General features: G+C 32.5%; 6 protein-coding genes across 6 annotated transcripts; 1 reads left to right on the top strand and 5 right to left on the bottom strand.

Moving 5' to 3' along the window:
- The first annotated feature begins 514 nt into the window (after nt 1-514).
- LOC130941924 (formyltetrahydrofolate deformylase 1, mitochondrial-like) lies at nt 515-3,589 on the top strand. Its single transcript, XM_057870568.1, has 8 exons — nt 515-725; nt 907-1,019; nt 1,339-1,489; nt 1,593-1,666; nt 1,758-1,917; nt 2,195-2,293; nt 2,427-2,513; nt 3,288-3,589. The coding sequence occupies exons 1-8, from the start codon at nt 597-599 to the stop codon at nt 3,432-3,434; spliced, it is 960 nt and encodes a 319-aa protein (XP_057726551.1). The 5' UTR covers nt 515-596; the 3' UTR covers nt 3,435-3,589.
- A 2,626-nt stretch (nt 3,590-6,215) lies between these two features.
- On the bottom strand, nt 6,216-8,803 carry LOC130960654 (heptahelical transmembrane protein 1-like). Its single transcript, XM_057886105.1, has 4 exons — nt 8,270-8,803; nt 8,109-8,198; nt 7,331-7,388; nt 6,216-7,244 (listed from the first exon to the last, which is right to left on the bottom strand). The coding sequence occupies exons 1-4, from the start codon at nt 8,563-8,565 to the stop codon at nt 6,543-6,545; spliced, it is 1,146 nt and encodes a 381-aa protein (XP_057742088.1). The 5' UTR covers nt 8,566-8,803; the 3' UTR covers nt 6,216-6,542.
- An 8,450-nt stretch (nt 8,804-17,253) lies between these two features.
- On the bottom strand, nt 17,254-19,980 carry LOC130932809 (uncharacterized). Its single transcript, XM_057862228.1, has one exon. It carries the CDS (start codon nt 19,978-19,980, stop codon nt 17,254-17,256), a length of 2,727 nt encoding a protein of 908 aa, XP_057718211.1.
- Nucleotides 19,981-19,995: 15 nt separating this feature from the next.
- On the bottom strand, nt 19,996-25,299 carry LOC130932800 (uncharacterized). The gene is made up of 7 exons (XM_057862218.1): nt 25,008-25,299; nt 24,892-24,924; nt 22,175-22,276; nt 21,232-21,575; nt 20,704-21,027; nt 20,408-20,591; nt 19,996-20,312 (listed from the first exon to the last, which is right to left on the bottom strand). Exons 1-7 carry the CDS (start codon nt 25,297-25,299, stop codon nt 19,996-19,998), a joined length of 1,596 nt encoding a protein of 531 aa, XP_057718201.1.
- A 4,998-nt stretch (nt 25,300-30,297) lies between these two features.
- On the bottom strand, nt 30,298-36,039 carry LOC130968892 (probable sucrose-phosphate synthase). Its single transcript, XM_057894379.1, has 13 exons — nt 35,702-36,039; nt 35,532-35,621; nt 35,205-35,449; nt 34,944-35,007; nt 34,111-34,809; nt 33,475-33,591; nt 33,188-33,319; nt 32,911-33,087; nt 32,496-32,549; nt 32,351-32,413; nt 31,321-32,265; nt 31,073-31,200; nt 30,298-30,796 (listed from the first exon to the last, which is right to left on the bottom strand). Exons 1-13 carry the CDS (start codon nt 35,879-35,881, stop codon nt 30,517-30,519), a joined length of 3,174 nt encoding a protein of 1,057 aa, XP_057750362.1. The 5' UTR covers nt 35,882-36,039; the 3' UTR covers nt 30,298-30,516.
- A 14,087-nt stretch (nt 36,040-50,126) lies between these two features.
- On the bottom strand, nt 50,127-52,385 carry LOC130932783 (uncharacterized). The gene has a single exon (XM_057862199.1). The coding sequence runs from the start codon at nt 52,383-52,385 to the stop codon at nt 50,127-50,129; it is 2,259 nt and encodes a 752-aa protein (XP_057718182.1).
- Between the last annotated feature and the right edge of the window lie 8,563 nt (nt 52,386-60,948).

Below are 60,948 nucleotides of genomic sequence, written 5' to 3'. Positions count from 1 at the left end.
ATATGTTCTATTTTACCAAAAAAAAAATATTCTATTGATATTTTGAAAAAAAACTAAAATATTTTATTAATTAAATATAACAAGCTAGATACAATTTTAAAATTGTATTACTTAGAATACTTTTTCTTTTTAAATCTATAAATGATTGATGGTTAATACTTTTATATAATAATTTATTAATTTGTAAACAAAAAAAGTTTCAATAGTGAATTTCACCTTTACATGATAATAAATTTATGTATTTATTTTTTTATAAATTTATTTAAAATATACTCCAAATATTACCAAATGAAGAAAAAATATTAAAAAATTACAAATTAATATTAACTAAGATATTAAAGAATATAAATTACTTTAAATTTTATATATTAATTTTTTTAACTAAATTAAACATCAATATAACAAAATAAATTAACTCTTCTGATAAATATATATTATTTTTTTAAATAAATTATAGATATAATATTATAAAGTAAATTAAGTATACTAATACGGCACTTAAACTAGTAATTGTGGAAGATAGATGGGGAGAATAGAGGAACGAAAAATATCAAAGTTAGTTGGTGGTTCAAACTGATTCTTACGCTACAGAGAGAATGAGCGTGGTGCGAAGAGTGTGTTCGATGTTCCCCCAAGTTGTTGGATTCAGTAAGAGGAACATCTCCTTCAAAACCTTGGATCCTCCAACACCACTCGCCCATGGAATCCACGTCTTCTATTGTCCTGTAAGTCGATCAGGGAACCAAGTCATTTGTAATTTCATATACAACACCCACCACCCGTTTGTAGAAATGCTCCAGTAGATTTGCTTAGGTGGGCTTTGAACCTGGGATGATTCAGTTTTTGGGTGTGTTCTTGTGTGCCTCCTGCTTTTGAATTGGGTTTTTGTACATTCATTTTCAATAGGATGCTGTCGGAATTGTAGCCAAGCTTTCTGATTGCATTGCATCTAGAGGTGGAAACATCTTGACTGCCGATGTTTTTGTACCTGAAAATAAACAAGTCTTCTACTCTAGAAGGTACTTGTCTTGTCTCATTCATTCACATTCATCTTGTTTCTTGGTTACTAGTATTAACATGAGTGCTTCTTTGAATTGTATATGAAACTTGTCTTGAAACTTGGAAGTACTCAAGATTTGGATTTACTAATGAAATTTGTTGGATTGCTAATAAGCAATAATATTAAGTTTAATAAGATCTTGTGAATAGGGATCTCATTATTTTCTTCTTCATTTTTTTTTTGCTCTTAAATGTGCTGACTTTAAGTTCTTTTTTTGAATTGTTGGAGTACTTTTATTCTGACTTCACCTTGCATAAACTTTATGTTGAACATTATAGTGATTTTGTTTTTGATCCTGCTAAATGGCCACGGGCGCAAATGGAGGAGGATTTCCTAAAGCTATCACAAACATTCAACGCAATGCGATCAGTTGTGAGGGTGCCAGCTCTGGATCCTAAATATAAGATAGCTGTTCTGGCTTCAAAGCAGGTATACATTTCTACTATGGCTTTTCACTCGTCATCTTGCATTTCAGAAAATGAAAAGGATTTTATATTCTGTTAGACATAAATATTGATTTCTTTTGCTGCAGGATCATTGTCTAGTTGATTTGTTACACGGATGGCAAGATGGACGACTTCCTGTAGATATAACCTGTGTAATTAGGTGAAATTCTAGCATTGACATCACCAAATTGATTTATGCTTCATCTAATTATTTATTAGTTTTTAAGTATTCTTTGTGATGTGTTAAACAGTAACCATCATAGAGCTTCAAACACCCATGTGATTCGATTTCTTGAAAGGCATGGCATTCCTTATCATTGTTTAAGTACAACAAAGGAAGATAAAAGAGAAGGGGAGATATTGGAGTTGGTTCAAAATACTAATTTTTTAATACTTGCAAGGTATATGCAGGTAATAACTTATTGAAATTCTTTTTTCTTTTCTTTTTTTCCTCACCATGTTTCTAATGCCTAAAACAATGTGTTTATGGTTTTGGAAGAACTTGCTCTTCTATGCTTCTTCAAGTTATAGGGTACTCACAGAATTTATTATCTATAATCTATTGTATATATATTCTAGGTGCTAATATCCGAGAATATTGAAATATCAAAACTTAGCATAAAGTAAAGAGAAACTTTAGTTTTCCTTCTCCCTTCAAGAATTCAATAACATTGATTTATTTGCACAGATATTATCCAGAAACTTCCTAAGGAGCTATGGTAATGATGTAATTAACATTCACCATGGCCTTTTGCCATCATTCAAGGGGGGTCATCCATCAAAACAGGTTGATCTTCTTAGATTTCTATGCTACAGGATTACATATTTGCCACTTCTACTTCAAAATGTTTGTTATGTAAATTTTTGTGGTGGCTTCCTAAGTATGTATACAAATTTAATATGCCAGATTATTTTGGCAGGCCTTTGAAGCAGGTGTTAAATTAATAGGTGCAACAAGTCACTTTGTGACAGAAGAACTTGATGAAGGACCTATAATTGAACAAATGGTAAACGCATGCCTTTTCATGCTCTTGTTTTAATTTTATTTTATCATTTATTTGCTTCTTTAGGTGAATGATAATGTTGATTTGAATTGATTATATAAATGATCATAAATTTTTACACTGTAAATTCTGTTGTTTATGGTTCTTATTTTACAATTTACTTGGCAAAAGAAATTTCTGCATCTACCTTATGATTATCAACAGATTATGAAACCCTTGTCTAATAGGGTACAGTTGGCATTATATATGTTCCATTCAAGTCCATCTTTTCCACTTTAGTTTTAGACCTTTTTGTTGTGCCTATACTTCATCATGTTCATTTTGGATATTATTTGTTGAAAAAGTAACATATTTGTAAGATTTTTGTTTTCTTACCACAAGTTCTCTTGCAAGTGTTCTTAGTCATGTTTGGTGTTTTCTAGTTTTGAATAAGGACCATTGCATTTACCATGTTAAGATTAATTGGAGTTCTCAGTCCATTGACAAAACAGAAGTAGATACCGATGCGAAAGAATTTGTTTAATTCTTTATTTAGCTCTTTGCCTCCTCTCTTTAAAATTCTTAGGCTTTTATTTCAGCTATAACCATCCATGTTTCTCGTATATGTCTTAGTGCACAGTTTGTTGGAGTGTTTGCAAATGGAAAACCGAAAAAATATCTGTAGATTTAGATTCATAGTTATCCTAATTCGCTAAATTAAGCATGCAGAAATTGTGAAAAGATGTGAGATATCTGTACTTGGTCAAGCTTGATGCTTGAATTTTGGTTTGGTTACAGGTCGAGAGAGTTTCTCACAGAGATAACTTGCAAAGCTTTGTGCAGAAATCAGAGAACCTCGAGAAACAATGCCTTCGCAGTGCTATAAGATCATATTGTGAGCTTCGTGTATTACCTTATGAAGAAAAGAAGACTGTTGTGTTCTGAATGAAAATAGCAAATGCAGATTATAATGCAACAAAAGAGTTGTGGCTGCATTTGCCTATATTGTTTACTTGTAAAGTTTACAATATAATACCCACTTTGATTGCAACTTGCAAAAAAGTGAAATATAGAAAGAAAAAAAAAGGGATCTTGATTCATTTGGTGAATGCAGCAAATCAATTTTAGTGGAATAACAATGGTAAAAAATAATGGTTAAAAGGAAAAATAGAAGATCCTTGGACGGTGATAATGTGAATAGGAGAATTAAGAGAAAGTAGATCTTGTTGAGCTCTTTGGTTTTATAATAACGAATTAATAAATTGGTCACACATAGTTTTTTATGTATAGTTTTGGATGTGTTGTTTACTAATGATTTTGCAATTCTGGTCTATTCATCTTAACAAGTTAATCTTTCTATGACTTATATTTAAATAAATATTGATCGACCAGAAAGAAATGTATATTTAATTTCCTTTTAAGTTTTTTATTGCAAAATATCATTAAATAGTTAAATATGAACACTACAATTAATAAAGACCGTCTCTTATCTGATAAAAATTTCTTCGAATTTTGTATAATTTTATAAATATTTTAAATTGAGTTATTTTTTTGTAAGAAAGTTTAAGTCTTATAATTATATACACATCTAAATGTCATTATTCAAAAGTTAACATTTTTACCAGATGTACGCTATTATGTACAAAAATTGTGTTCATATATGAATTATTAATAAATATTATTATTCACCCCAATAAAAAAGTATGTCCGATTGATATTTTAAAAGAAATATAAATAAATTATTTTATTGTTTAAGTATAACAAGCTAGATATAATTTTAAAATTGTATTAATTAGAGTATTTTTTTCTTGTTAAATCTTTAAATGATTGATAGTTAACACCTTTTACATAATAATCTATTAATTTATAAAGAGAAATAATTTCAATAGTTAATTTTACCTTTACATGATAATAAATTTATCTATTTAATTTTTTTTATAAATTTAGTTAAAATGTACTTCAAAAGTTACTAATTAAAAAAATATTAAAAAATACAAATTAATATTAACTAAGATACTAAAGAATATAAACTACTTTAAATTTTATATATTGGTTTTTTTTAACTAGATTAAACATCAATATAACAAAAAAAATACCAAAAAGCTACTTTTTTTTTTTTTACTTTTGACTTATAAAAAGTTACATTAATACTAGCAGTGTTATCAGAACCGGACCGGACCGGCCGGTTCGACCGAAAAATCGGTGAACCAGTAATCTGGCCGGTTCGGTTAGTCATTTGGACCGGATCCGCAATTAAACCGGTCAACGGTGGTCAAACCCGTTGAAAACCGGCCGGTTCGCACCCATCTTCCAATAGACCCGCGCGTCGCCGTACCATGGTAGAAGCTCCTGTCCAAATTACCTCAAAAATGAGGGATGCAGGATTCGAACCCAGGGAAGCCAGCAAACACGCCCCTCATCCTACCACTGCGCCAGAGTGTATCTCAGTATAATGAATGACAAAAATTAAATATATAATAAACTATAACTGAATTTTCATATTTTTTTATCCTTTTAAATATGGATTCACATAGTAACAACACATAGTATATAAATATATTAATATATTAATATTGATTGTGTTATATTTTTTTTTGTTCATTAAATTGAGAAAGTATTTTGTATTAGTGACTAATTTATTATCTCATTTGCACCATAAATTATATATAAGAATTGATATTTGATTGTTATTAATATATTTTTGAAAATATGTATTTAATTTTTAATTTTATTTCTATAATAGTATAATAAATATAAATTAATTAATAAATTATTGAAAATTAAAAATAATAGTTATTTTTATATAAAAACAAAATAAAAATATCTATAATAGAGTAAAAATAATAAAATATTTATTGTTCTTATTCCATATTATTTTAAAATAGCTTGAAATTCTTAAAATGTTAGTAAAAATATGTATTTTAAATTTTAATTTTACATTTTTAACTATTTTTTATTTTTATTTATATAGGACCGAGTCAACCGGTTCAACCAATGACCCACCGGTTGAACCAATGACCCAGTGACCCAGTAACCTGACCGGTTCGATCACCGGTTCGGTTCTAACAACTATGATTAATAGTGTTTGGTACAATTTCTTAGATAAACTTTTTACTTTTCAAAAAATTATTTAAGAACTTTTGAAAAAGTTAAAAAATGTGACTTCTCTTATTTTCAAAAGCTATTTTATCACTCCTATTTAATGCACAATTTTAAAATAATGACTTTTATAATAATTTTTCAAACACAAAATAACTTATTTAAAAGTTGTTATTAATAAAAGTCCTTATATTTTAAGCTCATTTTTCAAAAGAACTTATTTAAGAAGTTTAGCCGAATTGGCCCTTAATGCATAACTTTAAAACAAGGACTTCTATAATAACTTTCCAAATACAAAATAACTTATTTAAAAATTATTATTAATAAAAATTCTTATATTTTAAACTCATTTTTCAAAAGAACTTATTTAAGAAGTTTAGCCAAACTGGCCTAAGCCCCTAATCTATTTGGTTTGATCAACTTAGCCATATGAAAATAACACCTTCCTTTAACGGACATAAAGTTTAAGGATAGTTTCCACAACATGAAAATTACGGCATCCTACGTATTCGTTGCTCCCTTAGATCTTAGAATGAGCAATTTGCATTTCAGACTTAGAAGGAACACCTTGTATTTATGCTTGTATCAAAATTTGCAAAACAGAAAACAAACATTCTGAACAATGTATAGAGAAAAAAAAAAGAACAATCTATGTATACTGTCTTTCAAATACAATCATACAGTGACTAACAAATTGAATAAAAAATGGAATAACATATGGCACCAAACTGAGACAGACATTGAGTACAAGTATTAATGTTTCAATGAACAGCTTCTAATTATCTCACAGTTGCTTGAAAACTGAAGACATTGCTCCTTATATCTCCAGAGTAACCTGTTCAACTATAAGTTAACAACATTTCTTATAGCTAAACAAGAAACTACTTTAAAAATAATAACCAATTTTATGCTGCATATTTATATTTATATGGCACATATAACATAATATTATCATTATTGAGCTATGCCAGTGCCATTGTCACACCCAAAATTGTCACGCCAATCAAGCATCTTAAGGGTGGCTGCATAATGTGCTAATGCTCCAACTATCACCAGAACATGGAAAATTTGGTGGCTGTGTCCTGCAATGTCAAACCACCCTGGTTTCCACCTTTCCGGGACCCGAGTCACATAGAACAATGTCCCTATAAGGTAAGACAAGGCCATGGTACATTCATATGCTAAGGTAACATTGCGCCTAGGATTCCCCCAGTTGACAATTGAAGCATGAATTGCAGGCACAATTCCAAATAGTCCCATGGAGCAGAACAACATTGCCCTGAATCCACGGTATTTTCCGGTCGAAAGGGTTGGTGAAAGCAACGTTGCGATGGTGAATAACCCCATGGCAGTGATCCCAGCAAGGTAGAGGAGTTGCCAGTGAGGCTGACATAGGAAAACATAGTAAATCTGAGGGAAGAATGAGGTTATGATCATCACTGTGATGCCAACATAGTCAATTCTCAAAAGGAACAGGTTTAAGGAATGGGAGTGGCATGAGAAGAGGTGGCATATGCTGCTGGAGAGAAGACAGAACATGGAACCACACAAGAAAACATAGAATGGCCACCTTGCTGCAATAACTAAATCTAAGGACTTTGGCTCCATTTTCATAGGTGCTTGCTGTTTCAAATCAAACAGTATTGTTGTTGTTCCCTGAAAATATATTTATATATAATTCGAACATTAGGAACTATTCCCTTAATATCTTATATCATAAATACAGTTATAAGGTCACTTACCAGGAACAAATCTTTGAAGCTTTGAGAAACATTCTTTTCCGCACTCGAAGAGAATGACCTGCAGAGATGATATCATGATAAGGAAATTTAGCTGGAAATTAATATAAAAATAAAAACTACTATATATATATATGTATAGATAGCTAGGTAGTTCACCTAATATATAAAAATCATGGTCTACATTACATTAATCTATGTCACGTAATGAAAGATGGACAAAAGCAATTTGCTGTTCAATTGCTTCAACTGCAAGTTGCATATATACCAGCGGTTGTGGTATATATGTTCAATACTTTAATCTATGTTCAATACTTTAATTTGGCAAGTGTGTTAATTGGACGGGTTGTGGTCCTTGAATTTAGAAACTCAAAATTTCCAGCGTCTTTATGATGAATGGGATCTTACACCATACCATATTATTAATGATATAATTCCCGGATCGAGTTGCAAAATTGATAAGACCTTAAGAATTGAATATAAAGGTTGTATAACGTTATACAAAGAAAGTAAGTAAGTCATCTTTCAAAGATACAAGAAAGAACTTCCATTCAAATTAACCCCTAAGGCCTAAACCCCCTATTTCCTTGACATGATTACAAACAAGTTTGGTAACAAAAGGAAATAAAAAACATACTAATTTTAAAAATGGAGATGGATGTGCCGGAAAAGGTAAAAAAACGTTAAGACACAGTAAACACTTAATCAGTGTTTTAAGTTTTCAATCAAACTTCATAAAAAAAAAAAAAAAGATTTGGATGAGCATCTTGTAAGGAATTACCTGGAAAATAGGCCTAAGAGATCGACGACACCAGGCTTCATCAAATTGGCGAGAGTCAATCCCAGAAAGAGAAGAAACCCAAGCAAATGCCTAATTAAATCGACGAGTGAGTTTAATTTGTAAAATAAACAAATAAAGAAATGAAAGAGAATTGTGCTTACGTCCAAACATTCAAAGTCTCGTTATGCCAACGGAAAACGCTGAAGAGAGCTTGTTTGAGAGGCCAATTGGCTCTGTAATAACGCAGAATGTATTCGTTATCCTTCATATATTCTGGAAGCTCCCAGAAACACAAGAGAGGGTACCGTTTCCTTTCATGTCGCAACATCTTCTTCTTCTTCTTGTTGGAGTAACTCAGTAATGTTTGATCTTTGCCTTTATTATTATTATTATTATTATGATTCCGCTTCTTCACTAGCTGGCCTTGTTTTCTGATCTCAGCATCACTATAGTTCATGTTAGTTGTTCTCGTTTTTCTTGTGTTTGTGGTTCCACTTTCCACTTTGTGAATTCTGATCGTAATAAGTAATATTAATGTTGCAATGTGTTGATGCGTGTGTGGCTAATTGGCGATGGAGTAATGGAGGTCTGGCTTCTTCACAACTGCACCCAACTGCAGCATTAAATAAACCAGTCTCAGTCTCACTCTCTCTCCGGAACCTTTGCCTCTATTCTGTGGGGTTTGTTAACTTAAATCATTACCCGCACTCTTTTATTTCCATTCATTCTCATTCATATATATATATATAAATATCATAGCTGGAATAATTTATATACGTTTTTAATTTTCATATCATAAAATAATTTTATACATATATTCAATTAAGCGATGCATATAGTAAAAATAATTATCTTTTACATTAATTACGTAAATAAAATACGGCTACGACTGTCATTACATTAAAATTAAACTCTTTATATATATATATATATATATATATATATATAGCTAAGCTAGCTTTAATTTAATTTGCCTCCCTCTATTTGTTTCCATGTGCTCAAATTGTCCAAATATCTAATATTTGAAACTTAGGTCACTTGTGTTATATCTACATGCATCTACCGAACTCTTCGTCAAGTGTAGGCTACATCTCTATAATATGGGAGATACTCATATGAAAATATTTAAAATGTCTTTTTTTTAAATATTTTTTATTAATTAAAATTTAATATATATATCTATAATTGATTAAAAATTATATTATTTTTATTAAAATTAGATCAAATAAATTGATGTAACTGAAAAATTGATAAATCAAATATTAAAACTAATCTAAATTAATATTCTTTTTATAGAAAATGACTATAATAATTCTATTATAAAAAATAATTAAAATATTTTTATTATATATATATTTATATATATAATTTTTAATTTTAAAAATTCTAAATCATAATTCTATAATCAGAGGCCGAGCTACATACTAAGAAAGGGGGACAATGACCCTCCTAATTTTAATTTTTTACATGTAAATTATATGTAAATTTCAGTTTAGTCTTCTTTAAAATTTTATTTTATTGTATAAATATTTTTAGCCCTCCTCTAATATTTCATTTAGTTCTGTCCCCGTCTATAATAGCACAGAAAAAAATATTAAAATTTAGAATTCTCAAAATATATATACAAAATAATAAGAGCATTTTAATTGGTTATTGTTTATAATAAATATATTGTAGTTATTTTTTATAAAAAAAATATTAATTTAAATCGGTATAACTGTTTAAGATATAATTTATTGATTTTTTTGCCAAATCAATTTACTTGATGTAATTTTAATAAAAATAATATGTATTAAATTTTAATTACTTAAAAATATCTTTAAAATAAGATGTTTTAAGTATCTTTATCTAAATGGCTCCTTTATAATATATATCTATATGTTTTCATTTTTTCTTTTCTAGTTAAACAATGTTTCTTGTTGAAGTTATATATATCCTAAATTTTGACTTCCAAATATTACTAGTTTCTTTCAGATTTAGCACTGTTGGTTAATTTTCCCTGAACGATTATTAATTATTGAAGAATAAACCCGTATATTCTTTCCTCAAAGAGAGGAGTAAAGGAAGAAAAAAGCATGGTGGACCACCTGCTAGCCAGCTACTAATTATATATTTATAGCACTCTCCAAGTCATTACCTCAGCGTCCATATTATCACCAAGAAGGGTCAAAGATATAATCTACGGTGAAAACTAGTTATAAAATTAATAATATTATAGACATATGTATGCAATAACGTGTTTTAAAAACGGTTAGAGCAATATATTGAATTGTTTGGTACGGTACCGTTTAACGAAACACGGATTCTATGCTATATTTTAGTAGTAGTATCAAAATTGTAACGAAAGCAAACGCCAGAGTCGTACTGCTCATGGAGAATCATATCAATTATACAAACATCTATCGAAACGCATGCATGCAAGTTTTAATAAGGATCGGGGTGCCATGAATTTAATTAGTCAATAAAATAATAAAACTGCATAAATAAATAGTAATATATTTTACACGTCTCGCTCAACTTGTTTTTTGAGTTTGCAATAATTTTGTATTTGTATTATGCTATACAAAATTTTAGGTCATAAAGATTGAAGTATGACTTTTTTAGTTATAAAAATTTTAAGAGAAAATTTCACCCCTCTCCTGAAAATACTAAAATGATATTTTCTTTTTTTATTTATAAAATATATATATTTTTATAACTTTTAAGAAAATTAATCTATTTTAAATTTTTTGTATTAATTAATGTTAATTTTATCTATTTTTTTTAAAAAAATCTTTTTTATAAAAATATCCTTTAGTAAAAATTTTAATTTTTTTGGTCATTAAATTTTGCTTACCAAAATACTCTTTAATAAATTATTTTTTTATTGATTAAATTATATTTTTATCAAAATATTTTTTAAAAAAATTTAATAATTAATTTTTTTTAGATACCATTCAATAATTTTTTAATTATTAAATTGTGATTTTACCAAAATTTTTGTTAACAATTATAGTTTTATTTTACTATTAATTTTTTTATATCAATATATATTATTTTAACATTAAATAAAAAAATCTTGGGTAAGATTATTTTTCAATATCAATATATATTAATTGTTATACATATTAATAGCAGTAAAAAAAATTTATTTAATGTTAAAATAATATATATTGATATCAGAAAACTAATAGTAAAATATAAAAATAATTGTTAACGAAAATTTTGGTAAAATTAAAAAAATTATTGAAGGATATCTTAAGAAAAAATAATTTAATTATTAATTTTTTTAAAAAATATTTTAGTAAAAATATAATTTAATCAATAAAAAAATTTATTAAAGAATATTTTGGTAAGTAAAATTTAATGACAAAAAATTAAAATTTTTGTTAAAGGAAATTTTTGTTAAAAAATATTTTTTTTTAAAAAATAAATAAAGTTAACATTAGTTAACACAAAAAATTTAAAATAGATTAAAAAAAAGGGTATTTTAAAAGTTATAAACTAGAAAAATGTATATTTTACAAATAAAAGAGAAAAGAATGTTATTTTAGCATCTCTAAAAAAAGTAGAATTTTCTCAAACTTTAATTAATAATATTATTTAAAAGAAAAAAATCAAGAAGATTCCTTTTTAATATGTACATGCAAAGAAATAAAATTATATAAGATTTGTGTGATCCTAGCTTATGATACACGGATTCTGACACGGATATGGGATACGATGTGATATGATCAGATGTATAGACATATAAATTTTAAAATCTTATAAAACACTAACAAGACATTTATATAAAATATAAAGTACTTTTTAGATAAATTATAATTATATTTTAATATTTTATTGATATTAAAATATAAAATAATTTTTAAATTATTTTTAATATATTTTTTTAATAATTAAAAGTATTTAAATTATTTTTTATTTTAATAAATAATAATATATTATTTATAAACTCATTTCAAGATACATATTAAAAATAAGACTGAACATATTGACACGTGATGATATTTAATTGTGTGTAAAAAAATTTATTTTTTATTAAAATATAATTAAACACAACAAAAATACGTTTAGAATGAATGGTGATGGCTGGATAAATATCGTATTTAAAATGGGTTTAGCACACAATTGAACGAAATGTCTATCATTCATAGATCCTAGCACATGCCTAAATATGACGCATAATTCCGTAAGTTGATGAGAAAGAAGGGGTTTAAATTTTAATTAGGTGATGAAAAATAGTGATACGATTTTGTAGGGGAATGAAATTAGTTGGGAGATGGTGAGCAGTGAGCAGCTACCTGTGCACTAATTGTAATTTGTATTGACTAAAACAACTAGGCATGGCGGTGGGTTGGGTCATGGTTACTCTTCAAAATACTATTCTATTTATTACAACGTGCTTAAGTTTCACGATTGCACACTCAACCACCTAATATGTCCATACTCACCATGTTCATTATTGTCACTTCATCCATTTTTATGGGTCCATTTAAGGTAAAGTAATAACCCAAACTCCATGGTTTAATTGAAAGTGATATTTTAATTTCTTCATTGATCAATTCGGTATGAGCTATTTCCACATATTAATTCCATCGTCACATCTCACGTTTTAATTAATTTTATATATATTATTTAATTATTCTAAGAATAATTTACTTATTTAAATAAACAGGCAACCAATATTATTAAATTACACATTATGCAAACTGGATACTGAAATGCATTTTTTCCTAAATTATGTAAACCACGACAGGGGTATCGCAGTTTACAATATGAACGTAATCTACTATAAGGGTGTCGCGGTTTATGTGTGTTTGTGATACGTGCATAAACTGCTACAGGAGTATAGCGATTTATGCTTTAGTGTGTACCCAGGTCATTTTTCATGGAGAATGAGTTTTTGAATAAAAGTTTAACTTCTGTATAGCGCAACATAGGTTGCTGATTTGATTTAATTGAAATTAGCCTGTGTACTCATAAAATTATCAAGAAAATTTGAACCCAGAGAGAATCATTAGTACATAGAGAATCGATAAACAAATACAACTTCACTTAACAGTAAACACGACTAAAACAAAAGAAGAACACAAACAAGGAGAGAAAAATGCAACTTAGTCCTGACGACCTAAAGACAATTATGCCTCGGCACTGGGGCCGGATCCTCGCTGAGGGCAAGTCCTGTGAGTGTGTCCTCTCTATCTGCATAGCCCACATCGCTTCGGCCGACCAGTATCGGCCTCATCCATCCTGTTACGAATTCTTGTTGACGTTGGTCGCCCTTCTTTGGCACGTCTCATGTTAGGATCAGGGATGATAGTAGGACTGGCGTATGGTGGACAGAGACCCTCTGGAATAGGGGGCAAAAATCCCATCCGGTATACGCTGAACACCTTACTCATGGTATAAACCTCATGGACGTACGTCGCGCAGTCTAACCGGGACTGAGCACAGCATGCAATTGCATGTCAGCAAAGGTAATGTAGAGCTTGAAAGTACCCGCAGTCACAAGTGCGATCTCCGAGAGAAACCCGATACGTCCCGAGCGAGAAGTTCTCGGTAGGAGTTGTCTCAGCCACGGTATACTCACACTGATATCTGTCGAACAGAGTAACCGTGAAGCACCTCGCATCTTTCAGGTTGGGCTCTATCGCCTTGACCAGGGACTGGCAAAACCGTTGACCTGATCCCAACTGCGCCTCTGCTGTTTACCTTCGGACGAAAAAAAGCTCTGCTAATCTCCCATATGTGGATTTCATAAGTGCAGTTACCGGAAGATTCCGTGTCCCCTTTAGTACAGAGTTAACACACTCGGATATGTTCGTCGTCATGTGGCCGAACCGTCTGCCTCCATCTGGTTGTTGGCTCACTGCTTTCAGATTGAGCGTCGAGAAATGCGGCGGTTGTTGGTGGGACCCAGAACTGGATGGCTCCTGAGGTGCAGGTGGGGGCACTGGAGTCTCGTCCTCACTATCCCCTGATATGTGATCGGGCTCATCATCCGAATCATAGTCCCGCATCGCGTCCTCATAGTGATCCGGCTCACCACTCCCAAGAAGACCGATAATCAAACCGGGTGACCTATCTGCCGGTGCTAGAACAGGTGGAGGTGCAGGTAAGAGACACTTGGGTGCAACGACAGGCATCAAAGTAGAAGCACCACCATCGTCGTCGACTGGGGATTTGGCGCTGAAGCCCCGTAACTGTCCACTCGGTCTTCCAACTTGGCAAACAACTCGTGTATTCTCACCTCCGAAAAACTCAGCCGACAATGAAACAACACTCCCATGTTTTCATCTGACCCTATGACAAATGTTTCATACTGCACACCACGCGACACGACCGCTATCGAAATCTTGTAGAATACCTTTTTCACTGACTTGGCCCCAGCTAACCCTGCCTTCTGCAATATGTTCCTCTTCAGATCCAACAAAGTATCAGTTGAACGGATAAAAATGCTCAGCGGTTCTTTATCCGTGAACTTAACACCATGCCTGTTACTTTTTTTAATTTTACCAGAACAATGGACTAGAACCATCAAGCTTTCCTCTCTATCCATTTGTGAAAGTGTGAAAATGACTCTCTTCAAATAACACACTCCTTATCTTGCTTGGTATTTATAGACAAACTTTACAAAGCATAAATCGCTACACCTCTGTAGCGGTTTATGCACGTATCACAAACACACATAAACCGCGACACCCTTATAGCGGTTTATGTGATGGTTCATCGCCAACGTAATCCGCGACACCCCTGTAGCGGATTACGTTCATATTGTAAATCGCGATACTCCTGTCGCAGTTTATATAGTTTAGGAAAAAATGCATTTCGGTATCCAGTTTGCATAATGTGTAATCTGGTAATATTGGTTGCCCATTTATTTAAATGGGTAAATTGCCCTTGTTCTAAATAGTAAATACACGATTAAATTAGTTTGTCAATCTTTATAATTTTATTAAATTTATGGTTAAGACTTTATAGTTTAAAATTTGTTAATTAAGATTCCACACCGTTTTAAATTTTATAATTAAGTCATTGTCGTGTAAAAAATATTAGAATTAATAAATTATTCTAAAAATGAGAGAATGTTTGAATTTAGATATTTGACCTTTAAGTGTGGATATTTTTAATTTGATAAAAAATATTATGTGAATTTTAATTTTTTTACACAGCAAAAAGTTAATTATAAAATTTAAAACAGTAGCAAAATCCAACTAAAAATTTTTAAACAGTAAAAATTTAATTATAAATTTAATAAAATTATAAAAATTATCAAAAATAATTTAATCTAAATACTTCTGTTTGTCTTTGATATGTTTAAAAATTTTTAGTTACTATTATGTATTATTCTGTATTTATATATTATTTTAATTTTTAATGTATTTTAATTTTTTAATATATATTTTATATAAATATCTAATTTGATTATTAATTTTTGGTGTGTATATAAGGTGGTTATCTTTTTTTAGGTTTTGCTTTTAGAATATAAAAGTGAAATATTTTTATAGATAAAGTAAGTTCTAAAGCATTTATTATAATTAAAATTTTATCATCTTAAGATTTGTTGTTTTACTTTTTTATTTTTAGAATTTATGAAGAAAAATGTAGAAACGGAAGATAAAAATAAATACATAATTCTATTTTTGTATTCTCAAAATCGTGACAATAAAATACTAAAACTAAAAAAAATTAAAAATACAAATCAAATAAATTTTTATTTATTTATTTTATTCTAAAATGAGAAAGTTGATAAAATGAGAAATTAATCACTTTTAAACTAAGATAATAAAATATAAATTTTATAAAAATTATAAAATTAGTCACAAGTGTTTATATTTTTAAAAATGTTATTTGCAACACAAAATCAGCTGCTATGTATTTTTATATTTTGATCCGTATATAAATATAATACAGATTAATTGTCCAACATTTCTTTCACGCGCCAAACAAAATAACACAGAACAGTACACTCAGTCCATCCCATTCACTGTGTTGACCAATTCTTCTTCTAAAGCTATTAAATTAAAAACTTTGTCAAGGGATTACAAAGGATCCTCTCGCATTATTTGTGATCTTGTTATATGGAATTGTTTCATCCAAACCTATAAAAAAACCTCATCACCTTTTCTTTCTCCATCCTCTTCTTGCCACAACCGCGCTTGTTCTCATCAAATATTTTCAATTCGATTCAAAGCACATCAAACTTGATTAAATATTCCGTCACAGTTCGTATTTCTAGTTTCAAGGTGTAGATTTTTTTTTTAATGTATGAAATTATGAACTTATCACAGGAGAATAAAATTCTCTCAAATCTCTCCACACATCAATTGCATTAGGCAAGGTTTCATTATCGGTGCTCATGCACAATTTCAGCATCTTTCTCAAATTCATTGAATCATTTTGTGTGGTAATTAGTCTATAGCAACAAAAATCACATTATACAAAATAAGTAAAAATTTAAAACACAGCACTATAAAGAAAAAAAATCTAACACTCAGATATAATGCATGTAATTAGATTTATGATTTTCGTCTATTCAAATTTAAATATATAGCCTCTTTTATTGAAATAAACAGATTATTGACATATATTCATTGAACATTAAAGAGTGAATATATGTCCTTAATCTTAGCCATAAAATGTGTCACATTTTCTTTTAGTTTTTGTATTGAAGAGGAAATGTGTCCTGAGTCTTAATCGTTATTTATTTTAACAATAATCCAATTATAATGAAACTTAAGAATTCAAATCAAAGTTTAAACTCATGCTTTAATTATATTATAATCAAACATATTTTTAATTATATTACAAAATCCAATTATAACTAAACGTGTTTAAAGTAACTAGCGGCTCAACAGGCACTAACGTGCCTGTTCAGCCGCTTTTCTATTGTTTTTATTAAAAACCAATAATTTATATGTGAATCGTAGTTGGTGCATATCTGTAGGGTAAAGTAGAGGTTCCAGTTCCTTTCTCTTATCTCTTTTATTATGCTGATGAGCTCTCCTGATATCAATTTATCTGTTAAAAATCTTAGTCATTAGTTGTTAAAATTAGTGAACAAAACTATCTATTCCAATGTTGATATTGTAATGATAAAATTACATAATACACGGATTATACTTGTAAAAAGGCTCACATATTTGCCAAGGACATAAATTACCTAAGGTGCAGGTAACAAAATTTCTTTGAACACCACATTCTTTGTGAATTGTCCCCTTTTTCCATCTACTGTTCCTTCTTTGACTAAGATTTTTGTGGTTGACTGAGAAACACTTCGAGATAGAGCAACGTATAATTGACCATGGCTGAACACATGTTTAGGGAGATAGATCCCTACCTTAGGGATAGTTTGCCCTTGTGATTTATTTATCGTTAAGGCAAAACTCAACCTTACAGGAAATTGTTTTCTAATAAGCACAAAGGGTAGTCCTGAGTTCTCAGTTGTTTTGTGTTTTATCCGTGGCAGGAAAGCCCTTTTTCCAGAGTGATGGCCTGTTAAGATTTCCACGTCTAACATATTTTGAAAAGTTCCTCGACACAGTAGCCTTGTGCCATTGCATAAGCCTGCCTTAGGATCTATGTTTCTCAGTAACATCAGAGGAGCACCTTTTTTTACCTTCAACATATGAGGTGGCAATCCACCTGTGGAGATCGAGTTAAGATATTCTTGTTGATACACATTATTTGTATCTCCTTCTACTTCATCAAAGGATGCTAAAATTCGTTCGTCTCCCGGAAATTGGTTGATGACTATATCATTAAGCTGTTGCACATCATGATTCTTGGGTGTCAATATCGCTCTCTCCACCATATAAGATGCATCCCACCCATGATATTGCAAATTTGGAAAGGTTTCTTCTATTAATTTGTGTAATGATGCCTCACCTTCCCATGGTATTGCCATGCCTACTTTTATTTGTACCAAGTCTTCACATATGGTAGGCTCAATCCCATCCCCTATGCGCATAAGATACTCCGCAAAATCACGATCATTAAGAGATCGCATATTTTGTCGCAGGTGGAGAATTTTGGTGAATGCCCACAAATGTGATTTAACAATAGAAGCTGAAATCATTTGCGACTTACTTCCTTTCGGCACAACAGGTAGTACTTGGCGAAAATCCCCTCCCATAACCATCACCTTCCCTCCAAATGGATTATTGTTTTCTAAGATGTCTCGTAATGTGCGGTCCAGTGATTCCATTGTCTCTTTATTAGTCATTGGCGCTTCATCCCAAATTATCGCAGTTGTCTGCCTAATCAGTTTTGCAAGATCAGATTGTTTACTTATATTGCACGTGGAGGATGGCTCTGCATTGATTGAGATCTTAAATCTAGAATGAGCTGTTCGACCACCAGGCAGTAAAGTTGCAGCTATTCCTGAGGACGCAGTTACCAAGACAATATGCCCTTTACTTCTTGAGTCTGCAATTATAGCTCTGTAAAGAAATGTCTTACCTGCTCCTCCTGGTCCATCTACGAAGAACACTCCACTTTCTCTTCGATCAATTGTATTCATAATGCACCTGAAAGCTGCAGACTGGTCATGATTCAATCTTTCTATAGAACACAGGTCTTCTTGAGGAACTTCGATGGACATTTCTTCTTGAATAATTCTAGGCATGAAGTTATCGTTGTCGTTGTCCGAGGTTAGAGCTGGTAAATCGTAGTGTGCAATATGTTTTCCATGTTGTAGGAGGATGTCATTTAAATCCCTAAGCAAACGATTTGTCAACCCATTGCAGGTTGTAGTGCTTGTTGATGCGTAATCATCCACCATACATGAAAGAAACTCGTCCCACAGACTTTTTACATCTGTTGGCTCACAAAAAATTAGAATGGTGGCAAACAACCTTCTTAGAGCACATGGCATTCTCAAAATGGATGCCTCAACCAAACATGATCTTATACTACTATCACTCTCCAACAGTCCTCGATGCTGAGCGGATTGCTTAAAGGACGAATATTGGACACCATCGACTGTTAGCAAATCATCCCAACCAGTTGGGCCTCTTACATTTGACAACAGAATACGCAAATAGAATTTTTCACCTTCTGTTGGCGAAACGGTATAGATCCGACCAATAGCTCTCTTTTGTGACCTGCGTCGACGCCATTCTTTTTCCTTGTTGTGCCAACTGTAATATTCTGGGATTTTCCTGTACAAAAGATGCCTAGATTGATGGTCATCGGCCCGATTAAGTGCAAAAAATTCAGTGAGCATTGTTCTTGAGAAATAGTCATTATTAACTATTTCAGAAATAGTTTGGTGCTCATAAAAGCTCACTTGATGTTGATTTGGCAAATGAACTTGCAACCTTTCAACTGATGGATACATTCGGTAAAGGTTGAATCTAAATATCCTCCAACATGCCTCTGGAGCGGCAATCCATCTTGCATCAATGAACTGTTGCACCTCATCATAATGAGAACTCCTGTGAACCTCCATTGCCACACGGTCTGGTCCCTTATAGCAATACTTGTATAGATATTTTATGCTCTTGATACTGCTACATATCTCTACATTGATATGACAATCATACTTCAGTAGTAGCCAAGGGTTGTACGGAACCACCCATCTATTGTCAATTGTGACATTTTGGTTTATATGGATTGGAGTATCAAATCGCCTCCTATATTGAGGATACGAGTCATCACCTCGTCGTGTCTTTGGTACGAACTCTTTTGGGAAGTTGCGTTTACATTGACCGTTCTTCATGCACGGTGAAGATTGATTTAGTGTTCCGCAAGGACCATGGACCATATGCCTTAGCACTGCCTCATGTAAGTGGGGTTCTGTTTCTTTACATGGTATTTCCGCTCGGACCAAACTATCATATTGGTCAGGATCACTCAACTTGTCATTGTTTTCTAAGATTAGCAACATATGTACGTGTGGCAATCATCTTTTCTGAAATTCGGTGACATAAATATAACTTTTCACCTTTCCCAATACACCTTTGGTAATAACATCCTGCTTTAATTGTTCGAACTTGGCTCTGAAAATCCTAGTTGTTAGATCCGGACAATCCTGTGGAGTTTGAGTAGGACTGAGTTCCGAAGCTATTTCTGACCATGATGGATTGCATGTCATAGTTAGAAAAATATCCGGTTTGCCTTCTTTAAGAACAATAGCCATTCCATCCTCGTACCGTTGAGTCATGTCTCGACGACTGCCCACGAACGACGATGGTAATATCGTTCTTCTGCCAACATTTTCTAAAACAGATTTTAGAGAAAGTATTGTTAGTTTTAAAGTTTAAATTTAGGAACACGTAATGATCAATCATGTGGCCGTTCAGTTGAATAATTACCAGCATTATTCTCTCCTGTGTGCAAAGCATCTTGCAAGCCTTGATACAGTTCAGCTCGAAGTTCTTTTTGTCTTTGTCGAACCCATCTTAACTTGCCTGTTTCCATTTTCACATAGTTATCAACAACATATTGTTGAAGAAGTCGCCCCTCTTGCAAAACTGTTGAGTGATCATTGGGGCGGATCTACGAATATTGAGGATTATAGAAAATTGTTAGAAATTGTGAAATGATTTATTGGTACAAACTATCATCTACGGAAGTCTATAAATGATGTAACAAATATAGAAGTTTGTACCTGGAGCATATAGCTATAATATGTCCGGCATGATACTTTGTTTCCACGTTGGGTTCGAGTATTTATATCCCATCCATGGGTTCCAAATGGAAAAAGAAGAGGATATTGTAGTGGATCGTAATACCCAACAAACTCTTGAATCCTTCTGAGATTACCAGCATGAGTTTGAACCTTGATATTCCGTCCTCGCACCATTGTTTCAATATCATCACCGACTATTATGGCTGCTACTTGTGAAGCAGTTGGGAGACTGTATTGTGGTTGATTAGCAGGTCGCTCTCTGATCACCAAACTACACTCTTGCACATCTAGTCGTTGTGCAAGCTGGCGGAATACATGGATAAAAGGATTATATCGGTGCAACAATTGTTGTAGCTTCAAAACCAAACTTTCATGCAGTTGTGTGTTCTCCAGCATCCTATTTTGTAACTCGTGATCAGTATCGTATATATATAGTTGCAAGAAGCGTGGCCGCGCCCCCTGATCCGGATGAAATCCTCCTATACTGTGGTACATTGATCCTTGAGCACGGAATGTATATATACCATGACTTGCTGAAGCTAATTGTTCGTCTATGTGTACACCACACGAAGTGAATGAAAAAACATGATTGTAACCACGAATGTGTTTCCTAAAATTGTTCCCTTCTGCAGAAGGGTCTAAGAAGATGTCTAGTAATTCCTGAGGAGCATTTACTTGGGGCAAAGAGACTTTTCCTCCATTGCAACACATGTCAAATGTTTCATGGTGAAACAGACGTGCATTACAGTGTGTACATGTCCTTGTAGGAGGCAGTGTAGTTTGAAGCACTATTGTATTCTCTTGAAAATTTCGAGCACAATTGTGGGATGTTCGAACATGGTGTCTAATTTCTGCACTCGCATAGGAATATTAAAATATTATGTTATAGATTTCTTTTCCTACATGTGCCAATAATTATATGGTTAGGTACTTGGGTAGAATTTATTAATTATTTCATATTATTTTAGATAGTGAAATCAAGGGTGAACAAAGAATATATATACAACTTTTCAATTGAGGTTTGTGTTTTCAAAATTAAACGTATTTTTTAAAAATGTGTCTTTTTTTATATTTTTCTATTGCCTAAACTCATATAAGATTGTCAAAGTTTGAAGTTCTAGGTAATATATGAAGTTAAATATATATTTAATAGAGCAGATTTTTATTCTGAGTTATATATAAAATATACAAAGAATATTTTTAAAATGATATAATTCTATTGTGTTTTTATTTGCTATTTAATTTTATGAAAATTTTTTTGTTAAATTCAAAATTTTGGTTACAATATATAATAAGCAGTACAGATAATAAATATAATAAAAATTCATTTGTTATTACGATAACTAATAAGCATAATAATACAATAAGTTTAACTAATCACATTTTATATAGCAATGATTATTATATGATGATGATGATAAAATATTAAAAATATAAATAGAGTACTCACCATTTATATTTGCATGGCTTCTAGTATTGTTTATAGTTGGTTCATAAGAAGCAATTGGTTGAGGAATTGAATTAGTAGTTGTAACGGTGTCTTGATCTACACCTATATTTAAAAACAATGCAAAATTCATATGTTATCTACCTTTTTGAAAAAATAGAATATTAGCGCTTAGCAATAAAATAAAGCGTGTTAATTAAGTTGGTTAATTTTGTTAATATTCTACATTAAGAAGATTTGATGTGCAGACAAATTAACTTATATCGATGTATTTACATGTTTAAAGCATATAAAAATACTAACCAGATGATCTATTACTTGGACAAGTTCTGTTATTATGTATTTCCGTACCTATATTTTTAAAGACCAATATAGAAAATAAGCATAAGTTAAACTAATAAGAGAAGAATTAGTTAACGTTGATTGTGTGAAACAAAATATCGGTAACTTTAATTATTTTAGAATTTATAACAAATTAGTATCTAGCAATAAAATAAAGCGTGTTAATTAAGTTGGTTAATCTTGATAAAATTCTACGTTAAGAAGATTTAATGTGCAGGTAAAATAACTTATATCGATGTGTTTACATATTTAAAGCATATTAAGATACTAACCAGGGGATCTGTTACTTGGACCAGCTCCGTTACCATATATTTCGGTACCTATATTTTTAAAGAGCAATATATAAAATAAGCATAATTAAACTCATAAGAAAAGAATTAGTTATCATAATATTAGTTAACTTTGTTTGCAAGAAATAAAATATCCATAACTTTAATTATTTTAGAATTGATCTAGATTTATTTATTATAATATAAATAGTTTTTTCTATGCTTCTATTATATTTTTTTGATAGTACTTTTTCTCAAAGGTTTGAATTTCGTCCATTAATGCGTGACATATTTTAACTTATTTTTTTAATTTATTACCTTAAATTGATGATATGATGAGTATTTCATCAATTAAGACAATTAAGAATACAAAGATATGATTAAAGAATAATTTATTTGTTATACTGTAATGTATTCTTGTTTTTTTTTGTTTATGTTGATAATAAAAGAAATTAATCTTTATAAAATAAAATGAACTAATCTTTATTTATGTAGGGCTATTTTAATCACAGAAAATAAAAATTAATAACTCTTGTAATTTTTTAATCATTATGTATAGTTTATTATATATTGATATATATTTGATTAATGAGTACACTTTTATATGTAATTTTAAAAAAAAATATTGGACATAAAAAATATGTAAACCATGTGTTGTGAATTTAATTATTCCAATGACTTTAGTTAATAATGATTTATGTTTTTTTATAATTTAAATACTATTGTCCATTGGAATAACTATTAATAAAATAATTATATTTTATATACTATCAGTTATCGTCCTATAATAATATATTGATCACTTATATACTATTGTATTATAGGCTATTATGTATGAAACATACTAATAAAAAATAATAAATAATTATTATTTTGTTCACGTAATTTTATTTATATATCATTATTATGATTATAGTATAACGTTATTTATATTAATTATTTATATTTAATAATTTTTAAAAAATATCATGAAAAATTAAAGATAAAAATATAATTAATAAATTTAATTTTAAAATATTATGTATATGGAGTACGTAGTGTCAGTTTTCTTTATTATAAGTGGTTCAATTTTTAAATTCTGTTAAATCCATTTTTAATAAAAAAGAAACAGAGACAAAGGAATTGGATACTAAAAAAAGAATTGGATACTAAACCTGTGCATCTCGATTATATGTTGGTATTTGTTGATGACATAATTTTATTTATATCATTATTATTATTATTATTATTATTATTATTATTATTATTATTATTATTATTATTATAGTATAACGTTATCTATATTAATTATTGAAATTTTAATAATGTTTAAAAAATTATCATGAAAAGTTAAAGATAAAAATATAATTAATAAATTTAATTTCAGAATATCATTTATCCTAAGTACGTAGTATGTGTTTTCTTTATTAGAAGTGGTTCAATTTTTAAATTTTGTTCGTAGGTAAGTTCATTTTTTAATAAAAAAAAAGGATAAAAAAAATGAGAACACGTGTTTTCCCATTATATATTGGTATAGATATAAATAGATAGCTTTTGTTATTTTTTTAGCTGTTATATTTATACGTAAGTGAGATATATCCTAATTTTATTTTTGATTTCTTAGAATTATATATCATTACCAATTTGGAATACAAAAAATAAAAAAAAATTAAATTAAAGTGTTGTTAAGAATTTTAATGTTACATTGATTTATTAATTTAATATATAAATTTTATTTTTGATTATAAAATCATTATCAAAAACTTTAATATAAGAGTACTTTTTGTCGTTAGTCTTACATGGCATCATTTTTTATATTTTTTTAATATAAATATATAAAAATTATATATTACGATATATATTATATTGGACGACGGGAATGAAATATATTAAAGAAATATTATTATTAGTTATCGACCATTAATTTTTTAAAAAAAAAATTTATAGATGAATGATGTCTAAAAAATTTGGAATGTTAACTTTTAACTTCATATATGATTAATATGTTGTTTGATTAAGAAAGATACTGCTTGGATGGTAAACCATGTATAGTAATATTAATTTAATTATTTTTGTTACAAAATATTAATGATAAAATAGCAACCAATTATGTTATTTTTATTTCTGTACCTGTGGCAGTTCTATTGCCATGCGCTTCCATTCCTGCATTTTTAAAAAGTAAAAAATAATTATTAAGAACTAATTCAATTTATAACAAAGAAATTTAAATTATGTTATCGTGTTACCTGTAATAGATTGATGATAAGTGGTAGCTCTGGCCATTTGTCTAATTGTAGTCAATCTGGCTACCCCTATGTTTGTAGTTAATCGGGCACCTCCACCAGTATTTGCCATTGAAGTTGTATCAGTTGATATGGCAACTTGTTTTCCTTGTCGAATCATCTCTCGATAACTTGCACGTCTTCTAGCCAGGTATTGTTGTCTCTGTTCTTCGGTCATGTTCTGTCTTCTTCGCCTAGCATAATCTGTCCAACTGGGTCGACGTTGACGTGGCTGTCGATTTCGTGAAGTTTCCATTTTTATTTGTCAGAAAGATAGGAATAATATGCAGAGAAAAAACATTTGTGAGAGCACGATTGAAAGGAAAAGAGTCTCTTAAGAGTTGAAAGTGAGTTAGTTTTTAAAGCGAGTACGCAGTAGTAGCAGTTTTTTACAGTTTTAAAATATATCGTGGGTTGATGGGAATCAGTTTGACATTCTATCGTGGAGTAAATTCTTTCCTTGATAAAAAATAAGAAATATGGATGACGTAGTAACAGTTTTTTATATATTGAATTCAGTGTCTAAATAAAAAAATAAGTAGGGGTAAAATAGTAAGAAAAAATTGGGAACCAAATTTTTTTATTCCCATTATACGTTGGTATAGTCCATTATATATTGTATATTGTATATATTGGTATAAATTTAATTAATGAGTAATTTTGTTTAAAAAATAAATATTGGACATAAAAAATATGTAAACCATGTGTTGTAAATTGAATTCTTTCGATATTTTAAATACTATTGTCCCATTGAAATAACTATTAATAAAATAAATATATTTTATATACTATCAGTTATTGTACTATAATGATATATTGATCACTTATATACTATTGTATTATGGATTATTATATATAAAAAATACTTATGAAAAAATTATAAATAAAAAATCATAAATAATTAATATTTTATTGACGTAATTTATTTATTTATATTATTATTATGATTGTAGTATAATGTTATTTATATTAATTATTTATTTTTTAATAATTTTTTAAAAATTATCATGAATAATTATAGATAAAAATACATTTAATAAATTTAATTTTAAAATATATTATGTCTTTTGAGTACGTGGTGTCAGTTTCATCTATTAGAAATAGTTCAGTTTTTTAGTTTTGTCATGAGTCAAAAAAGAAAAGGGGTAAAATAGGAAGAAAGATTTGGATACCAAACTTCCATATCCCCATTATATATTGGTATAGATAAAATAAATATATTTTATATACTATCAGTTATTGTACTATAATGATATATTGATCACTTATATACTATTGTATTATGGACTATTATATATAAAAAATACTTATGAAAAAATTATAAATAAAAAATCATAAATAATTAATATTTTATTGACGTAATTTATTTATTTATATTATTATTATGATTGTAGTATAATGTTATTTATATTAATTATTTATTTTTTAATAATTTTTTAAAAATTATCATGAATAATTATAGATAAAAATACATTTAATAAATTTAATTTTAAAATATATTATGTCTTTTGAGTACGTGGTGTCAGTTTCATCTATTAGAAATAGTTCAATTTTTTAGTTTTGTCATGAGTCAAGAAAGAAAAGGGGTAAAATAGGAAGAAAGATTTGGATACCAAACTTCCATATCCCCATTATATATTGGTATAGATAACCAAACTCAAGAGTCGTCTAAATTAAAGTTCAAACTCACGCTATAACTAGAATATAATCAAACACACTTCAAAATTATATACAAAATTTAGTTATAATCAAACGCGCTCAAGATAATAATCAAACTTAATATTCAAACTAAAGTTCAAACTCATGCTATAATTAGAATATAATTAAACACGCTGTAAATTATAATACAAAATCTAATTATAATCAAATACGTTTATGATAATAATCAAACTCAATAATCGAAATCAAAATTTAATACTATAATCATATTATAATCAAACATGCTCTAAATTATAGTACAAAATCTTGTTACATTGAAATTGCCACAAAAAAAAATTAAATATTATAACAAAACTAACGATTCAAATGATTGATACATCACAAAAGTAACTATAAACCTACAAATCTCTACAAATCCTTCGATACACAGAGGATAATTGGAGACAGGGCAACATGTGTAACACATGGTCAATTTTGTACAATTCTCTTTTCTAGGTATAGGAGAAAAGAATATGGTAAAAGAATCAAGTATAAATAATGATGAAAACTCCCAATAAACACTTAAGCTCTCTAATGATGTGATGTTGAACTTCTCATAATATATAATGCTCTAGATAAGATGTCTTCTTATGTGTATTTACGTTTGAAAGTTTTTATTGTTGCTACTTTGAGTCAACGTCTTTGTAGAAGTCATCTGTGGCAAAAGAAAAAAATCATTTTTCTTTTTCCCTTCTAAGCCTTGATTAGCTCCCCATCACAAATTGAAGACGAGCAAAGTGGAGGCCTCAACCTCGCTCACAAGAGTAAAAGAAACATTTGTCATAATTAAGCTGACTCATATACTATAATTAGATTATTATCAAACACGTTTTAAATCATAATATAAAATTCGGTTCTAATCAAACAAGCTCATAGTAATAATTAAACTCAATAATAGAAATTAAAATTCAATGTTATAACCAAACTATATTTAAACACGGTCTAAATTATAGAATAAAATCTGATTATGAAAAAAATTTTAACATGACAAATCCAAAAAAAAAGTAACTCACAAATTAAATACAGATGTCCAATACAAGCAGCAATAGTTGAAAATTTAAATTTGTCAAATGATTTTAGGATCACAAAAACAAGTAATTATTGACAAAAAATATCTAATACCAAAAATAAAACTTAGTTGATGATGCTTTTACAATTTATCAAGGAAAAAATATTTTAAAATTGAGACCATAACACATTGACATTTTACCAAATAGATTGTAGCCAGAAACAATGAACCAAATAGAATATTACATAATCAAATTCAAGAATCCAAATAAAAAATTAAACTCACGCAACAACCAAATTATAAAAAACATAAAGAGAAGAAAGTAAAATATGCTAAAACACATTAATTAGCTTGCTTGCAATAAAAAAAGTTTTCAATCAGTTGCTACAACATCAGCTCAAGGACTTGTATCAATAACTGATGCACTTTTAAATCAATGTTTGATTTTTTGTCAAAAAAATCATTCTCATCCTTGTCACTTGTATCATTAGAACTCAAATTATTGTTTCAATGTCTTTTGACATTATTTCTTTTGTTTGTACTATTTGAGCATTTTTGAGTTTTTTCTGATTCAAAATAGAGGAACACTGAAATTCTGAACTAAGTGACGAACCAAAGAGGCGTAACCTGTGGCTTGCAGCGACGGGGAGCAGCAAGTCAACGACAGAAACAAAGAGCATCGTACCTGAAAAAGAGAGGAAGGAGAATTGCAACCACGTCGGAGAGAGAGAGAAGGACAATCGTGCTTGAGAGTGAGAATGAGAAAGGAGAATCGCGCCTGAGAGCGAGAGTGAAGGAAGGAGGAAAAGGTAGGTAGGTTTCAGCGCGTGTAAAGAGTGAGAGTGTGCTTTATTTTTAATTTTTTAAATTTTTGTATTTATGTACATATTTAAATACGGTGGCTGAAATTAGTAGCTGAAATGAATGCTCATGTAGCACAACTCATACTTTTTTTTTTTTTTGGGTCAAGCATAACTCATAGTTTAAAGCAAAATCTATTTTCATTAATTGAAATATAAGTATATAACCCTGAACGAGAGATAAAAATTAAAAAAAAAAGTAATTGTTCACGGCCCAAGAGGCAAATTTTGTAGTAAGTATACACTGGTTTTTGTCATCCAGTAATTATACTCTTGGTGTGCGACAACTGTTGGGCTATTGACTAATGGACAATACTAATCTGGACTGAAATGTGTAGCCAACAAAAAAAAAAACAAAACATATGTGATAGATAACTAGTTAACTACAGACCAGAAAAGTATAATTTGTAGTAAGCCCTAAACACAGTTGAATTATTAAAGACCCAAAATAAAAATATCACACATTATTATTATTATTATTATTATTATTATTATTATTATTATTATTATTATTATTATTATTATTATTATCTGCATTTGGAAAAGTCAAATCTCATATTAAATATGCTTAAAACCACTAGCTACTTGCCTTAAACAATTTTTTAATCCATAAAAATATTATTGATTTGGTTTTAACATGCACAGATTAAAAGAAAAAGTGGTTTAGGTCCAAATATTTTCAAAAGCATTCGGTTTAAATTCGACTCATCTTTAAACACTTCTTACTAAGTAACGAATATTATATTCTTTAAATAAATTTTAATTTTTTATTTATTATATTTAATTTCTTATTTTTATTTTAATTAATTAATTATTTTTTACATCCATCTTATAAGCCTGTTATTATTTTAAATTTAAATATAAAATAGAAACTAATTTCAAATTGACTCACATTCATAACGTAAAACAAAATAAATAACAATATAAAATATTTATTTACTATCAGACCCCATGAAAATTTATTTAAGCATTTTTTTTTTTTTCGGTTTACCATAAGCATAATTATTTTACCGCAGTTGTATTTATTGGTAGTTGCTAGTTGGAAGAGAAGTCCGCCCCACAAGTGAGGATGATGATCTGATTCTGAGCCCATGATTCATGTAGGGGATTCATGGGTGTCCTACAGGTGAGGCTCTGTACGGTGTACTATGGGACGTGTCTTGACCCTATCATGGTGAATCCGCATCAGTCATCTTACTGGTCCTCCGAGGACATCAAAGGAAATGTCATGGATCACTCATTACGTTGGGATTTGTAAACCAAGAATACCAGAACACGACAAAATGGATAATGTAAAAAAAAGAAATTGGCATCAGGGCAAGTGCCGTGCTCCACGACAAACTATCCGGTATCTTTGCGGTTTATAAAGCTCTGGAAGTAGCACAATCATCATCGCTCACCTGAACCTCAAGTCCTTATCCATTGTATACTCTTGGTTTTGGATCATTCTCTATCCTCGGTTCTTCATTTTCACTCTCCTGTTCTTCGCTTATAACTGATAAATATAAACGGGAAAATAAATACGATGATTTTGCAGTTATTTTTTACAGCAGAAAATCTCAACCATTAAATCAAATATATCAGTGATAAAATGTTAAAGGAAATAAGTGTGATGAGATTAACTATTGTTAGCTTCCAATCGTAGTGTAAACACGAGAAAAGGCCTGAATAAAAGTAGGCATATAAATTGCAATGCGAACAACCCTTTATTAAAAATGTGATGTGATGTGGTGTGTAGGTACAAAACCAACAAGCAGCATAAGTGGAACAAGAGGAAATATGCTTCATGGGGGCATTGTTGTTTGATGAAGAGAATGAGTATGGTAGTTACATATAAGAGAGTATCAAGAAAACTTTATGAACATTGTGGATCAGGAAAGGCATAACCAGGCGCAGATGAAACTATTCATGCTGCGAGATATCCTGCTTTCTCTAACAAAGCCTGGATATCAGCGCTGCTACTTCCGGTGGCGGCCTCAACAATGTTGGGGCTGTCCAGTGGCATGACATCTGAAAGAGGATAGTTTCTATTGTTGTGGACTTGACTCATTGCACTACTGCCCACCCCTTTCAATATCACACTTTTGTGTACGCCGCCAACCAGTCCTTCGTAATCGGTGTCACCGCATTCTCCAACAAATACCACCATCTTTGACAGTTCGAAACCCCATCGAACATAAAGGTATCTAAAGGAGAATCACATAAAGTTATCAGCTGTCACAAATTAAACTTTTTTAAGAAATGATATTGTCAAGACTCAGGTCATAAAAAACATACGAAACGACTTTAAAATAGTTCCCAGATATGCATGAGCACAAACAATTCTTCCGCCCTGGCATATTTGCAAAGATATTGAACAATTTCATCCAAGAATGCCAGAAGGAAATGCAGAGAAGACCAATGTATACAGCAACACCAACTATTGGCGAAATGGAACCTTTGGAAGGATAATTAAACAATACCTAAGGGCTTGGGAACGAGATGCTAATACTGGTATAACATTCAGTCTTGTCCCATTCTGGCAATATATAGGATGACAACGGAGGGCTTGGATTCTCAACAACTTACGAAGCTCCTTCACTGGGGGAGCCTGCAAAAACAAAATAGGATAAGACAATATACTCAAATAAAAGTGAATATAGAAGAGACAAAACTGAACAAGATGCCTTTCATACAAATCATCAACCAGAACAATTGAATAAACAATTACCTTCCCTGGCTTTTGCACTTTGAAAGCATAACAGTAGTCAGTAGAAAGCTGTTCCGATGGACTAACAATTTGTTCATCATTCTCCCCCTTCTTTTCAATTATTGAAGCTGCCCAACGCACTAAAGTCTTCCTCAACCCTTCTCCTCCCCATCGGTATTCAATATGAGAGTGGTAGTACAAGTCACCCACAAATGGGCGGTCCTCAGGATTGAGTGATGGATAGTAGAGATCACTGCCACTGTTACAAATATAAGCATCAAAATCACTGGGGCTCAAGCCACCCGATACCAGAAATGATTGTATCTCTGACATGGTTGAGGATGTTGACAGTATGAACCCAACAGAGCCTTCAGCTTTCTCCTTTTTGGCAGCCTCAAATATTGTTTTAGTGGTTTCAAGAAGATCTGAAGCATTATCACAATCCACAGCAATGACAAAGAGATGCTTCCTTCTCCTCAATGGTGGAAATTTACCAGCATTTGTATTTTGATCTGATCTTTCTGTAGCCCCACCCTTGCGTACGTCCCTAGATATACCCTTTGACCATGACAAAACAGCATTCTCCAACCTTGTATTTCTATCAGCAGCATTTCCATCAGGATCTAAAGAACTATCATTTCCACTACCACCACTCTTCTCTCCATCCAATGAAAACTTCAGATTTAGAGATAAATCCTGTATATCTCTCAGGGAATCACCAGGTGACTCGGATTCCGAACTTTCTCCTCCATCCTCACTTCGCAGCCACTGTGGATGTCTTGGTTTGCAAGTGGCTATTTTAGACAAGTAGTTCTTGCAATGCTCTGGCCACGAAAATAAATGAATATTCTTCAATCCATTGTGTCTACATTTTGCCCAAAGTTGCTTGTTGCTGACAAGCTTCAAAAGAGCATCTGCAATAGACTGCTGATCATGAGGATCTACAAGCAAACCATTGTCAAGTACCTGTATAACATTAAGAATCAGTCATGGAAGTTTCCAAGGGAAGCATCTCAAATCAAAACACATAACCACCAATCAGAGGGCATACCCGATGAATATCAACAGGACCTCCATTTTTAGTTGCAACAATTGGCAAACCATAAGCAGCTGCCTGCTCAACAAATATGTAAATTGATTTTTATGTGTGAAAATAAATTAAACAAAGATAAATTATTTAAGATTCGGAATATCACCTCAATTAAGGTAAGACCAAATGGCTCGATGAAAGCTGGATTAATGAAAACACCCTGCATAAATATTGGATCTGAATGAAATGTAAATGACAAGATAGTTTGCAGGGAATGAGAATAAAGTCATGTAGATTTTATTTAAACCAGTGTAACTCAGGCAAGACTATTATTTCACGATAGGTATTTACAAAAGGATATAATCACACTAGACTATCAAATCATCAGAAATATATACAAGTGGATACACTCACATAAGACACTGTGCAGTACACTAAAAACTAGGGAAGCTAAAAGGGGAGGGAGTTATATATGTAAGCATGCAAAAGATATTACAAGACTGTTATATTAATTTTCTAATCCTCTTTAAAGCTTGTCACACATAATTGTTATATTGTTTACTGGACCCAGATATATTTACCTTTGTCTTTGCTGCTAGACGATATATGTCAGGAACTTCATATTGTTTGTGGTGCTTAGGATATGCAACTTGCCCATATAGATCATACTTGTCAATCAACTTTAGAACTGAAAGAAGAACAGATGCATTTGTGCTTGACATTTCATCAATTCCCTCTCGGTTACCCATAATTAATGTCTGAAAATCCCAAAGGAGTGGTAGACAACTGGTCAGACAATCGATACAAGACAGCTTAGTCAAAAAGCAAAGAACAAAATGATAGTCAAGAGTTTCATACAAGATTAGCAAGCTCGCGAAGAGGGCGACATTCTCCAAATGCTTTCACCAAAGTTGTGATGTTCTTTTTAGGATCTGGTCTAGCCAGGGCAAGTATCATTGGTTTGCGAGGGTTGGTAAAGAAACGCATTATCTGGTAATAAAAAATGTTACACATTTATTAATTACATTGGTTTTAAAAATTAGAACTGGTTAGACAAGTCACATCTAATAAATTATAAAACAGAAGTACAGAAATGGCTGATTATACCAGGAAACACAAAGAAATGCAGAAAGCATATTTCGAACCTCAGACCAAATAGGTGGATCTTGGGGAGCAGGATGGTCCAAATTCCCTTCTAGTTCACCATCTAAATCACCATCTTGGGGAGCAATATGATGGAACTCCATACCAGGTGGAATAATCTGCAAGATGCAAGGAGATTATAACATTCAACTTTACATGATATAGCATTAGCAACAAAATAATACTTAAAGAATCATGCATTGGAACAGGATGCCTACTGCTATCAAGAAGTACTAGCAAACTACAGGTTATGTCTACTCTTTCTCACCCAATGCATTCACAAGAAAGTAATATACTCCGCGTGTCCAAAGTCGTCTTCATATACACCAAATAAACTAATAAAGCTAGTCTTTTCCTGGAAAACTTATAAATTCTACTGGTATAGGAATGTATTCCTTTCATCAATTCATTATGTTTTTTTTGGGGGGGGAGTGGGGCGGGGGTTTGGAAACATTACTTGTTTGACTTAAAAGAAAGAGTAAAAAATGAATTTACAATATACATAAAAGGTATATAAACTTGAAAATATAACTCTAGCCACGAGAAATCTATAACTCAAAATCAAGACAGCCTGATTTAGACTACAAAAAAGTTCATCTAGTTGTTGCTGGAAAGTTTAACTGTGATCTAGTACTTACCGCCATGCGAGGCATGAATCTTCCATAACAGCTCACATTACGCCGGATCCTTGCTCGTAGTTTACGCTCCAGTACCGGATCAAAACCATCATACAAGCGCCATTGCTCTTCTATTTCCTGCCTGGTGCTTGTTATGACTATTTCAGAAGAATCAAGGGATAATTCTTCAGCTTCTATCCTACGCATAATCTTGTAAGTTGAGTTTATTTCATCCCTTGATAGTCGGCCTTGTTTTAAAAGCTGTTCCAACTTATCTCGACCGAGCGAGTGGCCAGTAAAAAGCATTGGAACATTTAAAGCACCAGATAGAAGAGCAGTAGAGTCACCAGCATCTGCATAATGCCCATGGATAGCAACCGGCCAGACAGCATGGCCACTACCAATTTGCTCCCCAAGAGATTTGGACATCTGTATAATGTGGTTAAGTGCTCCATCAACAAATTCCGGAATGTAAGGCCAGAGATTTTCTTTTGGAATGTATTTATCTCGTGGACCAAAGGGAATACGAATGATATAAGAACCACTGCTCTCTCCCATCTCATCTTCTAAATCATCGTTGTTTCTCGGAGATAACATTTCCGTTGGCTCCCCATAACTGCTATCCACATCGGGTGCAGACACTTGTCTAGTCAGTAAATCAACCCGGTAAACTCCTGGCATCGATCCCAACGCCCTTGCTAGTTCCACGACATATTTAACCTGCTCAGCAGAGATAGACCAAAACAAAGAAGGTAGAATTCAAGTTTCGCACATCAAAGGGTAAATACTAACATTTAGAGAGTGCAGAACAATACAAGTAGCAATCAAAACAGAGCAGATTCTAAAAGCATTACTTGACCACCGGTATCAGAATCACGTCCCAACTCCATATTCTCTCCTCGAATCAACCCGTGAATGCTGCATTGCATTTGTACTGGTTGTTAAAATCAAATGATAACCATAGAATGTTTCAGTTTTTTATTCGTTTAAATCCATCCACCCCGAATCTCTGAATCAAATGAGTTGCACCACGCTATTTGATTTGACGGAGGTATCTTATTCAATACAAACTCAAGAAGAAACTCGTAAAAAGAAAGCATAGAAGCGAGGACAACCTTATGAGTACAATGTAGAGCTTCTTTCCCTTCTGAGAGTTGGCCCAGGCCTCCATGGCATCGGCGGAGCTGATCCTAGGCAACCTAGCCTTGTTGGATTCGCCACCGTGAGTGGAGATGTCGCTGACCGGATCTCCCTTCTCGCCTTCAGACAAGTCCTCAGACATATCAGCAGTGGCTTCCCTGCGGCCTCTCTCACGCTCGAGGCGGCGCTTGTTGACTCTCTGCGCAGTCTCACTCTCCAGCTGAACCGAATCAAAGCATTCAATCAAAGAGAATAACAGAATTGAGTATAATTGAAGAGAATAGAATAGAAGCGAATCGAACCTGCTTCTTCTGGCGAGCGAGGTTCCAAATCCTCCAGCACATGTTCTCCAATCTGGTGTTGCGCTCCTGAGGGCTCCTGGTAGAAGAAGCCTAGAAGCGAAGGTAGAAACACAATGAATTGAATCGAATGGAATGGAATAATGGATCGATGATAGGAGAGAATAGCATACCCGAACCCAGGAGCGGTAGAGATCGGTCTCGTCGAAGCCGATAACCTCCTCAACGAAGTAGCGAGTTGGACTGAACCTGCCTCTCTCACGGAGGAGGAGGGAGGACTTGGCATCTTCGAGACCGGGGCCAACGTCCAGTATGGCCTCTAGGTAACTGTTTAACCAATCATTCCCCGCCATCTCTTTTTCTCGCTGCTACTACTCCTACTTGATGAAGAAGCAGAAGCAGAAGCAGAAGCAGATGGTGTATTATTGAAGAAGACGAAGAAGAAGGAGCGAATATTCGAGGAGAGAAGTCTGGAAATGGAAGAGAGAGAGGAACACTGAACTGTGATTGCGGGCGTTGAGCTCTTTAAGCGGTTAAAGTTATTTTTCTTTTTTCCTTTTATTTTATTCTTTTTATTCGGATTTCGATTTCGGTCCGCACAAGTCCATGTGATTGAGACTCGGAGGGTGCTGGGACGTGGGACCATCCTCTCGCACTTCTTGCTGCATCACTTGTGCTACAACTTACAAGCCGTTATTAACTTTAGCCCCTCTTTATAATTTAGTGTCTAATTTTCGTCTATCTTATTTTTTAAATAAATTTTAGATATTTAATAATAATTTATTTTTATACTTTTAATAAATTACAAAAACACTTTTAAATATTATAATAATTACCTTAATTTTATTATAAATATTTTTTGAGAAATATTTTTTATTTTTTATTATTTTTAGTTATTAATTTAATTATTTTAGTTTAATAATTTAATAATATATTTTAATTTATATTTTTAAATATTAATAACCAATTAATAATACAAAATAATAAATTTTGATAATTTTTTAATATTTTTTATATTTTTACATAATTAAAAAAATAAAAAATAGTCCAGGAGAATTAATTTATCTTCTACTTTGAACTAAAAATTTGTTGATATTCTATATATTTAATAAAAAAATTTAGATTAATAAACATATTAATACTTACTCATATAATGGTATATGTGTGTGTTTGGATTACGGTTTGTAAACGAAGGTTTGTATAAAATTGATTTTGTAGAATTAATTTTGATAAAAAATGAGTTAGTATTAACGTGATTTATGTTTGGTAATTCTTATTCAAAATGGATTATAGTAAACTAAATATTGTTTGGATTACATTATTCAAAATCACTTTTAGATAAAAAAAAATTACAAAATGACATGAATTTAAATAATTATTTTATATTATCTTATAATTTTATTTTAAATATTTAAATAAATTTTAATATTTTTTAATATTCTCAATCTTCTTTAGTACTCTAATAGAATTAATAGAATCATAATACAAAATAAGAAAAAAATATTTTATACAAAAAAAATAACAATAACAGTAAAAGAACTCATATAAAAAAATAAGAAGCTTTATAAAAAATAATAATATACATAAGAGAGTATTAAAAAAAAGTATTATAAAAAAAATAAATATATGAATAATGAAGGATTGGTACATAGAACATAAAGTTTAATTCAATGTAAAAAGATGAACGAGAAAGCTAGAATTTTTAACTTTTGGTAAACGTGGGTTGAAGACAAAAATCACTTCTGCATTTATAGTATAAAAATGTTGCCAAAAGATGAAGCGTTGAAGGAACTCAAACGAGCTTCTCTCTTATCTAACGCAAATTCAAACACACCCTTAATAATTACAATAGAAGGTATGAATTGAAGTCAATGATACATGATAGTAGATTGATAAATATTTTTAGGGCAAAGCACTAAATTAATTTTCTATGTTTGGCGTAATCCTATTTTATTCTTTAAAGTTTAAAGTATTTTATTTGAATCCAAAAAAAAATTATTTAGCTTTAATATAGTCTTATTATAAGATCAAAGTTAAATAATTAACGAAATATCCTACATGACAGCGGTACAAAAATAGGATGGATAATTTGGAGAATAAATACAAATTCTAGAAGCACAAAATTACCCGTAGATGTATCAATATATTTATTTATCATTCTTCTTACAATTCAAATGAAATATTTTTTATAGAACTAAAGAGAATAATAAATAAATGTATTAATACACTTACAGTTGATTTTGTGCCTCTAGATTATCGAGATTATCGACTTTATTTTTTGTACTGTTATGCTGTACGACATTTCGTTATTAATTTTTTAAATTTTGATCTCACAATGGGACTACATTGAAACTAAATAAAAAATAAATAAATTCAAATAGAACACTTTAAATTTTAAAAATCAAAACAAGATTATGCCAAAAAAAACCAATTTAATACTTAACTCATTTTTTATTTAAATTATAATTTATATAAATTATGTTCATACTGTTTAAACTAACTTATGGGTTTTACTCTTAGACTCAATTATCCATGCATTGAATATAATTTGTGTGAGTTAAATTTGGCTTATCTCAGTTCACTGCTAGTCTGCTACTTTTAGATATACACAAAGTTTTTTTTATTAAAGAAGTAAATACTAAATCGGTACCTGAAAAATTCTAATGCTGATAAAATGGTACCTGACTTTCGTTATTGATAAAATAATCTTTGAAAGATTTTAAAATTTGACAAGCGTACCCACGAGTTCGCCGGAGTACATCTCCAACAAGTACAATACTAACATGGCCACTACGTTTTGATGACATAGCAAAAACCCTCCCCAACTCTAATCCTTCTCCTTCAACGCACTTCCCCTTCCCCCCAAATGCACTTCCTCCCCCCCCCCCCCCCTCCTTCCTCCTCCCTAACGCACTCCATCTCTTCCCCCTTTTTGAGTGCACTCTCCCCTCCCCTCTCTAACCCTAATCCCTTCCTCCCCCTCCCTAATGCACTTCCCCCATCTCCAATCCAAATCCCACCTTCTGAACTCTAATCCCCTTTCTTTGCCTTTTTGAACCCTAATCCCCCATTCTCAATGCACTGTTTTACACTTAACTCACTCTCTCCCAAAACGGCAGTGGAGTTCAATCTTCTCAGTCTTATAGAGCTAGGTCATTGACACCGCACTGTCGCCATCTCGTCATCAGATCTTCTGGGTCCGCCAACATCATCTGTCTCTTTCATCGGTCTCATCTCCGTCACCTCTGCTTGCTGCTCGCCCCCAGTCGCTGCCCTACCTCTTTTGTCTGTGTTTCATTTTGGCTTCGTCGTGTCGTGCCTCCTCTGTTTTTAGTGTTCTTCTTCTAACCTTGTCTAAATCTGCTTCTTGCTTCGGTGGTGTCTCTATTAAGTTTTTTTTTATTTTATTTTGATTATTGTATATGAATTTGTTTGTTTTGAGTTTTATTGTTATTAATCTTTTTGAATTATAAACTAATCTAAAAATTTAGGACAATTCATGATTTGGGACAATTCAACTGATTTGAGGTTATTGTTGCTGCGAGTGGTGGTGTTGAAGGAGGGAAAGGGGAATATGCGTTGGGAAAGGGAGAGTAGTGGAAATTACTTTTGTTGTTGATGTTGATATTGTTGTTGCTGTGAGTAGTAGAGTTGAGGAAGAGAGTGGTAGTGTGCATTAGGGAGGGAGAGTGGTGGAGATTGTTGTTGCTATTGATGTTAAGGTTGTTGTTGCTGTAAATGGTGGTGTTGAGGGAGGAAGGGGGAGTGTATGTTAGGGAGGAGGTTGTGATGGAGTAGGGGCTGTGATGCGGGAGAAGTGTGCGTTAGGAATGGGGATTGCGACGGGGAGGGAGAGGGAATGGGAGGGAGTGTACGTTGGGAGGGAACTTTGGGGGTGGTTTGCCAGGTCACCAAAACACGGTAGCCACGTCAACATTATGCTTGCCGGAGATTTGCTCCGGCAAACTCGGGGACACACTTGTCAAATTTTAAAATATTTTAAAGATTATTTTGTCAATAACAAAAGTCAAGTACTATTTTGTCAGCGTCAGAATCTTTTGGTATTTACCTCTTTATTAAATATTACATTAGATTACATTAATTATTAGATTAAATATTTGTTATTCTTACAAATGTGTGTTTAAATTTGTTGGTTCCTTTTTAAAATCAAAATAAAAAATTTTTTTCTCAAGAGTATTTAAGAAAGGGAATGTGAGTCATAAAGATTAATAACGATATTGTGAGCTTAACTATAGGTTGATCCTATTTTAGTTTAATTTGTCCAATACTATTTTTCATCTCTAGTTAGCAAAGACTAATGTAAACTTTTTTGTTTATTTTAGGTATAATTATAGGCTGATAATACCTGGTTTTGAAAGACTACAAATTGTAGTTTAAATAAATTTTGTATTCACATTTTTATGAATATGTGATATTTCTAAATCAAAAGAATAAATTAATTAACATATAAATTATTATTATTATATATCCATCAATGCATCAACTACTATATAAATTATTATTTTAATCTAAGAAACTTTAGAAAGATTATCTAAGTTATTCATTGAATGAACGAAATTATTAGTTTTAATTTGTAATTACAAAAGATAATATAAACTATCTTTTTTATCAATAAAAAATAAAAAACACTTGGGTATTTTAATCACTAAGACTATCTTTCATATGTACAAAATTAATTCATTTCATTCATAAGATTCGTTGGTGTTCTAAATTTTATATGTAAAACAAAATTAACTATGTATTTTTCAAGGAATTGAACAGATATATATCCAGCAATAATATTCCATGTTCAACATATTATCACTTGGAGTTGGAACTGATAACATATGTAGCAATAGCAAGTGAAATTTGAGTTCTGGAATTAATTTCTGGCTTTCACAAGGGTTTAGTTTTTTTTTTTTATTAGACTTCAGACGCGGTGGAATTCTTAGCTTGTGCACTAAGAATGATTGAAGATGCATGTCTTAGCTTGAATCAGCTGCTTGCATGCATGCATGATTTGGTTTTGAAATGATTTCTAAATTTGTAGAATGAACCATATTTAAAACAATAATTATTTTTCGATACCAAGAAGAAAAGTTTCGTAAGGTATGAAATAAAATTATTGTTTCGCCTTTCGGGTGAATATGTGAAACAAACTTAAGGGGCGACAAAAAAACAAAGTAATTGTTTTGACAAAAGCCTAATATTCAATTATTCATACCTGCCTGTGTGTTTTGAGTGCCAAAGGATCGAACAGATGGCGAAAAATAAAATAAAATTCGAATATTTATTTCCACCGGTCACTTTCAATAGTTAAGGAATCACAAGCAACGCATTCATGCACATGAAGTATGGTATGCCATGATTATCTCCAAAAATCATTTTCTGTATGCCTACGTCTTTTATAATAAATATTATTTTAATAGGTTAATAATAAAATTCATTCTTACAAAATTACATATTTTTTAAATTAGTTCTCAAATAATTTTTTTAGTCATATTAGTTTTTAAAAAAATAAAATATAAGTCAAATTAATCTTTCTATTAATTAAATGATAATATGTCACATTAAATATTGTGTGACATGATAATGTAGTAGATTAATGTCACGGGACACAAAATAATTAGTTGACGTGTCATGTCAGTGACACTTAATATGTCACGTATTATTTGACATATAAAAAAATTATTTATAATTAAAATAGTATTTCTAAAAAAAAGTTAACTAAAAATTATCAAAATTTATTATTTTTAACTTTATTTAATGTATTCTATAATAAATAAATACTAAATAAGATAAATTAGAATTGTTTGAGCTGTTTTTTTTCTCTCTCACAATACCGCAATTTTATTTAGCATTCGTTAGTCTATATAAGTATTTTATAAGATTTTTTAAATAAATAAAATAAATATTTTAATTACCGATACACGTAATTTGGTAAGTGTTTTTCGATTTGTATCAAATTATTTATCTTGTTTACGGTATAAACGAGATAAATATGGTTGTATTTTGTTTATAGTGTAAACGAGATAAGGTACAAACACGTGTCAACGAATCACATTTGTACATGTATGTGTTACGTGTGAAATAGCGGGTTAGACGTATCTCGTTTACATTGTAAACGAGATACGGCCATACTTATCCCATTTACATGTTCTAAGTTAAAAAGTTTATACAGTAAACGAGATACGGTACGACAAAAATCAACCACTTATAAAAGGACCGTTGATATTCCTCACAAAACTATCAATATTTCTCTTTCGTTTTTCTTCAAAAAAACTTAGCTAAAATGTATAGTAGAAATGGTTTTTTGTTGTGATAATATATCTTAACCGTCAAATAAAAAACAGTGAAAGTAGAATTATATTTGAGTGTGAGAGTCATGCGCTGCTACGAACTCAAAAAACAAATTCGTTATCCGAGTTAAAGAGTATGATATTGACGTACGTCGATGGTAAAAAGAGAAAAAAAAGTCTATAGAATTAAGTATAAAATGCTAACACCGACGAAAAATAATCTATTTTGATTTTATCTGTTTTGCCTATACTTGATGGTAATGAACATGTGCCGATGTGCGCCTAATGTTTTTATCGTGCACAGGAGAATATTAACTAATAAAAAATAACTAATATTAACTAATATATATTTCATTTATGTATTAAAAAATAACTAATAAAAACATTTACTTACCTAATTAAATCAAATTAATTTGTTATTTAATTTTTACTATAAATAAATTATACACATAATAAATATTAATAAATAGTTAACTAACCTATTATGTGTTATCTAAATATTTGTCAATCTATTTATGTGTTAAAATACTAATTCTATCAAAGCACCCTAAATAAAAACACATACGTTTATTAATTTAAACATAAAAAAAAAATACTAATCTCAAAGTCGATAATTCCTATAATGTGTCAACTAACTATCATTTAAACAGTTGATGTTTCTGCGTGTGTTATAATGTCCAGAGAACTAATAAATATTAAGAAAACTGTGCGATAAAGGAAAAAATGAGGGTTTAGTAGGTGCAGAGTGGTGTTGGGGAGACTGTGAACAAGTTTTATTTATAGACACTCCATATTACTTATCTTGTTTACTTTACAAATGAGATAAAAATCGTGTCATAATAGGTGTGTAAATGTGATACGTTGACATGTGTTTGTATCTTATCTCATTTACAGTATAAATTATATATGTTTATATTTTTCTTATTTATACTGTAAATAAAATAAATAATATAATATAAATCAGTAAATATTCGTAAATTACGTAATTAAAATATTTATTTTATTTATTTAAAAATAATCCGCATTGTATATGTTAACAATATAATGATAGTAATACACTGAAAACTCATTTTTTATAGACATTATTGTCAGACCAAATTAAATAACTTAAATTTAAAAAGGTTAACTAAATTACCAATCAAATTTAGGAAACCAAATTAAATCTTTGATAATCATATGATTGATGCAAGGAAGAAAGCGACGAATTCCGAGGATCAGTAGCTGTTTCCTTTCATTCATAAACCAAGTACGGATATGACACGTGTACTGTTAGTATTCTGCTAATCTGAAGGTCCAATTGTAACCGGACGAAGTGGATGTCATAATGTGATCAGTTCATATTATACCAATCTTGATTGAAATTATTGCTTATATAAAAAGCTAATAATTATCTTTTTATCTATTATTTTAATAAAAATATGATTTATATATTAAAATTAATCATATATATTTATACGTAAAAATATATTTATTTAATTTATTTTAATATATATTTGTATTAGTATTTATTTTAATGGTTAATTTTAATATATATTTAACATAATTAATTTTTTATAAATATTTTTAAAATATTTTTTAAAAATAAAAGTATATATTATATGGTTCTTGAACATTTCATACATTAAGTATATTTAAATCTTTATTTATATATATATATTAACTAAACTTTTTTTAAATTACTAAATAAAATATTAATTAAGTTAAACATTTTTCAAAACCTTGATATTGCAGTATATTTTCACTTTATTGATCAATTTTAGTCGCGTGGCTTTCCTATTTTCTTTTACATTTAATTATTATGGATTGATAATTAAAAAATATTACGTTATATAATTGAGTGACGATTAGAGTTTAAACAAAAAAATAAAGAGAATGAAATTTTTTAAAATAATATATATGTTTGTAAAAAAAGAAAATAAAGGGAAAATAAAACAGCATATAAAAGATGAACTAATAAGGAAATAGTGGGTACATGCACTAGCGTAGAATATATTGGAGTTTTTTTTTACCATTATTTTAATCATATTTCAGGATAAAATTTTAGATTGGACATCAGATCAAAGAGTATTTAATTGGAAAAAATTGAAAAGCCCAAAATCGGTAGGTACATATATATATACCCGAATATTTATGAGAATATTTTTAAGGGATTATATTATCATTCTCGCTGAAGTTTTATATTTGTGACTCGCATACGATTGTTGAACTATAGTATTTGGTTTTGTTTCCCCTTTTTTAATTAACGGGGGAATATTTGTTAGGCATATACCTAACTTCACATCGAAATGTATTATTGATGAATCACATAACATATCACTATTTGGTATAAGTGATAATGTTGGGAAAACATTAATACACATGATTTAACTTACAACAATGCTAGGTGTTCTTGTCTGGTTATTCCGAGGTATAGCTCGTCCTCTGATAAGGTCGGTGGACTCCTAGAGTGGACCAAGGTATACGTCGGCCGGGGATGAACGGCGAGGGTGAGTACCTGCAAAGGCACTCCGACGCTCAAGTTAGTGTAAAGTAGATAATAGATCTTAATTTAGGGAAGTGACCTACCTCTCTCGGTCTTTCTTGTCTGCTTTATATTAGTGTAAATGGTCGGCCGTTTTCCTTAGGTTGTAATGCCCAAGAGGAGGATTAATTGTAAATCCGACGTTATTTGATTAAATGATTGTTTATGGCCATGATGAAATCATCGGTTATGATCGGATCTTAAGCGTTACCGAGCTATAACTCGTAACTGATGCTTACTGGTCATATCACAGCCCCCAAGCTTGACCTGACTTTAAAGAGATAGGTTGAGCTTTTATGATAGGCGAGTTATAGCTCGGTGCACTGTGCCCCCAGATCAGCATATCTCTTTCAAAGTTACCTTTAGTAACTGAAAAGACTGGTCATTGTAATTATTATCTAAGTCTCGATACATGTAGAGTGTTAATTTATTATTTTTCCTAGATAGGTGCAAGTTCCAAGACTTGATTGTAACCGTTGAAAGTGCGGTTCATTTAATGGTATTTGATGTGTAGCATAAACTGAAAGAGTTAAGCAACTGAATGGGTTGCATTTTTCTTCCTGCGACACATTGGAGGGTTTTATTCAGGATCTTTTAAACATTATGAGTTCTAGAGGTTAGTAACATTCGCCTTTCTGCTGATTTTTCTTTTCTTCTATTCTTCTGAGTCAATCAAGAGCAATGAGTGAGAAAAATATGAAATCGTTACCCAAGATTGGGGATGCAGAACTGTACGACTGGGTGGATGAGGATGTCAAAATAAGGGCCTCTTTGTTTGTGGATAAGGATAGCGTTAGTCGAGTTAATGTAGCTAGAATAGTGAAACCTGGCTTTCGTTTGGAATTACTGCCATGCATTCGTTCTGATCGTGTTTTTCACAGAAAAAAGGATTTCGAAAATTTCTTTATGTACGCTTGTGTCTTAGAAGAGTTAAGGGTCCGACTTCCGTTTAGTCAGTTTGAATGTGATGTTCTGAAACAGATGAACTGTGCCCCATCACAGGTTCATCCCAATGGCTGGGCGTTCATAAAGTGTTTCCAGATTTTAATGGACTTTCTGGAAGTTACCCCAGAACTGGAGCTTTTCTTTTCCTTATTTCAAGCTAAGGGGGTATGGAAAGGGTTGTGGGTAAATTTAAACAGTACACCAGGTTTTTCAGTTTTCAAATTGTATAAATCTTCCTTCAAAGATTTCAAGGAAATGTTTTTGAAGGTTAAGTCCATGGACGAGGATTTCCCGTTCTACTTAGATGAAAATCTTGGGGAAAAATTCTCCTTGTACTGGTGTTGCCAACCGCAACAGATCTTAGGTCCTGAATTGATATCTAGCCGGAATGAGTGTATTATATCTTTTCTGATTGAAATGGTAGCTAAGGGGGGATTGATATCTGTTTCCGAATTGCTTCCTTTGGAAGATAACAAGTCGGCTGTGGTGAATTATTTGGGTGAGGTCATTGGATTATTTTTTGTTTTGAGTAGCTTAGGACTGAATGATCTTTTCTCTAATTGATTGTTTTTTATCTGTGTGCAGCTGGGAAATTCCCGGGAGTGTCAGCTTCTACCCTTAGGGCCCGGTTTAAATCCAAGAACTTTGAAGGTTCATCTTCGAATGCTGATAAGATGGACGTTGGGGGTGAGGTTGATCAGCCCCCTCCTCGGAAGAAAGGGATAGTTTTCAAGAAGAGGAAAACTGAGGTTGCTGCTACTGCGGGGGAACAGTGCAAAGAAGGTGTGATTCAACTTGAGGACTTATCTAGTTTTACTGTAAAACAGGATAAGCTCCATGCTTTTGATGATTGCGGAGATGGCTCATCTGTTTGGGATCGGGGGTTTCCCTTCAATGTTGTTGCGGACGAGGTTGTTCAATGTTTTTCAGATATAGCACGGGTTGAAGAAGCTGGAGATGTGGGAGTTGATCAGTTTCTTCAGGTTAGTTTTTCTGTTTGAGCTATCTTACTTCAAAATATTTGTATTTATACTGTGAAATTTATAATTTTCAGGTCTTGGGTTTTCGTTTGGCTTGTATAGGCCGAAGTCAAGAAAAGAAACACAAAAAAATTGTTACCGAGCTTGAGCAATGTGCTGTTTTGAGAGAACAGCTGACTTCAAAAGAACTAGTCCTTACTGAACTAAAAAAGAATGTTGCTGATCTGGAAAAGGAATTGAAGGTTGAGAAAGAAAGTCAAGAGAAGGCTACCGAGCTTTTGAAAAAGAAAGAAACTGAGTTGGAACAGATAAATAAAAGGGTTATTGATCTGACTGCGCAAATGAAGGAGTTTGAGGCAGGTAGAGAGGGTGATATTCTTGATGCCTTTGCTGAAGGTTTCGAACGTGCTGTGACTCAGGCGAAGTTTCTTATGCCTGATGGTGACTTTACACCTATGGACCCGAGTAAGGTGATTCGGGATGGTCAGCTTGTTGATGATGAAGAGGTGATTGAAGAAGGGGGGGATAACTTAGTTAACTAGTTTACTTTGTGTAATCTTCAATTGTTATTATTTTGAGGATGATGGTCTATGACCGTTTTATTCTGTTTAACTGCTGTTTGTAATTAGGTTCTGTATGACCCTAATTACCAAATACTGATACCCGTGAGAGGGATTTTTTGACTGTATGTTTAATATGGCTTTGCATATTATCTGCTTTGTCTGTTAAGAGGAGTGGTTTGTAATTTGATTACAACTTTCCTCATGATGTTTTTTAGCAAATTGAACTTGAGTTTAATGTAAAGATAATATTCTACCAAAATGTCATAAATGTAAATGAGTTTTATTCAAAACAGTACCTCAATAACCTAATGTTGGCAAGCTAGCCTCGTTAAAACCTCCTTGAGCAAAACCCTTTTGGGAAAAATCTCAAGCGAGGAAAAAGAGTACTAGCATTCTGGTGTGCCTTAACTGTAATATTGCTTTAAAGAATTGACATTCCATGTACTTGGGATCTTAGTACCATCCAAATGCTCTAGTCTGTAAGCTCCTCTGCCGAGGACTTCGAGTATACGGTAGGATCCGTCCCATGTTGCTGCAAGTTTTCCATGGGAGGATGGTCGGCGAGCCTCTTCAGTTTTCCTCAGCACCAGATCTCCGATATTGAAGGATCTTGGTTGAACTCGTTTGGCATGTCTTCGACTTAGTTGTTGTTGTAGAGCCTGGTGACGAATGGCTGCTGTACTCCTAATTTCTTCTATTAAGTCAAGCTCTGCTCGGCGAGCTTGATCATGATTTTCTGCTAGTGCTCGTAAGGATTGTTGCGAGACTTCCAGAGGAATCATAGCCTCGGATCCATAGACCAATCTAAATGGGGTTTCTTTAGTCGATGTATGTACTGTAGTATTGTATGACCATAATACTTCTGGAATTAGCTCGGCCCAGAGCCCCTTGGCGTTGTCGAGCTTTTTCCTTAAAGCGTGCAAGACGACCTTATTGGCGGCTTCAGCTAAGCCATTAGATTGTGGGTGTTCCACCGATGAGAAATGGTGATTTATCCTCAGCTTCTGCAAAAAATCTTTAAAATTATGATCGGTAAATTGCCGACCATTGTCTGTAACAACATGCCGAGGAATTCCAAATCGGCATATGATATATTTCCAAACAAAGGATATCATCTGGGAGGATGTGATTCTTGCCAGGGGTTGTGCTTCAATCCATTTGCTGAAGTAATCAATAGCGACTACCAAATATTTTATCTGCCCAGGTGCAGTGGGAAACGGGCCGAGGATGTCAATCCCCCACTGGTTAAATGGCCAGCTTACTACAGACTGGTGAAGCTGCTCGGCTGGGATGTTAATGATCGGTGCGTGCTTTTGACATTGGTCACAAGTTCTGACCTTCTTTCTGCTATCCTCCCACAGACTCGGCCAGTAAAAACCGGCTCGAAGTATTTTCTGTGCCAGGCTTCTTGCCCCCGAGTGTATGCCACATATTCCTTCATGAGCCTCGGCTAACACAAGATCGGCCTAATTCCTGTCCAAACATTTCAAAAGTGGTCGGGAGTATCCCCGCCTATACAGAGTGTTATTTATTAATGTGAAGAAAGAAGCTTGTCGTCGAAACCTTTTCTTATCTGAGATCTCTTTTGGAAGAGAACCCTCTTTTAGATACTGTATGTAAGGTAGTTGCCAACTTGTCTCATTGAAAGCGTTTAAAGTGCTAATGATGTATATGCTCGGCTTTTCTAAAGTTGACTGTAATAATGTTGCTGTGTGTGACTGTGTAGTAGCTAGTTTTGATAAAATGTCAGCCCTATGATTTTGGTCTCTGGGAATGTGGCAAATTTCTATTTTTTGAAAGCTATTTACCAACTGCTGTACAAGTTCTAAGTATTTCAATAAAAGTTGATCTTTAGTTTGAAAGACCTGGTTTACCTGTTGGACTATTAATAGAGAATCACAATAAACCTTTAAGCTGGTAATGTGTAAATCAATTGCTAACCTGAGCCCGGCGACAAGGGCTTCGTATTCGGCTTGGTTATTACTAGCTTTAAAGGAGAACCGGAGAGAATGTTCGAGGATGATACCTTCAGGACTTTCTAATAATATTCCTGCCCCTGACCCTTGGGGGTTTGAGGCTCCGTCCACAAACAAGCTCCAGTCCGAGTTCTTTTCATCCATACTTGGTTGGGTAAGTTCGGCCACAAAATCGGCTAAGTACTGGGATTTGACGGATCCTCTCGGTTGGTATTGAATGTCAAATTCGGAAAGTTCAATGGCCCATTTGATAAGTCTGCCTGCTAATTCCGGCTTTGAGAGGACTTGCCGAAGGGGTTGTTCGGTCCTGACGATGATGGTGTGCCCCTGGAAATATGGTCGGAGTCGTCTTGAGGAGAAGACTAAGGCCAGCGTCAGCTTTTCCAACCTTGGGTAGCGAAGCTCGGCACCCTGCAGTGATTTACTTACAAAATAGATCGGTTGTTGACCTTTCTGCGTTTCTGTTACAAGGACAGAACTAATTGCCATATCAGTGATAGACAGGTATATATATAATGGCTCATTAGGCTTTGGCTTTTGTAAAACAGGTGGTTTTGAAAGGAATTGTTTTAAATTTTGAAATGCGGCTTCACAGCTTTCAGTCCATTCAAAATGTTTTGTGTTCTTTTTTAAACATTGGAAAAAGGTAAAAGACTTTGATGCCAAACAGGGCAGAAATCTGGATAAGGCCGCGAGTCGTCCTGTTAGCTGTTGAACCTCCTTTATTGTTTTTGGGCTTTGCATATCAAGGATCGCCTGACATTTTTCAGGATTTGCTTCAATTCCTCGGCTGGTAAGGATAAATCCGAGGAATTTTCCTCCGCGAACACCGAACGCACACTTTTCAGGATTCAGTCTCATGTTGTATCGTCGGATCTGCCCAAAAATCTCGGCTAGGTCATGAATATGAGAGTTGCCGACCATGGTCTTGGCCACCATGTCGTCCACATAAACTTCGATATTCCGACCTATTTGGTTCTCAAAGACCTTATTCATTAGTCGCTGATATGTCGCACCTGCATTCTTTAGACCAAAAGGCATAACATTATAGTAGTAATTACCATATTCAGTTATAAAGGCAGTTTTGTCTTTGTCAGATGGATGCATGAGGATCTGGTTATAGCCAGAGTATGCGTCCATAAAACTCAACGAACCATAACCGCAGGAATTGTCAACTAAAGTGTCAATGCAAGGTAAAGGATAAGCATCTTTGGGACATGCCTTATTTAGGTCAGTGAAATCGACGCACATGCGCCACTTACCGTTACTCTTTTTTACCATAACAACATTGGCGAGCCATGTTGTAAACCTGATTTATTTGATGAAGTTAGCAGTAATGTGCTTTTTGACCTCGGCAAGGGACGCAAGGCGTTTTTCTGCTCCGAGGTTTCTTTTCTTTTGGGAAACTGGGCGAGCTTCTGGATTAATTGCCAATTTGTGGGTAATAACAGATGGGTCTATTCCGGGCATATCGGCAGGTGTCCAAGCAAATAAGTCGGCATTCTGTCGCAAAAACTTTATGAGTGATTCTTTCTCCTCCTTACTGATTGATGTCCCCACAAAGGTGTACTTGGCGGGGTCCTCGGTCAGGGCCACCTTTGTTAAGTCCTCGTTTGGCATGGGCCGATCTTCAAAGTCGGCTCTTGGGTCGATTTCTGTCAAACTTGGTTGGTCGGGTTGTATGGAGTTGACCTGCACCATGTTGCTCCTTTTGATGGGCTTCAAGCTTGTATTATAGCATTGCCGAGCTTCATGGAGGTCGCCATGTATGGTTGCCACTAAATTATCCTGCACAGGGAACTTAACACAAAGGTGAACTGTAGACACGATTGCTGTAAATTTATTTAAAAATGGTCTACCTAATATGAGATTATAAGGACTAAAGCAGTCGACAACAAGATATTGAATGTCTTGTGTCTTAAATAATGGTTGCTCACCGAGTGTGGTTTGTAACCACACGGAACCCAAAACAGGGACTCGCTCCCCGGAAAATCCGACCAAGTCTCCATGGTATGGTTGCAAAATTTTGTTACTTAGTTTCATCTTTTCAAACGTGGTAAAGAATAAGACATCTGCACTACTTCCGGGATCGAGAAGTACTTTGCGGACTATTAAATCCCCCAACTGGATAGAAATCACCACTGGATCGTCATAATTAGCATCGGTATGATTAAAGTCGGTTGAACCGAAAGTCATTTCTGGGAAATCTTGGATCGGCTGAGAAACTTTAGGGGCATCTGTGACGGCCAACATGGCCCGATAAGTTCTTTTCTGGGCCGAGCTAGTATGTCCGCCTCCCGCATATCCTTCTGAAATACAATTGATGATTCCTCTGGGTTGGGCTGGTGTCTTATCCTTTTCTTTTGATGAGGGACTTGCTGTTGCAAGGTCGGAAGCCGAGGTTGCATTCTTCTGCATACGCCCGGCGATAAACTTGTCGAGATGTCCTTGTCTTGCGAGGCGCTCTAAGAGATCTTTAGCGATCACACATTCATCCGTTGTGTGCCCATGTTTCTGATGAAAGGTGCAATATTTGGATTTATCAACAGTCTTGGACTCCGGGTAAGCGCCGGCTTTACGAGGAGGCTTGATTAATTTGGAGTTGAGTATTTCTTTAATAATGTCATCTCTCTTTGTGTTGAACTGGGTGTATGACTCATAACGGGGAACTGGCTTGAATGCTTTCTTACTATCTAGGGGCTTATCATCATCCTTGACTGCGGTTGACTTTTCTGTTTTGCGGGCTTGCCGAAGTTCTTCAACATCTATCTGTCCCTTGGCCTTTTCACGGAATTCGGCCAAGGTTTTCGGTTTACTCACAGCTATTGTCTCCTGAAATTTGCCCGGACGGAGGCCGCTCTTAATTGCATGGAGATGGACTTCAGGATGAAGGTCGGGGATCCTCATGGCGACCTTTGTGAAACGAGTGATATAGTCCTTCAGGCTCTCTTGTGGGCCCTGTTTGATGGTCGTCAGGTAGTCAGAATCGTGCAGGTATATTGCAGATGCTGCAAAGTGATCTTCGAACTGCTTTGCCAACTCTTGAAAACGCGATATTGAATCTGCAGGCAAAGAGCAAAACCAGTCAAGTGCAGGACCATCTAAAAAAGATGGAAAACAACGGCATAAAATAGGGTCAGATGCACCATTAACAATCATAATAGATCGGAATTTCTTAATATGCTGCTTTGGATCTCCTAATCCATCGTATGGGGTCAGAGTGGTCGGCAGGGTGAACTGTCGGGGAAGCTGGAAATTCATAATGTCGACCGTGAACGGGCCGGCAGAATTGTCGCGCTCTTCTTCCTCAGCCTCTGGTTGGGACCTTTCTGTTTGGTGGGCTTCCTCTTCTTCCCGTTGGGGTGTTTCAGAAACATGGGTTGGCATTGATCGACGTTCATGATTTTCCTCTCGGTTATGATGATCATCGTTGTGTTCCAGCCGATCAGTAACCAATTGCGCAATTTGTTCCTGCATTCTTCGGTTTTCCTCCGCCATTTGTTGATTTGCTTGTTGAAGCTCGGTCACCATCCGCAGGAGCTCAGATGGGGTCGGGGGAGGAACGTCAGCCATGGTAGTATTTTAAGGGTGTTTTGGGACCTTTGTGAATGGTATTTCAGGTTGTTCGGGCCCCACGGTGGGCGCCAAATGTTCTTGCCTGGTTATTCCGAGGTATAGCTCGTCCTCTGATAAGGTCGGTGGACTCCTAGAGTGGACCAAGGTATACGTCGGCCGGGGATGAACGGCGAGGGTGGGTACCTGCAAAGGCACTCCGACACTCAAGTTAGTGTAAAGTAGATAATAGATCTTAATTTAGGGAAGTGACCTACCTCTCTCGGTCTTTCTTGTCTGCTTTATATTAGTGTAAATGGTTCGCCGTTTTCCTTAGGTTGTAACTCCTAAGAGGAGGATTAATTGTAAATCTGACGTTATTTGATTAAATGGTTGTTTATGGCCATGATGAAATCATCGGTTATGATCGGATCTTAAGCGTTACCGAGCTATAACTCGTAACTGATGCTTACTGGTCATATCACTAGGGAATAAAAGGATATTAGTCAAATGTCTCTGAGAAAATCTAAAATTTCTATGTGAATAGTGCTTATACTAAGTATTAAAATATTTTTTTTATAAATTGGATGGTTCTGAATCTATTTTTTTATTTATCATGTTTTAGGCATTTAAAGAGAGAAGGAGGATAAAGAGATAAATAAGTTAATATACATGGATGTTTCTTTTTTTTTGAAATAAAAAGCTCAATACAACAAGGTGGAGCATCAACGTCTCAACAGAAAAGTACTAAACAGATAAAATAAACTAATTCCTAATCATCGTCGACAAAAGCCATCAACATTCCAAAAGATCAAATATCACTCCACTCTTTGTAACTCTTAATCAACCTGTTAACTACTCCTGCAACACGGATTTTTTATTTCTGAAAATTCTATCATTCCTTTTCAACCAAGTGCTCCAAATGATAACAATGAAACCAAACTCACCAATATTCTATTAATTTGACTGCACGATTGACCACCCGAAACCACGAAAACTTACGATCATTCAGTTCTATATCCACCAGTTCGATAATGCTGTTAACACACTAGCACATTTTCTTTCGTCCAACTACACAACCTCATTGAAGACACCCATGTAGCAAAGAGGAACCTGACATATTTTCGATAAAAAACTCAACTCTTCCCACACAGTAAGCTTCTCTTCCCTTGTATGCGCACCATACACCAAGCAAACAGCACAAATAAGAATTATTGTTTGTCAATTCTCCTTCTATATACAACCATCTCTCCCCTTTGTAATAATTATTCAACCTAAATATCATAACATCTCATATTATTAATAAACCTTCAGAAGCACCTTCCGATCCCACAAATTCCAAACTCACCGCATCATTACCCCAAAATTGCACTACATCAAACTTAGAAATCACCTCATTCTTTGTCTCTATCAATCCTAATATATTCACATTATGTTTACTTTTAAATTTTTTTTACCATTTTTCACTTTCTAACACCCCCTAAACCCCTCATATTCCACGAACTAAAATCATTTAAAAACTTTATTACACACCTTATTTCGGTTTTCAGGGCGGCACCTTCTTGCTTTCTCTTTCTGTTTTGCTTGCCTTCTTTTTTGTGCCAATACTTCATTCTAAGCTTAGAGAATAGCCATAATGTCCTCATCCTCGTCATATAAAATAGCTCCTGATTCGACAGCCAGATCTCAAACAGCCCTATTTTCAGCCATATCTTTATCCCAACTTCCTCTGTGTTCATCTTAATTAGTTTTACTGCTGCTCCGAGTCCTCCGAATCTTCCAAGTTTTTTACAACCCTTTCATCATCCAACCCAATTTTCTGCACCACTGTATTCTCATCCTCTAAATCTGAATCTTGCACTGCATCGCCCATCATCAGACATATGCCAACATGCTGCTTACCACTCTCGTCCAAACTAGCGTAGATCTCATTAACTACACTTGGTGGAATGTTTTTTCCCGCTGTGCTGTTCGAACAATTCTCCGCACCTCCACCAATCTCTTTTCTGGCTTGATTCTGCTCGTCGGGTGCATAAGGGACTTCACGCTCCTCCCTACCCTCCACGCCATCAAGTTCAGCATGGACATTATCACCTTCGCCACTAGCAACTGACTTCCACACTGCTCACAGATCTGCCTCGTCAACGTTGTTCACCGTGGCATTAACCCCGCGAACTCCATGACCAGCCACGCCCCTCTCTTCACCGTCACCCGCAGCAGCCAGCAAGGAAGTCCTTTTAAAACGCACAATGACGTACTCTCCGTCGCACCACACACCCACTTCGCCGCCACATCCCACTAACATATTGGGCCTTATATGCTTCAACTCAGCCCCAACTGAACTTTTGTTCAACACCAGATCAACCCATTCTTTCCGTTTATCCCCGTATTCCCAAGTCTCCATTCTTTCAGAGATTGCTTCGTTGCTGATTGTTTGAGATCCCATAGATTTCGCACTCACCATAACTGCCGAATACACCAAACGATTATCCGTTCGAGTTCTTCAAAAAATTCTCATGTCACTCATCCAAATTCTCAACAGCAAATACCTTTCTATCCTTGTCATGCTCTGCCTCCCGTAGCCCATGTGGCATCATTACCACCGCATCCCATCCCACCTCCAACGGTTCTCTCTGAATTTCTAGTTCTTCACTTCTATGGTGTTTCAAGACAACTCTCTCTTTCTCCTTCACCTCAATATTCTTTTCTTTGATTTTTTCTTATTTTCCATAAGAAGGCTCTCTGACATCTTCATCGTGCGTAGTGATTTTTTTTCGGACATCAATCCTCCTCCTGTACTTAACCTCACCCACAAAGATCTTTTTGTTCCTTAATTGCATTTCATTCATCTCCTTGATGGCCTTTAATGTCCCTCCTTTTGTAATATACCTTATAAAAGCAAACAGATGGATCCGGTCATACTTCTCCTTGCGTGCCAAATAGATGTCATTTATCCTTCCTGTCCATCTCATACTTTTATTGAACCACCATTCTGCCAGTCTTTTTCTCTGACTGTGTCGCGGACGGACGTTGTGCGGTGCGGATGTAGTGACTCTCGGTGGCTGCGACGACTTGGCTATAGAGAGAAGAATAAGGGTTTTGCTTTTTCCACAGATTCACAAGTTATTAACCTAGGAGCACAATAATTAGTTAAAAAATAAAAAAAAAAGTAAAAAAATTTACATGGATGTTTCTTCTGCTAAGTATCAGAATATTTATTTTTCATACTAAACAAAATGTTCTTTTACATATTTTTTTAATATTTTTGTATTGCAAATGTGAATATCTTTACTTTTTTAAAAAAATCATAATTTTTTAAGAATTTCTCTCCTTCGTTCTTTCCTTTCCACAGCCGTCGCCCTCTCTTCTATCTTCAAGATCCTCAAGTTCGAGGTGTTCGATGAAAGGACTCCCGGTGCCAAAGAAGTCATGGAAACCATTGTTACCGCCATCACAGATTTTTGACTCGAGAAAACTGATTCGGTGTCTGAGGACGCCGTTATGATGAAGATTCTTCAGGTTCTTGTTGGGACAATGCACCACAGGACTTCCATCTTGCTCAGTAATCCCGCTGTGTGCACGCTTGTTAATGCTTGTTTTCAAGTTGTGCAGCAAATAAATGAGATAGTATTTGAATTGGAATTGAGTGGACACAAATTCTTGTAGAGGTTTTTAGAGGTGGGTAGGTTAATGTGGAAGAGAAGAGAAAGGTTTTTATAGTTTTTAATTAGGTTTACTTAATCAGTTTAAAATTTTTTAAATTTTGAATTTAAAAATTTAAAATTAATTATTAATAATTATAATTAATTGAGTTGTTCACTTTTTGACTGATTAGACACTTGATTCTCTATACTTTTCCTTTAACTTTAACTTTAAAAATAAACTTCCTAGTTAAGATTGAAAATGATCATAAGAAACCTATAAAATAATAGGTGATATTGATAAAGTGAAAATTTACGTTTAATTAATAAAAGAGTAATGTTAGGGGCAGCAACATTTGTGATTGGTAGCCATCAACTAGCCATCAATGATAATTTGATGGTGTGAGATTTCATCCAATGACTCACATTTTTCTGTTGGTTACATGCTGGTCAAAATGCAATAAAATTGATGGCCCCGTAAACTTTTTCTTAATAAAATATGTCAAATCATTTAATGACTTTTAACTATTAATAATTTTATGAAAAAAAAAACGAAATGAAGAAATTTATAAACGAGTGTGAGTGTTAAATCATCACTAAATTATAGTTTGATTTTTTTTAAATTTTTTAAAGAGATATTTTATATTTTTCACAACCTTCTTATTTTGTGTTATTTGATAAATAAAAAAAATATTTGCTTATGCTTAAAACGTTTAAAAGATAGATGTATTTTTAAAAATACTTAAAATAAAATTTTCAAAAATAACTTGTATTTATTAAAATTAAAAAATTTAATATAATCTTATATATTAATTAATTTTTAAATTTAGTTTTTATATTTATGTTTATTATATTATTTTTAAATTTTAAAAATTATTTTATTAAACATACTTGTTAGTTATTACTACTTATGTTAATTGAAAATTATTTTCAATTTAATTTACTAAATATAAATACTATAATTTTTAAGGAACTATCTTTTAAAAATTAAACTTTATAAATTATTTTAAAAAAATAAAAATTTTACTAAACCAAATATAAATACATTTGATTGGTATGAATTTGGCGTTTTTTTAACCCAATATATACGTAGCCATGCAAAAAACCTGTGATAAGCGATAACAATATTGGAAAAAAACCCAAAGAGCAGTGGATAATATGAAACTGCATGTGATCCTTTTGTTTTATTTATTTAATTTTAATTCCCGAATCCGCAGAACACGAACACCTACCACCTTCTTATATTTGTGTTTCATACTATCATTATCCATTTCCCTTGGCTCTTGATAACTGATGGGATCTATTATTTATTTATACATCAATACATGGATATAAAATAATCTTGTGTTTTATTAAAACTATCTCCTAAATGGTGAAATTAATGATATTCTAAGGGAAAAAAATTAATATTCGTATTGGTCTATTATAAAATTATATTCGTAATTTTTGGTGTCTAAAGTTATAATTTACTGAATTGATCACCAATTTAATATTTGTGATTTACGTTAATCTTTGGGCTTATTTTTATCACAAAATTATTAATGTGTATGTTGGGATAAACTAACAACTAGTTGGCTATCCCGTTAAAATTTTTAATGTTTATCTAAAGTGGCAATTGAAATTTTGTTGCACAAATTTACTTCCTATAAAGTGTTTAATTAAAATCCTAATTTTAATTTTATTTAAGGGTTTTAAAATTTTTTTAAAGAGTAAATTTAGATAAAAAATTTCAATTGCCACGTTAAATAACTATTGGAAAATCTAGTGTATCAGCCATTGATCTATCTTAACATGTCGTAAATAGTTATATGACACAAATAAAATTAAATCTCTACTATAACAAAAATATTAGAATTAATAAATTATTTTTTTAAACAAAATAGAATATTCAATGAAATATTAGGCATATTTATTTTGTTTAACGGAATAAATATATTCATTTTATTTAATAGAATATTTTGATAATTGTAATATTTTTGTTACGGTGGATACTTAATTACAAAATCTAATATGATATAGAGATCCAACTAAAAATAAAATAAAATATAAATACTAATTTAAAAATTCGATGAATCTATAGAGATCGACAAAATAATTAAACTAATTTTAAAAGATTATAAATATAGAAATTGTCAAGGTAAAATAATTTTTATCCTCAAATTTTTAAAAAATATTAAAAATATTACTAATACTTAATTTATTTTAATTTTAAATTTAATATTTTAACTATATTTTATATATATTCCTAGTCATGACATATCATGACGTGAGAATTGTTCATTGCACTAATTTCTTATAATAAACTCTAAGTCATAATTTTTTTACTTTGGACTCAGACAGATTTTCTGTCTTCATAAGACATACAACTCTAGAGTTTTACTATAATTTATACCTACTAAAAAGTTGATAAGGATAGGACTTCTAAATCAATTTCAATTGAACTTGGTAACTTCCTAAAAAAAATTAGAAACTATAAACTGTTTTAAAAGAGGACTTGGATGAGCTGCCGATTTTCCAATTCATTTGATATATTAGTCAATAAGGAATATTGTGATATTGGTCTTCTTAGACTATAAATAAGGCTGCTTTTCAGTCTACTTTGACTGTCCATACTAAGAACCTTTTTTTGTTCAAGAGTATTTCAACTTGGAATGAAGCTTCTTCCTTTGATGCCGATCACTTGAAGGAGAGGTCAATAACTACGATATGAATAGTGACTTCTCTAGCGAAAAGGTAGCCTTAAACCCTTTTCCAAGATTGATGGAAGATATGGGTTTTGGATTGGAGTTGGGACAATCCGCTATTAAGTTAGGCGATAAGCCGAGTAGGTTTCATTAGTAATTAGTAAGTAGGAGTTTCAAGATCGATCTTTTGCCAGGGCTTGAAGGGATATCAGATTCTCCTTCACCTTCGCTTCTGACTCGCATATAACGAGCTCTTCCAATTAATTTAGTTAGCGAAAATTTGTTTTAATCTTTGCCAATTATCCAATAATATACTTTTCTTTTTCTTTTTAGGACCGGTAACACTGACATCAATCATATTTGGCTTCAACCTAACCTACTTGTTTTACCAATATGAATACTTAAATATTTTTTTTTTTACTTTCACTGTAAGGTTCTTTTCCAATATTGGTATTAGTACTTGTTTTTTTTTTTTTGCCAATTACATTAATTACAAGAGTAAAAAAAATTTAGGATTGGATCTTTCAATGACAATCTTATGGCTAAAAGAAGTGAAGACAACTCAAGTGGTACCCTACACCCTTTCCCCTTTTACCCTCTCACTCCCTAAGAAATGAAAAGTCCGAGCTAACTTGGTCCAAACCACTTGAATAGGAATGAGATCTTTAATTACACCATATAATAGAATAGTACATGCTTTTCTTCCTCGAACTAATGCGGACATAACGCAGAACCCATATAAATGGAATGGACAAAAAATGAACCCCGAATAGATGCACGCGAATCTCCATATGATATCTTAAAAATAAATTTGAACACTATCTAGAACTCTTTTATATATATATATATATATATATATATATATATATATATATATATATATATATATATATATATATATATATATATATATATATAGTACTTACGGACCCTGAACATCGAGGCAACGTCAGTTGAGTCAATATGAGAGATGATATGAAAGGTAGGTAGGATGTGGAGTCTCGTAGAAAGACAAGAGCCTGGAAAGCGTAGATAAAGTTCTTCTTGCTTTCAAAATCACATTTCACAATTCATTAGGAAGACTCCCGAGGTCTATAAAAGAAACGCATTATAAGACCAATTATCAACCTTAGAATATAATTATGACCTAAACGTGTGTATAGTGTTGCATGGCTGGTAAGATAAAGGAGAGCCTTCCAAGTGTGCACCAGACTAGTAAATAGATTTACATCTAGCTAATAGCTAAGCTATCCACAGAATTACCTTACCATACAGTAAATGATTTACGAAAGAAATGTGCTATTCTTTTATCATCTTTCTCAAAAAGCCAACAAAGGGACCCTTACATGGGAGGATATAGCGCAACACCTTATTTTGGAAAGTCCAAATAAAAAAGCTTGTGTAGGTGCGACAAGAGCATACTTTCAAGCTTTTTGAATTACACAATCTAATAAAAAGCGACTTCTATCTTCCGGTTTTACAAGCTCTCGAGAAGCATCCCCGCTAATGGGGCAATAGTTACTCTTGGACAAATTTGCCAGAACACAAGGGCTATAAAATGTTTTTCTTGCATTTGTAGTCATTGTAAACGGAGGTAGGAAGAGGCCCAAAACCAGACAGAAAATGAAAAGAAAAAAAGTTGATCCCACTAACTTCATCAATGATGGCTATTATCAGGAATATGGAATAAGACTAATCCCACCTTCTTCCTATTATTCCTTAAAAGACACGTAATGCTAATTCAATCTCTAGTATGTAATGCTTACCATAATATCAATAGAAAATAGATTTTAATGCTCTAGTTTCAAGTATCTAGCTCTAACTTCTTTCTATACGAAAATAGAAAGACGAAAGAGGGCTCCCTACGAAGGAGTGAAGAAAGAATCTCAACAAAAAGAATAAGTACAACTAGAAATATTCATTCCCCTCCCTTATGGTCGAGCGAGACCTATTTGAATTAATTTCACTATGTTCAACTGATAACCTTTGCAATGTTGGAAGCTCGGCAAAGGGAGGCATATGAGCGGGAAGATATAGTCATGAAAAGGGAAACCTATATTGATTCTAAAAAGAAGAAAAGCTAGTTGAATGGACCTTTTCCTCATGCTAGCGGGGGAGCCCACGAGATTCACTCATAAGACAAGCGACTACCAGAAGATAGAAGAGAGAGAGCTAACCCTCTCTCATTGATGTCCACTCACATGGACAATCGTACGCCATTACGACACTCCGATTGTGTGAGGGTACCAACAACCTGGC

This window comes from Arachis stenosperma, chromosome 1 (genome assembly GCF_014773155.1).
Source record: "Arachis stenosperma cultivar V10309 chromosome 1, arast.V10309.gnm1.PFL2, whole genome shotgun sequence".
NCBI classification, from domain to species: domain Eukaryota; kingdom Viridiplantae; phylum Streptophyta; class Magnoliopsida; order Fabales; family Fabaceae; genus Arachis; species Arachis stenosperma.
Note: the sequence above shows the minus strand (reverse complement) of the source record. Positions and strands in the feature narration are given on the sequence as shown.

What these genes read in the sequence shown, in the direction of transcription:
- LOC130941924 (XM_057870568.1), top strand. Translation starts at nt 597, where the DNA reads ATGAGCGTGGTGCGAAGAGTGTGTTCGATGTTCCCCCAAGTTGTTGGA. An exon ending in TCCACGTCTTCTATTGTCCT is followed by an intron (nt 726 to 906) that starts GTAAGTCGATCA and finishes CATTTTCAATAG; the next exon opens with GATGCTGTCGGAATTGTAGC. An exon ending in GACCTATAATTGAACAAATG is followed by an intron (nt 2,514 to 3,287) that starts GTAAACGCATGC and finishes GTTTGGTTACAG; the next exon opens with GTCGAGAGAGTTTCTCACAG.
- LOC130960654 (XM_057886105.1), bottom strand. Translation starts at nt 8,565, where the DNA reads ATGAACTATAGTGATGCTGAGATCAGAAAACAAGGCCAGCTAGTGAAG. An exon ending in CTCTTAGGCCTATTTTCCAG is followed by an intron (nt 7,389 to 8,108) that starts GTAATTCCTTAC and finishes TCATCTCTGCAG; the next exon opens with GTCATTCTCTTCGAGTGCGG. An exon ending in GCTTCAAAGATTTGTTCCTG is followed by an intron (nt 7,245 to 7,330) that starts GTAAGTGACCTT and finishes ATATATTTTCAG; the next exon opens with GGAACAACAACAATACTGTT.
- LOC130932809 (XM_057862228.1), bottom strand. Translation starts at nt 19,980, where the DNA reads ATGTTGCTAATCTTAGAAAACAATGACAAGTTGAGTGATCCTGACCAA.
- LOC130932800 (XM_057862218.1), bottom strand. Translation starts at nt 25,299, where the DNA reads ATGGAAACTTCACGAAATCGACAGCCACGTCAACGTCGACCCAGTTGG. An exon ending in TGGCAATAGAACTGCCACAG is followed by an intron (nt 22,277 to 24,891) that starts GTACAGAAATAA and finishes TTTTAAATATAG; the next exon opens with GTGTAGATCAAGACACCGTT. An exon ending in ATGGTATATATACATTCCGT is followed by an intron (nt 21,028 to 21,231) that starts GCTCAAGGATCA and finishes GTATTCCGCCAG; the next exon opens with CTTGCACAACGACTAGATGT.
- LOC130968892 (XM_057894379.1), bottom strand. Translation starts at nt 35,881, where the DNA reads ATGGCGGGGAATGATTGGTTAAACAGTTACCTAGAGGCCATACTGGAC. An exon ending in TCGCTCGCCAGAAGAAGCAG is followed by an intron (nt 35,450 to 35,531) that starts GTTCGATTCGCT and finishes GATTCGGTTCAG; the next exon opens with CTGGAGAGTGAGACTGCGCA. An exon ending in GATTCATGCCTCGCATGGCG is followed by an intron (nt 33,592 to 34,110) that starts GTAAGTACTAGA and finishes TGCATCTTGCAG; the next exon opens with ATTATTCCACCTGGTATGGA.
- LOC130932783 (XM_057862199.1), bottom strand. Translation starts at nt 52,385, where the DNA reads ATGGCTGACGTTCCTCCCCCGACCCCATCTGAGCTCCTGCGGATGGTG.